The following is a 72,089-nucleotide window of genomic DNA, read 5'->3' on the forward strand; positions in this document are numbered from 1 at the left end:
GTTATAGATGGAACTTAGAGCATTCTTGATCTCCGTCTCAAATCGGTATCCTAGTCCTAGTCTTTGAACCACGTCAATGAACTTGAGCTTGGCCACCTGATTCATCTCCCCGTCGAATAGACCCTTGACTTCTTTCTTCAACCTTTGGACTTCCTCCGAACATTTATCCTCCTAGCACATGAAAAACTCTGAAAAATGAGATCTTAATCGAAGTCAATGCACAAGCATTGTTGAGCTCTTGCCTTTTTGTTGAGAGTATGCCGTTTTGACCAGGTTTATCGATATCTCATATAGAATATTGTTGCTATTGGCCGTAGATTTGATACTTTAGCACTGGATGAAGGTGCAAATTGATTTTACAGATCTCGAATGTCATATATAAATCGTATACAGAATTACACAAGATGTATACATCCATAAACCAGATTCAAAGTACAATTTGTCCTTTGTTTCCATGTCGTTTTGGGATTTATGGACTCGTCCCACCAAAGTAAATAGAAAATAGGGAAACAGTGCACCTCGGTCACTAAACTTATTTTTTTTTTTTTCTGTCGTCGGCGTGGTAACTTAAATTTGAGCACGGCAAAGTGAAGCCGAGGTATTAATCGATGCCAAACAAAAGTATAATACTCAAATAATCAGTGCCATCATGGAATAAATTGTTACCGAAATTATCAGAACCATAGACCGAAAATTGTTGGGAAATTTTTCCAAGTTTGACGGACCAAATGTGAATATTTCCCATAGTACTTAAGCTAGGCTGGGGTTTGTGCCAAAAACAAAAAAAAAAGAAAAGAAAATTCGTTACCTTGTAATTAACGCTAAGTGACTGCAAATAGTCATAGTCCCAAACACTAGGTTGCCAATTTGCCGAATGTCTCCCAATCGCTTGAACTTCAATCTTCGAAGCACATGTCACGAATTGAGCACTGGAGGTAGTGGAGGAGGTGGCGGCGGAGGAGGAGGAGCGGAGGTGCCTAAAGAATAAGAGAGGGGACTGGTTATGGTGAAATGAGGAGGGGAGGAAGCTTGTTGACAATGCCTGAAGAGCCATTGCGAATTTTGTAGCGAGTCACTTAGTATGCCAACTATCCTTTATATAGGGGTTGGTCTGAGATCTACAAGATCTTGAAGCCTCATGAAGCCATACGTAGAGAGTTTTGTAACGCGGTAATTTGTGTTGTGAGTTTATGTCCCAGTGAGTTGTTTATTTATAAACACTTAGGGTTTTTGGTTAAATCTAGGTGTGAGAAACATTTAAGCGATTGAGCGATTGTAAACTCTGATTCTCCAATTTTAGTGGATTATTTGTTGGTGGCTCTCCCCGTGGACGTAGATACCGATATTCAGACCGAACCATGTAAATTGCTAGTGTTCTCATTTTTCTTGTTTATTTATCTGGCTATTTCGCATTGATGTAAATTGCAAGATTCTATCGTTTCCGCGTATTATATCCCAACAATTGGCATCAGAGCATGGGGTTGGATTTCTTGATTGTGATTTGGGGCTTTTGCTTGTCTGATTATTATCTGGAAATTCTGTTATTGCAATTATATCTGAGAGGAAATCTGAAATTGAGAAGTTTGATGGGAGAAATAACTTTGTGTTATGGAGCATCAAGATGCGGGCTTTATTGACAACACGAGGTTTGGCCAAGGCACTAGATGGCAAAGATGAGTTGCTGATTATAATGAAAGTCTCAGAGAGGGTAGAGCTTATGCAAAAAGCAAAGAGCATAATCCTGTTAAATTTGTTGGATGAGGTCTTACTAGAGGTTATTGAGGAAAAGGATGCCGCGGCATTATAAGCAAAACTTCAAGCACTATATGTGAAGAAAGGTTTGAACAATCGCTTGTATATGCTAAAGAAGATCTTTCAATCTAGATATACTGAAGGTACGTCTATCAGAACCCACCTAAATGAATTTAATAAACTCATGTTGGATTTGAAGAACGTCGGTAAGATACATAATGATGAAGAACATGGCATAATGTTGTTAACCTCTTTACCAGAGTCACGGGAATACTTTACTGATTCGCTATTGTAGGGGCATATTATTATTACCTCAGAAGAGGTAAAGTCCGCCTTATTCTCTAAGGAGTGGCAAAGAAAGTTGCAAGATGATGGTCTGGCGAAAGGGGCAACGCAAGCACTGACAATTCGGGGTAAAGAACAACATTAAGAACCTAGTAGCAGCAAAGGTAAAAGCATATCGAAATCACGCAATAGAAAGTCCAAGGGACGCGTGAAGTGCTTTAAATGTCACGAGAAGGGGCACATCAGGAGAAATTGTTCAAAGCGGAGAAATAAATTTGATAAGCAAAATGCTACAAGCAGTGTGGCAAACGTTGCTGAAGGGAGCAATAGGGATGTAGAAACTGTCTTATGTGTGACTGCTACTTCGTCAGGAGACGAATGGGTGCTAGATTCGGGGTGTTCTTATCATATAACATCTCATAAGAACTGGTTTACCACTTATCAAGATACAGATGGTGGTAGGGTTCTTTTGGGGAATAATGCAGTCTATAAGGCTGTGGGGATAGGGACAATCCGGATCCAAATGCACGATGGGTTGGTGCGCACATTGACTGATGTGAGGCATGTACTGGAGCTCAAGAAGAACCTTATTTTTCTGGGGACACTTGATGACATCAAGTGTAGGTACACCGCTGAAGGTGGAGCATTGAGAATCTCTCGAGGTGCCATGACAGTGATGAATGGGAAGAAAGTGAATACTCTCTATCATCTACTGGGAGAGACCGTAACTAGAACTGCTGCAATTTCATCAAGTGAGTCAGACTCTAACTTGACTCAATTATGGAATATGCGTTTAGGGTACATGAGTGAGGCAGGTATGACGATGCTGAGTGAAAGGGGGTTGTTGAAGGGTCAGAAAACAGGGAAGCTGGACTTATGTGAGCACTGCATGTATGGGAAGCAGCACCGAGTTAAGTTTACTACAGCTATTCATTCGACCAAATGACCAGTGGAATATATTCATTCAGACGTCCGGGGCCCGTCTTCGGTTCCTTCGAAAGAAGGTGTCCAATATATGCTGACATTTATTAATGATTATTCGAGGAATATATGGGTTTACTTTCTAAAGCACAAATATGATGTGTTTGATCGGTTCAAGAAATTTCAGGCTTTGATTGAGAAGCAGTCAGATAAGCAAATCAAGTGTCTAAGAATCGATAATGGCATGGAGTTCTGTAGTAAAGATTTTACCGAGTTTTGCGAGAAAGAAGACATTGTAAGACACCGCACAGTACCTGGGACACCACGGCAGAATGGCGTGGCAGAACGGAAGAACGGAACTTTTGCTTGAGCGAGCTCGATGCATGCTTTCGCATGCAGGACTTGGCAAGGAATTTTGGACTTAAGCAATGAACATGTCATGTTATCTAATTAATCGATCTCCATCATTTGCTATCGAGTGGAAGACTCTTGAGGAAGTATGGTCGGGGAAACCTGTTGATTATTCTGGATTACGAATATTCGGATGTCTTGTATATACTCCTGTGAGTGATGGTAAGCTTGAGCCAAGGGCAAAGAAATGCATATTTCTGGGTTATGCACATGGGGTGAAAGGCTATCGACTGTGGTGCACCGATCCTAGATCACCCAGTTTTCTAATCAGCAGAGATGTGATCTTCGACGAAATTGCAATGCTTCAACAGAGGAGTTCTGAGACACAACCAGCAGAGAAGACAGATCATGGTTTCATAAGTGAGGTGGAGCTTCAGGTGGAGACTCCGAAGACCTCAAAGGTAATAGAGGTTGAGATTGTAAATGAAGCCGCAATTCCTGAAGTCGGTGATAGTGAACAACCAGTAAAGCCGCAACAGACTATGGCCGCAGATAGAGAGAGAATGCAAATTAAACCACCAGTACGTTATGGTTATACAGATATTACTTATGCATTGACTGTAGGTGATGAGGTGGAGGCAGATGAGCCTTCGTCTTACTCTGATGCAATGGCTAGTTCGGAGTCGTCGCAGTGGCTAGGAGCTATGAGTGAAGAGATGGAATCACTCAATCGAAATCAAATATGGGAGCTGGTCAAAGTACCCAAGAGCCAAAAGATTGTCGGAAGTAAATGGGTCTTCAAATGGAAAGAGGGCATTCCCGGTGTAGAGGCAGCGAGGAATAAGGTGAGACTTGTGGCGAAGGGATATACACAACGTGAGGGCATTGACTATAATGAGATGTTCTTTCCTGTGGTAAGATATACTTCTATTCGTGTTTTACTTGCCTTAGTTGCTTCGCAGGATCTCGAGTTAGAGCAGCTAGATGTGAAAACTGTGTTTCTTCACAGTGAGTTGGAGAAGCAGATTTACATGAGGTAACCAGAGGGATTTGATTCCGAGTAAGGAATATCATGTTTGCTTGTTAAAGAAATCTTTGTATGGGCTAAAACAGTCTCCTAGGTAGTGGTATAAACGTTTTGATGCTTTTATGGCTAGTCAAGACTATTCAAAAAGTTAGATGGATAGCTGCGTTTACTATAAGAGATTGAATGATGGTTCTTTGATTTATCTACTCTTATATGTTGATGATATGCTGATAGCAGCTAAGAATATATCTGATATTGATGTGCTGAAGAGGCAATTAAATGCTAAATTTGAGATGAAAGATTTAGATGCTGCAAAGAAAATATTGGGTATGGAGATTTTGCGTGACAAGGCTGTGGAAGTTTTACGTATATCTCAAAAGAAATATATTGAGAAGATCGTAGTATGTTTTAATATGCAGATAGCAAAATCTGTAAGTACACCTTTAGCGAAGCACTTTAAACTTTCAGATAAATTATCACCGTAGATTGAGGAGGAGGAGGAGCATATGTCCCGTGTTCCTTATTCTACTGCCGTGGATAGCATTATGTATGCTATGGTGTGCACTAAGCCTGATATTTCACAAACTGTGAGCATGGTTAGTCGCTATATGAAACATCCTAGTAAAGCTCATTAGAAAGCTGTGAAGTGGATCCTCAGATATTTGAATGGGACAACAGACGTGGGTATAATGTATCGAAGGGACAACAATGGCAATAAGACCACTAGTTTTTTATGGATTCGGATCACGCCGGTGACTTGGATGATTGCAAGTTTTTAGCAGGGTACGTGTTTACGCTAGCGGGTGGTGCAGTTAGTTGGAAAGCGTCTTTACAGAATCACATTACCTTGTCTTTGACTGAGGCAGAATACATGACACTAACCTTTGTAGCGAAGGAGGCGATATGGTTACACTGTGATAACCAAGGTGCAATATATTTGGCGTATAATCCAGTTTATCACAAGCGAACGAAACATATTAATATCAGGTACTACTTCATCTTAGATGTCTTAGCTAAGGGTATTGTTATTGTTAAAAAGATTGTTACAGCAGATAACCCGGCAGACATGATGACTAAGTTTGTTCCTTTGGCGAAGCTTAAGCTTTGCTTGAGCTCTATTGGCATCTGTGGAGAGTGAGTGCCTGTCGGGGCGTTGGGAGAGCAGCATGGATGATGAGCAGTATAACTTGGCTTCAAACATCGAGCCAAGGTGGAGAATTGTTAAATTATGACTCGAGTTTGAAATTCACTAGACTTGCAAAGGAATTTCAAAAGGAGAAAAAAAAATGGGCACACGGTATACAAATTCCTTCTTTCGGAATTGTTGCTGAAAGATGCTATCCATGATGTTAAAATTATGTCTCGAGTTTTTTGCTGGAAAAGAAGAAATATAAAAGTAAAATATTTGAAGTGAAACTTTCTTCTTTGTTGTTGCGGAATCCAAATTGAAGAAGAAGAATGAAGCCGTGAAGCCTCTGGACGTGGATGATTAATGGTGGGGCCCAAGGTCAAAGGTTTGACCTTGGGCACACTCGCGCACACACACACGTTCGGCGTGAAGTCCTCCATGCGTAGGAATTCAAAAGTGGTGGTGGGCCTTTGACTTAGACCCACATATATAAAAGAAGCAGAGAGTTTTCTTCTTTGGTTTTTCGTCAGTAGGGCTCTGCACGTACGAGCGTCCGACGAAGAACGTAGCCGCACAAGAGGACACACGTTCACGCGTACATCCGCCGAAGAGAAGCCGCACGTCAAAGTGACGATTGAGCCGTGCGCGTGTTATACTTCGAGGCAAGGGATGCGCGGTAATTTGTGCCGTGAGTTTATACGCAAGCGAGTTGTTATTTATACACTCTAGGTTTGGGGTTAAATCTAGGTGCGGAAAACACTTGAGCGATTGAGCGATTGTAAACTCTGATTCTCCAATTTTAGTGGATTATTTGATGCTAGCTCTCCCCGTGGACGTAGGTACCGATCTTGGACCGAACCACGTAAATTTCTGTCGTTGATTTTCTCAAGTTAATTTCTCTGGTGATTTCGCGTTGACGTAAATTGCAAGATCCTGTCGTTTCTGCATATTATATCCCAACACATGATAGGCCCAATCACACAATATTCCAGGATTTCTTCAATTGCCGATGAAGTCTTCTCTACGAAGGAGTTCCCTGCACGTGAAAGAGAAGATGGTGGGCCCAAAGTCAAGAATTTGACTTTTGGGGCACACGTATAGAAGGGAAGATAAAACTCTACGAAGAAAGGATCGAGGGCAGTAACTTTTCCCCAATATGAGATAGGTTGCAGCTATAGTCAGAACTGAACCTGGACTAATTGCGTAATGTTGACCTGAGGTAGCGAACGAGACAGCAAATGGATGGAAATTCTCCACTTTATGGCTGCCGCTTTCTAGCTCCGGCGCTCTGAATATCGGGTATGATTGTGACTTTCTTGCCCTGCTTGTATTGACATTTTTTTCAATGTCCGCCGAAGCCTTACGTACATGAGAAGACGTCCACGTTGCTTGAAGAAGATCTGCAAGATCTTGAAGCCTCGCGAAGCCATACGTAGAGAGTTTTGTAATGCGGTAATTTGTACTGTGAGTTTATGTCTCAGTGAGTTATTTATTTATAAATACTTAGGGTTTGGGGTTAAATCTAGGTGTGTGAAACACTTAAGCGATTGAGTGATTGTAAACTCTGATTCTCCAATTTTAGTGGATTATTTGCTGCTGCTCTCCCCGTGGACGTAGGTATTAATACTCGGACCGAACCATGTAAATTTCTGATGTTCTTATTTTTCTTGTTTATTTCTCTGGCGATTTCGCGTTGATGTAAATTACAAGATCTTATCGTTTCCGCGTATTATATTCCAACAAGGTTGCTAGCTGAACCTAGAAGATTCACGTGGGAATGCAAGTGAGCAGAAGCATGGGAAACACGTTTCTTCATTAGCAAGCAGCCGAAAGAATGAAGCAAAGTTTCTTCAGAGAACTTATTGAAGATAAAAAGAAATCCAAGAGAGGCTGAGGCGGTGAAGAAGAGAAATCTTGAAAATAAGTCAACAATGGCTGTTTAACCATGAAGAAAGAAGGATCAAGAGTACTTGGGCAGCAAGAGTACTTGGAGAAAGAAGAAAACGCGTTGTCTTCCAACTATACTACGGCGGTGAAATAGTCAAAATTGTCTAGCTATCTACGGCGGTGACTAAACGAGTATTCTTTACATCAGGAAAAAGAAAGGTATGGACGAAACACTTGTATATTCATGAAGTTAGAAGAACCAGAAATTCCTAGAGGCAAACCATCATAAAACTATTCATTCTTCCATTTTTCTTAACAAAAGATTCTCTTGCGAGCGCATTTTGACTTCAGCCTAATAGCAACAAAAATGTACACTGATTGCCTCACTTTGTCGTCAACTTGTGCAATATCAATTGAGAATTTTTGTGGAAAAAGTTTTTTTTATGCTTGTCAACAGTAGTGTCTGACAAAGGAACATGTTACAGGATAGAAAAACCATCGGACACAATTTAGCAAGTACCTCCAATAAGATTGAGACACAATTTAGCAAGTACCTCCAATAAGATCGAGAAATTAAATCAATTAATGACATGCTTAAGTTGTTCTAAGCTTGAGCAACCAGAAATTATCTATTAAATAGACATATAATACTAGTGATTCTGTCAACAATCAACATAATGCTAAATTATGAGAGTCCATAGAGGAAATAGTAAATTTTTCAATTGAAAGTGGTGGCCAATGAAAATTAGACTTCTAAATCAGCCTTATCAGATAAAACTTATCAATATCTAAAAAAATTTTGAGTGCTCTATCTTCTCTTTTGATCTCCGTTACTTCTCTACCTTGTTTTTTTTTTTTTTTTTTTTTTTTTTTGTTCTCATTTGTCAGTCAGAGCTACTTTGATGTGCCCTTCCAAATTTATTTGGTTTTTTCTGGACTAGACAATATGTGAAATGAGAGATAGGACGGTACGGTGGAGCTAGGTCTTGGACGGTATGGCAGAGCTAGGTCCTGAACATGAGGTTTGACATAATGACAAGCTTTAAATTGTCATGTGACCCTTCATACATTGTACTCTCATCTGCGGAACACGTCGAAGCTTTAATAATTGTCGTATCATGTCGCATGTCAGTGCTATTTAGGTTGCGATTGCCATCACAACTCACTACAGGAGTATTCAATTATTTGGTACATTTTGAGTGGAAAAAATAAAAAAGTATCGAGAAATGTTTTTTGAGTGCTCTATCTTCTCTTTTGATCTCCATTACTTCTCTACCTTGTTTTTTTTTGTTCTCATTTATCAGTCAAAGCTGCTTTGATGTGCCCTTCCAACTCTATGTGAAATGAGAGATAGGACAGTACAGCGGAGCTAGGTCTTGGACGGTATGGCGGAGCTAGGTCCTGAACGTGAGGTTTGACATAATGACAAGCTTTAAATTGTCATGTGATCCTTCATACATCGTACTCTCCCCTGCGGAACAGGCCAAAATTTTAATAATTGCAAAATTGCAAAGTGATCGACGATGGGCAAAGAGTAACTTAACTCTACCCCAGTTAAACTCTTAACCTTACTTTGTCTTGTCCTCCTCCTCCTCGTTAGTGTTTCAGAGAGAGGAAGAGAGCGCACACAGCAGTAGCAGCATCAGAGCTTAATCAAATTGTGGCATTTTTTTTTTTTTTGGGCGATTCCATAGATGTTTTAGATAATTAGATGACACGCTGTACAGCCTACGCACATCGAGGATGGGCCAAGAGATGCAGGCGATGGTCATTCCCATATTCTTGTAACTCAACATTTGCTTATAGTCTATAATAATCCATTTGCTAGTACTAAAAATGGACTCTAACTGTATAATTGAAGCCAATGGAGTGAGCACGTCACCATCCACCATGGAAAGAATAGGAAAAACATAACAATTTGGCCTCCCACCATAGCAAAAGGTCGACATTGTCTTCCTCAATTTTTCAATGTAGTTGCTGTCATCTTCGCCTCATCGCAATCGACACCGAAGTGCCCAAGGCCTACCCCTTTTCAACCCAGGAGCATGGGTCTGGACTGGCTCAACCCATTGGCCAACCTAGTTGAGATCCGATTAGGGTTCATGTACATTCCGAGGAACCTTACAATTCCTTTCAAAGGCCGGGGATCCTTCACTGAAGGGGTTGCTGACACTTCTGTAGATATTTTTGGAGCTTTAACTCGTCTCAGTCAAACATCTGTCACATGTCTCACCTCGTAGACAGAGAGTCGAGAAAATGCAATAAATAGTATGGCCCCCACTGAACTCGCCATTCAAGGGAAGAAGGCACTCATTTTTGCCTTTCCCTCTATTTCCTCCCACTTTTAGGAGAAAAATATCTAGTGGATTCACAAGAAAATCTTGCTCTACCATTCCCTTCATATTCCTTGAATCTTTATTTCCTCCTCTCTATTCACCCCATTCCTAAAACCCACTTCATTCTATGGAATGGCCCGATTTGATTTCATGTGGATCAAAGAGAAATTGAATGTCATTATTAATATATTAAAATTTTTATAAGGTTGACTGTTTGATAGAATAATAGTTCCTATTGTGACACTAAAATAATTATACGTGCAAGATTATTATTTGATTATATTGGATTTTAAAAAAATTTCTCATCGATTAAAACTGTTTTAGTTTTGGGCGATCGACCGAATTAACAAGTAGCTTTTTTCAGAATATCTATTGCTATTTTTCATAAAATAATTTATACGAAATTGCCTACAGATATTTAATCATATATGGTGGTGGATACATTAACTTGAAGCTGGAAAGGACAATGTGCAAAAAGAGAGGACAGTACGGTAGACTGGTCCTCGGGCTTGAGGTGGACATAAGAAACTTTAATAATTCAACCTGACCCACGATGCACCAGGCCGTACTCCTCGTGTGAAGCATGCGGTCGACATTAACACGAAGCTCTTAACAATTGCCAAGTGACCATAGATTGCCAAAAAGCAACTTTAACTCCACCCCAGTTAACTCTTCACTTCACTTTGTTCTGCCTTCCTCCTCATCTGTGTTTTAGAGAGAGAGAGAGAAAGCAACATAAGAAACTGACCCACGATGTACCAGGCCGTACTCCTCGTGTGAAGCATGCGGTCGACATTAACACGAAGCTCTTAACAATTGCCAAGTGACCATAGATTGCCAAAAAGCAACTTTAACTCCACCCCAGTTAACTCTTCACTTCACTTTGTTCTGCCTTCCTCCTCATCTGTGTTTTAGAGAGAGAGAGAAAGAGAAAGCAACATAAGAAACTGACCCACGATGTACCAGGCCGTACTCCTCATGTGAAGCATGCGGTCGACGTTAACACGAAGCTCTTAACAATTGCCAAGTGACCATAGATTGCCAAAAAGCAATCTCCACCCCAGTTAACTCTTCACTTCACTTTGTTCTGTCTTCCTCCTCATCTGTGTTTTAGAGAGAGAGAGAGAAAGCAACATAAGAAACTGACCCACGATGTACCAGGCCGTACTCCTCGTGTGAAGCATGTGGTCGACATTAACACGAAGCTCTTAACAATTGCCAAGTGACCATAGATTGCCAAAAAGCAACTTTAACTCCACCCCAGTTAACTCTTCACTTCACTTTGTTCTGTCTTCCTCCTCATCTGTGTTTTAGAGAGAGAGAGAGAAAGCAACATCGGAGCAAGGATCGTAGACATGATAGGGAGGGGGAGACCCCGCAAGGATTTGGGAGTTTGCAATTTGAAGCGTCGGCCTTGTGATGAGTTGTTCACGTCACTTATTTTTGCAAAGAATTAATAAGAAAGAGGGTCATTACATGGAGATCATTAGCAAAGAGAAGTCAATGAGAGAGAGAGACGTGGTCAGGGTCAATCATTGAATAACGTGATACACTTAACATATTTATAATTATGCACTAATACACTTCATATTCCCTAGATCCGTCAACGAGGTGCAACCAATCAAGGAAATTTTCGAACTATTGATGTGAGGTTTTGAAAGATAAATGATGAAAATGAAAAGGCCATTTTCCATGAAAATTTATTTCAATGGAGTTATGTATGTAACTCAAACCCTACGCATATTCACAAGATTAATAGATAGATGCTTAGGATTCTTTGAGCATCCGACAAATCTTCATTAGGTGTGGCAGTCCCTCCAATTCATACACACCAGATAATTACTAGAGCCACATAATTTTTACATTACATTCTTTTTAAAATCTGTTATTTTCCTTCATCCTTTTTTTTTTCTCAATTTCTATTCAAAGTCAACGTTGGCAGCTTAACGTTCTAAATTTGGGAGCTGAGCTCCCCATCCTTTCTTTTCTTTTTAAAACTCCTAGAAAGGTTTGGTGGATATTTTTTTCTATATTAGAAACTATTACTTATCTAAATTCTAACATTAATCTCACATTATATATATATATATATATATATATATATATATATATATAAACTCTAGGCTAAAATTAAATGTGGCTTGAAATGAGATGTACAATTGGCAGCAATCTCGTGGAGAGGTTAAAAATACCTAAGAAGTTGAATCAAAGAAATAGATGAAACAACAATTGAAAACTTTGAAGAAACTTAATTATATTCGACATTATAGATGAAGCGATTATCAAAACAACAATTTAAAGTGGAAGAACCCAAGTATTTGATTATGAAGCAGAATAATAATGATATTATTTGAACTTGACAATATAATAGTGGGTAAAATATAATTTTTTTCATAACATGTCTTAGGGGAGAATATAGGTCTGATTAATATTTTGTGGGCCCGGAAAAAAAGATTTGTTCCGTTCTCTCCACTAGATCAATAAACATGGACATTTCAATCATTGCAACCATTGAATTCCACAACTACACATTGAATATGTGATATTTTTGTAATTAAAACTTTTATTATGTCTGCGGTCAATAGAAGAACGACTTCTTTTGCCGCACTACATTATTTATACATGCATGCTGACTATATATATATATATATATATATATATTGTATATATAAGTATATTTTTTTACTGTCGGTTAAAATCATTTTTATATTTTTCCATCAGTTAAAATCATTTTTTTATTTTGGGTGATCAACCGAACTGAGAGGAAGCTTTTTTTTTTTCAGAATATTTGCCGTTGTTATTCGTAAAATAATTGGTACGACTTTGGGACTAGATATGTAATCATTATATGGTTGTGGCCACATTAACATGATGAAGTTAATATTAGTGTTCATATGTATGAAGTTTGAACGAGATATAGGACTGTAGGTGTATGATGTTGTATTGACACCTAGAGTGCGAGGTTGATATAACACAAAACTTAATAATTGCCACGCGAACAATGAAGACAAAAAGGCAACTTTAAATTGACCATGATTAGCTATTAACGTCACTTTCTTTTTGTCACCATTTTGGTAAAGCACTATGTCTATCTTTCCTTCTATTAAATTGAAATCGTGATTAAAACTCTAGACTGAAACTGAAAGTAGCCTCAAATGAGAGGTGCAATTGGCGGCAATATCGTAGAGAGGTTAAAAATAATGAAGAAGTTGAATAGAAGGAATAGACAAAATAATAATTAAGAATATTGAAGAGACTTGATTACATTATATGTGAGGGATGAAGGAATGATTAAAATAATAATTTATAGTGGAAAAACACAAATATTTGATTACAAAGTAGACTAATAATGATAGGATATGGACCTGACAAGACGATATTAAGAATAAAATAAAATTTTGCAATCATCCCTTAGAAAGAATATAGGTCTATGATGCGGTCACTTTGGATTCTTTTATTTCCTTTTGTTGCCCCTCACAAGTAAGGGGAAATATTCTGTGGACCCATAGGAAATTTGTTCTCTTTGGTTCTCTTCTCTAGATTAATCAACATAGGCAGTGAAATTAATGCATGGTTTTCTCTAATTAAAAGGAAAGAAATGAATAGTTTCTTCTAAGGGAGAGATGAAATGTGATGAAAATTGCCAGACAAATTTTCATACATTCCAATCTCGAGCCGAAGAGATTTATTGATTATGTGTGCACCAAATTGGATCAAATCAAGCTCCAGGTTTAGCGTGCGCCAAATTGGATCCAGAAAAGGACAACGATTATAAATGTTCTATAATGCTCAGAGGGTGTTTACTATATATGTAAGCAAATCTAGAGTACTGGGAACAGGTATGTAAAGGTTGAAAAGGACAGGACGAGCGCATGCAAGCATTGGACAAGGACAGGCCAGAGAGCTTATCCCCTTTCTTGAGACGGGCTCACACGTCTCTTTTGTCGGTTAGTGCGGTTTGGTTGTGCCCTTCCCTAGGACAAGAAAACCCGATTTGGATTTTTCTGGACTTGACGACATGCAGAAAGAGAGAGGTAGGACGGAGTGGGGTCCCTTAGCGTGAGGTTGACATGACAAGGAGCTGAGATTTATTGATTATGTGTGCACCAAATTGGATCAAATCAAGCTCCAGGTTTAGCGTGCGCCAAATTGGATCCAGAAAAGGACAACGATTATAAATGTTCTATAATGCTCAGAGGGTGTTTACTATATATGTAAGCAAATCTAGAGTACTGGGAACAGGTATGTAAAGGTTGAAAAGGACAGGACGAGCGCATGCAAGCATTGGACAAGGACAGGCCAGAGAGCTTATCCCCTTTCTTGAGACGGGCTCACACGTCTCTTTTGTCGGTTAGTGCGGTTTGGTTGTGCCCTTCCCTAGGACAAGAAAACCCGATTTGGATTTTTCTGGACTTGACGACATGCAGAAAGAGAGAGGTAGGACGGAGTGGGGTCCCTTAGCGTGAGGTTGACATTTCCACGTGACCCCACGATGTATCAGGTCGTCCCATCTGCAGCACGTGGTTGACGTAACTAGACGCTTTAATAATTCGCGAGTGATCAACGACGATCAAAAGCTAACTTAACTCTACCCTAGTTAACTCTTATCTTCATTTTGCGCTGTCTTCTTCCTCCTCTACCTCATCTACATTTTAGGAGAAAATATTCAGTAATGATATGTACACGCCACGTCATCTGACTTGATGCGCACGTACCAATGAAAAATCGGCACGTGTCCTCAAGCGGGACCTGTTGAAAAAGGAAAGCATTGAATTTTGGCTGACTCGACTCAGCTTCACCGCAAAAGAAAGAGAAAATATTGGGTACCCTAACAGTGCCACGTCATTATTGCTCTGAACCATTCAGGCGTCGACACCTGTCGACGGGACCCGCCACATCTTCTCTCTTCTCTCCGTCTTCTGCGCTTTTGTCTCTCTCCTCTCTCTCCTCACGAGAAAATAGGGGGCGGGCTCGGCTCGGCTTGGCTTGGCTCGCTGCAAAAGAAAAGACAGGTCACGACTCCCGCCTAAAAGATTTTTCTCTCCTCAATTGAAATTTTTGCAATTTTCTCTCACTTTCTCTCTCCTCGCAGGAGAACAAACAGAGAACGATCGAGACCTGCGTTCTCCTCTCTTCCCTCTGCCTCCGCTAGTTGCTTCCATTGCCCCCCACCCTGACACCGACACCGACGCCGCCGACGCTCCTCCTCCTTCCTCTCGCGACGTCCGCTCTGCTCTCTCTCTCTCTCTCTCTCTTCCCCCTCTACGAAGTCGTGCCTCTCTTCCAGCGAAACGCGACGCCGACGGCCCTCCACCTCCACCTCCGCCGGTTGCCTCCGTCGCCCTCGACTCCGATACCGACGCCAACGCAGCCTCCGCCTCCCTCTCGCGACCTCTTGTCCGCTATCTCTCTCTCTCTCTCTCTCTCTCTCTCTCTCTCTCTCTCTCTCTCTCTCTCTCTCTTTCGTCCTCAAAGTTGTGCCTCTCTTCCAGCAAACCCCGACACCGACTCCCCTCCACCAATTGCCTCCGTCGGCGTCGGAGTCCGTCGCCCCCATCTCCTCCACCTCCACCTACGCACCTGACGCCAACGCGTCGAACCACGACGGCGAAAATGGAGGAGAGAGAAACGACGAAGCAGAAGACGGAGACGAAGAAGCAGAAGCGCGCACGCTCGGGGTTCTGGACATGGGTCGTCGCGTCGGTCGCGTTCCGGCTCGCCCTCGTCTACCTCCCCAGGAACCTTTGCCTGTCCACCCGCCCAGAGGTCGCCACCCCTCTCACCAGCATTCGCTGCCGTAACGCCGCCTCTTTTCGCTCCGTCGATCGATTCCCCATCCCCGATCCACCGCCCCCTCCTCCTTTGAAATCTTGGAGGTCCACTTTCTGATACGATTTCTGGTTTTTCTTGTTTGTGCCGCCTACAATTGGCGAAGGCTAAGTCGGTGATGTCTCCCTACGGCAGGTTCGGCTCCGTTCGATCTCTGTAGGAAGGAAGCTGCTTGTTTGCCTACTGGTGTGTTGCTGTTTGATGCTTTGATCCCTTCCACAGGTTCCATGTGTCACGGTTCTCCTTTGCTATTGCTCGTTCTTGGACTTCTCGCTGTCAAAAGTAACTACCAGAGTATAATTGCCGATGCATTTTGAAGGCTAGGTTGATTGTGAGCTTCGCTGGTTATCTGCTCGTTCTTGGATGTGTAAAACTTTTGATCTGACAGAAAGCAGTAATCTTTCAGGATCCTTTTATCTTCCCTCCATACCACAAAGCAACAAGGGAGCCTTTTGACTACTATATGTTTGGTCAAAATTACATCCATCCTCTGGTTGATTTCAGGTTCATCGATAATTTTGTGCTCACTTCCTTCACAAAGCTTCGCTGAAGAATATTAAAAGGCACTCAAATTATTTATGTTCTATAATTTGCTTGGCTTGTCTTCACATGTCAAAGGTCCATGACGTTCTAGCGATGAACCTACACATTTACTTTTAATTAACTTGCATTTCTAGGAAACTTGCCACTTTGTCATGACGTCTTTTTTCCACCTTTACTCCCCTTTCAGCCCTAATTGCTTTAGGAAAAATTGATTTCCATTCCAGGAAAGTGCAAAAACACTGTCCCTTCTGTCCTCTTTTTAAATAATAATTCAGAATACTAGGGAGCATAAAATACTAAGAATTAAGCTTCTGTTATTAACTCAATATATGAATTGCAAACTCCTAAATTGTTTTCAGAGGGTTTTTATGGACTTATCCCTAAACAGGGAAAGCTCCTGCGCTAGCTTTTCTCATTGGACCTTTGACTAATTAGTTACTTTCCTCATATCTCTTAGCATTTCTGAGTTGTTTTTACTCTCACATATCTCTTAATTTGCTCTTTGCTTCTGATTTTCCTTTCTGCAGAAACTCATATGTTGGAAACATTCCTGTTTTTGATGAAATCCGTGAGAAACTTCAGGAGGTGAATAGTTCTTTTGTTACCCTTCTCTTTTAGATGGACCGATGATGACTCTGTGTCTTACTGAAACCTGTTGCATTCACATTGCCTCTTAAACTGAAATTGTTTTTGTTAGTCTAAAGAATAACTGAAAGCCATAGTATATCCCTCTTGTTCTTTTTTTGTACAGTATATTTTCTGTGATTCAAGTGTTAGCTTGGACTCCTATATATTTCAATTCTTGGCCTTTCCTATTGCTCTTCACTGAATGAAATTACCATTCAGTAGATTGCATTCTGCTTGCTTGTAATGTAGAATTATGATCTGAAACTGTTTATAAATGATTCTGGTTTATTGTATGCATGCACATCAAATTTGACCTTTAGCTGCTTCACAAAGTAAATAGAGGCAACAGATCACTATAGAAGAGGATCCAACTGTTATACAATGCTAATTTATATCTTAAATTGCAGGGCCACAACGTCGTTTTGATATCCAACCACCAAACGGAAGCAGATCCAGCTGTTATTGCTCTGCTTCTTGAAGGAACACATTCACATATTGCGGAGAATGTGGTACAGATTTTATCTTTTATTAGACTTGATTATTACCTCATTCGTGAGTATAGGCCACAAGTGGGCCACTTGCTTGAACATATCTTTTATCTTCTAGTGTAGACTTATGTAGCTGGAGATAGAGTTGTAACAGATCCACTCTGCAAGCCCTTCAGTATGGGAAGGTGCTTAAAATCTCTATCCTTATGAGTAGTTATAAAGTTTAACATGCTGATGAGTGATTAGGCAAGCTCATAACTCGAATCTTCTATTTTTTCTAGGAACCTTGTTTGTGTATATTCGTAAAAGCATATGTTTGATGTTCTAGAGCTTGTTGAGATGAAAAGGAGATCAAATACACGAAGCTTGAAGGAAATGGCTTTGCTTTTAAGGTACTACGTTCACAGCTTTTCATGTGAATGCAATCTCATATATGAAAACAATTGAACGGTGATGTATCTTCAGCTCCTGTGAAAATGAACTGATGGTAAAGATCCTATTTAATGTGAACAGTTGGTCACCTTTTGCCTCCTCTATTTGTCCTTACATTGATTCTTCATGGTCATAAGTAGACCAATGCTCTTACTACAAGTGAGATGATATGCTAGTTATGCCTGAGCATTGCAGGGGTGGATCACAACTACTGTGGATTGCGCCAAGTGGTGGAAGAGATCATCCTAATCCTCTTACAGGGGAATGGTATCCGGTAGGTTTTCACTCCGCTCTCTGGGATTGTGCAGCAGAGTTCCTTTTCTGATGCTGCTCTTTCTTGAGTATGTCAAATATGCTTTATCGAACTTCCATACAGTACCATAGTTGTAATCACTTGTGTTTACTTCATTCTGCCACTCGAAGATAGAAAAGTTTGGTCTGCTCACTAAAATCCATTTAGTTCTCTAGCCGTTGTCATCTGCCATTTTCAGTGATTCTGATATAAAAGAGTGGGCAGGCACCCTTTGATTCTGCTGTGGTAGACAATATGAGGAGGCTTGTAGAACATTCTGCCGTGCCAGGACATCTCTACCCTTTAGCATTATTGTGCTATGATATCATGCCACTGTTAGGGAAATTCCTTATGATGTTTTGAAGATGACAAAATAAATCAAAGGCTACTAACGTGTTTAATGGTTAAGTAAAAGACCATGCAGATGATAGAACATATAAAGGATATTGTCAAAGTCAGAAGACTATCAGAAGACTGAACGTAACATATGTCCAAAGTATATTCTGAAGATTTCTAGACTTCTGTGTCAAAGTCTGAAGACTACCAGAATTTAGTGTCAAAGTCTGTCCTATATCAGAAGTCTGATCATTCTGACAAATTCCAGACTGAACGTGAATGATGAACCAGAAGACGAGACTCTATCTGCTGAAGCTCGAACTTGTAAGACGTACTCTATGTTGGAGCTGAACTTATTCGGACGGTGTTCAGACCTTAAAACTAAATCTATTCGAAGCAGAATATGTTCGGACCCGTTGCAAAGTCCGAGTCTATTGCACTCGCACTCGATTGCAAAGTCTATCGCACTCGGACTCGCAAAAGTCTATCGCACTCGACTCAGATTGTAAAGTCTATTGCTATCGGACTTTATATCCAGATTCGACAAAACGTAATTCAAGCCCAATCATATAACGGCTAGTGATCTGGTTTGGATTCCACATCAAGATTGATTTGATTGACTCAATCTATTTGATTGACGATTGGATCTTGAAGACAAGATCTTTTTATATGAAGAATCTTTACTTATGGAAACCAAGATTCCGTTTGTATGGGCGATTGGAATCAATTTGGGATTCTACCTTTGTCACTCAACGGCTACCAAATCTTCTAGATACAGAGCTGTCCAATGAGCATATTGGAAGACGATCCTCAAGATACTGTCCAACGGGTAGTTTGGAAGTGAAGGAGTATTTAAGGAGATGAAGGACCGATGAGCAAGTAAGAGACGGAGTGTAGAATTTATAATTCCAAAGTCTGAGCGACCTTCGATCATACACTCGAAGTTTGTGATCGTGAGAGAAATACCAAAAGAGTGCCTTAGTGAGATAGTGTGATCTACTAAGTGTTTACACTCAAAGTTGTAATCTCTTGTTGATTGCATAGTGGAATCCAGCCAAGAAGGCTGTTAGCGTGGGAGAGTGGACGTAGGCTTGAATTAAACCGAACCACTATAAATCTTGTGTTCTTATTCTCTTCCTTAACTCCTTTGTTTGAAGTTTATTTTATTCCGCATATATTTGCCAAGATTTATCTTAAACACCTATTCACCCCCTAGGTGTTTATACTAGCACTCTCAGCCACCTCCAACCAGGTTTGGGAATCTACATGATGTACGTATCTCTTATTGTAACATCTTTATTCTGTCTCATAAGGTGCAACTTTACAGGTGGAGAAAGAAATTGGTGAAAAAAGAGTGATTACTTTCCACGGTGCTGGGTTATCAGTTGGACCGGAGTTAAATTCAATGAAGTTACTTCCACCTGTTACGACTTTGAGGAGGTTACTCCTTATTACTTTACCCTGATATGCCTTAACTTTTCTAATATATAGTCTATCCATTTATGCTTTTCTATAGCAAATATTATTGGTGCTTATGTTGACTTGTGAACAGGTCCTTATCACTACTTGTTGCAACTGACTAGTGTGTGTATTTTATCTCTTTGGAATATATCTACCTTACTTTTCCAGATTTCTTCTAAATTAAAATAATTGAATTCCTAATTGTATAATGTTTTTGTTCTTGTGAGTTTGGTTTGATTTACAATAGTTGGATGGCAATGAGTATCGGCATTGTTTTAGTGATGTCAGAAAATTTGCATAGAGAAGCCAATGCAGTGGTATTTATACAGATCTTTTTAGGTCTTCCATTTTTAGATTCTTTTCTTGCTCGAAGTGAAAATCAATAATCTTTATTGTGAAAGGACTAAGCTGGTGTGACTCTTTACATGCTATTATGGTACTATCAGAAAATTCAAAAACGTTTTTTTTTTTTTTTTGGTCGGTAACCAATGAGAAAACCAATGCTCTCTCTTTCCTTTCTTTAACGCTCGTTGCGTCTTCCAAGCATGATCCCTGACATGTCCTCATTCCCTTTGCAGGCGAAGGAGGTATATGCACGGGCTCTTTATGAGTATTACTGCGCAATATATTATTCTCAAATGTGCTATACATGACAAAAAAGGACTTGAAGCATCAACTGCAGAGGTTTCCTTGTCGCAACCATGGAATTATGAGAATTAGTGGCATCTTTCCAGAGGTATTTTTCACTTCAATATATTTAAATAGAAAAGGTGCTTCATGAGATGTTTCTGGTATCAGAATCTGTTCTTGGTTGTGTCATGTCAAAACTTCTGTTGGAGAATGACTTTGAAGCCAGTTTTAGAGATATGATCAGAAGGTAATTATGAGCATATCAATTCTTTAAAAAGAAAATGTATCAGCTTGTTAAAACTGAAGAGTTTGGGTTGTTTGGTTGGTTGTTCTTTTAACGACGGCATTTCGTGGATGTGAAAATTTTCCATTTAGCATCATGCACATCGATATACTTCTTCAATAAGAAGTTTGATGTTATATCAATTTGTCAACAATGTTAATTAGAAGAAATCAGTGGAAGTGCTTTTCTTATTCTGTACCTTCTCTTTTTCGTGCTGTGCCAATAATCTTCTTTCTTGTTCAGATAAAAGTATCATGATGATGCGTTAATTATCTATCCTGGGTTATTTTAAACACCATCTACCTTGACAGGACAGGCATATGCTTTTTTTGGTTTCCAAACTTCTTGTCTTGTTCATTGCCCATTTAAATGATGTGTCAGCGAAGTGGTGTTATTTGCTGTGCTGTTGTTTGGTTTTTCTTTTAGTGCCACTGTTCAGAAAGTTTTGTGTTCCCCTGTAAAATGAACTTTTTCCACTGCCCAAAAAGAGATGTGGCTACATATATTAGATGTTCAATCTTCTGTGTGGATCCACTTGGGGTTTTGCACTGACGAAGTACTGGTCCAAGACAGCATTTGTACTATTGAGGAGGGGGAAGCCAGGCTTATGCTTCTTGGTATCCGTCTTCTGAAGCTTGATGTTCCGTCTATGAGCCTGATCTGCTACGTGTCTATGTAGGGGGCATGAAAGCTTCACTCGAAACTGCACATCTAAGTTTCTAACTCGGAAAAGATCATGCATTTTGCATGTTAAACATACATTATATACTCTGTAACAATGTCGGTTCCTTGGTGTTGTTTTGCAGGGGAAAGGTTCCCTTTTGGACGTGTATTCATAATTCATTAAGTAGATATCTTCTGATCCAATTCAAGTACATACTGGAAAATGGAGCTTTCTTTCTGCGGACCTTTTGACGAACTCTCGGAAGTACTCGAACCAGCCTCTCTTTTCTCCTTCCGTCCATAGCTTCTGGGAGCTGACTATCTGAAGTCCAGGGCTGCCTCAATGTGGCGCATTGTATGCTGTACAGCAATAGGTGGAGCTAGTCACTGATCGGCCATCTTACAGTCTCACATGTATATGGTCTGCTGCATAACAGCCATCAATTAATCGCTCTAGTTATCTTCCGTAGCTTTTTGCCTAATAGTCTTCATCTTAGTCTCTTATTTGAACATGGCATATGACATGATTTGGTGCTGGAAGGTGGTAGATTTTTCCTGACAGGAGGAGCAATGGATAGTTGCCCTCTTATCAGTACACGCCAAAGAGAATACGCTTTCTTATGATATTGATACTCCCCATCCTCATCTCTGGCACTCAACTCATGTCATGATTTTCATTCATTCATTCACTTTACAGCTTGCTGTATTGACTCAATCTGCCAAGTGACTGTTATAGAGATGAGGCATATATTAGCCACTTACGACGGCCCTTTAGCTAGGGAATTGCTGCTATTGGCACTCTAATCTTAACTCGAGGAGATCAGCTTCCTTTTGTCTTTGGAGGACTTGGAGTAAGTTCAAATCCACTACGATGTGCTCTAATCGGGGATTATGGAGACCTAACATCTCAAGTTTAGGCCTACATCCTCTCTGATTCATGCGATTTTCCTGTTTAGTAGTGGGGTTTGCAGGAGGTAACCAAACGTTATGCGATAAAACAAACCAATTAAAGAAAAGTGATTGTGCATCCGTAAGATACATGGCCATCAGATAACCTTTTTTTTTTTTTTTTTTTTTTTCTGGTGCACAGGCGTGGAAATTGCCATGAAATCATATGTCAGAGCCTCATTACTATAATCCCATATCAACTAAGTCTATGGATACCAAGTAAGAGTTTCGTGATGCAATATTTAAGCTGCAGAGTGCGCTTAACGCTTATGATTGCATCATCCTCATTCGAATACCTGCGCTTAATGCTTACGATCGCGTCATTCTCATTTGAATACCGATGAACGTAATAAGATCACCTAACTTGCCATGGTACGCCATGTCAGCGACACGTGATGCGTCGGATGCATAACTCATTCAAGCATCCGGCAACTTTTGTCCCCAAAAAAAGATTTTGAGGCGCATCACGTGTGGAAAAACAAAGCCAATCTAATAGCTTCACGGGAAAATATTGGGTACCCTAAAGGGACCACATTATCGGTGCTCTGAACAAGTCAGATAATGTTTTATGGAGCCGAGGGGCCAAGCTCTCGGTATTTTCAGATGCCTCTAGTACTTAATGGTGGGAAGAGCCAGCATTTCACTGTAGAGCAAGTATGCTTTTACAGAGAATTGACAACTAGGACATTCTTTAATTTGAAAATTCTCATAGCTTGTTTTGCTATGAAACTCTCAATGGTATAGATCCGTATATGCATTACACCCCAACTCCAACACCAACAGTTTTGCTCACTCGGTTAGGAACATTGAGCTGGAGCAAACACCTATTCTTGTGTTCCGTCATCTAGTAAAATTCCAAGTAATACCTTTAGTCATTTACACACACCAAACACTAAAACGCTATAAGGTACAAATGCCACAGGGCAAGTGTGGCGTGTGGCGTGGTAGTATAGATTTTGGAGAAATGTTTCAGGAGTACATTATCCAAGATCCTCATTTCTAGCTCGTTTAGAACTGCTATGAACTTCCATATGTTCATACCCTCTTTTGTGTGAACCGTAAAGAGGTTGCGATGCCCTAAAGCTGAAAATGTTATCTATTCGTATTGTGTTTGGTCCAATTGCTTCATTGTTATCCACTTCAAAATTTGATGTATGCTTGCTCCCATAAACTCGTACACTAAGCACCTTCCTGCGCTCCAATTCGTATGTGCTCGTTGAAGAAAGCTATCAATTCTTGTTTTGCCAGCTTCCTTAATGTTGCGACCTGGTGCAATGCAAACGAAGTGAAGTTTTGTGAATTGCTTTGCATGTCCAGCTTCATGAAGATAAATTAGGCAATTTCAGCTGAGAGGAGGGAGAGGGCATACTGCCAATTGTATACAGGTAACTTTAGTTCCATAAAAAGAGATCAAGCAGAAGATGAATGTAGGCGAAACCAACAGTAGATGAAAAATAGTGTCGATTTGCTCAGTCCCTACTGAGAAGACTAGGATTTTATGTCCGCAATAGAAAGAGAGAGAGAGGCAATATCTTGTACCTCAGTTTCTATTCGATCAAATAGGAAAGTTGAGTTCTATTAGTTATCTCTTCCCAGTGACGCTCAGATTCTTCCCACAAATTCTTGTCCTTCTCCATCTTTGATTCAATTAGTGTGTTTAAATGGCTCTGTCAAAGGCAGAAATTCCACAGGTTTGATGTAATGGTTTAAAAATTATTTGACAAGCTGACATGATTTTCATTATGGAACACGGGAGAAACAACTCACCTTGAAATCAACCTCACTCATCTTAAGGAGTTTACTTTCAAAAGACTCAAGAAAGCTCTGGACCCGTGTGTCGATGTACTTTGGACCCCGTTAAGATTAACAAAGTGAAGGAGTTAAATGTGATGAGGCAGTCAAAACACAGAGAACCTTGTGGTATACCTTCACAGCAAACAGAACAGTGAACTGCAGGCCATGCACACCGAGGTCATATCTGCACGAAACCCTTAGAATAATTAGCAGAACACATATCTGGGGAGAAGAAAGGAGAAATGAAATGGTTTTACCGATGTGTGACCAAACAGACATAACCAAGTTGCTCAACTGTTCTGAGCTGGTGGAAGGCTTCATGCCATGCAATAAAAGCCAAAAGCTGAAGTTGTACATTCAAAGTAATGTCATCTTGATGGATCTGCAATTATCCATGGGGATTGTAATCAAATACATACAGAAAAAGACTAAGTAGACCTACCAAAATGAAATACTCCATGATTTTTAATGCTTCTAATCTGATGAACTTTTTGTCTTTGCTAATGTACAAACATATACTTTCTCAAAGTGAATTGGTGAGTCAGAAATCAACCATCCCAAGGGGGTAAACCATGCGCAATGTGTCACTAGATAGATTTTTGGCCAAAATTACAAGCAAAACACAGCCTCACATACCCAGAGAAACATACTAGCAGATCAAAGGTGGCCTAGGCTAGGAGTCATCTTGAACGTCTATTCAGGCAAAAGACAGGCTAGAAGATTTCATGACAAAGTTATGCGGAGAGAAATTTGTTCTTTTCATTAATATTGTTGAGTAAAAGTACCTGAATAATGTGAAGCAATGCAGAATTCTCATCATTTGAGTTTAGGCCTTCAGTTGAGTAGATGGAACTTACACCCTCATCGAGTGTGACGAGTCTGCTTGTCATGAGCTGGATTGGAGCACAGGCTTGCATATAGGATGAGAACCATTAAAACATCTTCAACATGATGAACAATTGACTCTGCTTCATCATGCTCTATATTCCCTAGTGAGTGATGACAAAATAAAAGTAGATCAAGATTCAAATATGAGAGAGTCAACTTTAAAAAGAAAGGAATAACTTCTAAAATCACTGAACCTGCTATGTAACACTCTAAGAATGCTCTCAGAGCATTCTTGGTGCAAACCGAGAAAGGTCTTCAGGCTGAAGGATCTCAAGTATTTCTAGATCTTCCTCCCAAGGCCATGAATAGTCATTTAATATTAAAGAGAGATAATATGAGGCATGATATCTTGGCTCATCAAACTTGAAATTCTGATAACTTTTTGTCAACTTCTCCTGGAACACAATAAAAGATGAGTCTTAATAGTAATTGGTGCAGCTGGCACATAGCTCAGGAAACTTGACAAATAAGATTACTTTATGACGTTTTTTAGGTCAAAGCATAACAGAACCAATCTGGAAGCTACTGCTCTAGTGGCGGCTCTTTTTAAGAGGTATTGCTTGAATCAGCAAAGTGTATTTGGACCCTTTGCAATTTCACGACTTAGTCATGTACAAAGAGATTTCCTGATTAGATTCGGCGTACTCGAAATAATAATAATCTATTATATGACCAGGTAAAAACATTACTCTGCAAAATGATTGGCATTTTTGCCTAATGTCGTGGAAGCTTCTTGAGAAAAGTTGACCAGAGTTCACAATTAATTGGTCTTCTCCAAGCTATTTGATCACGAAGAGAACATGGATTGTCAAGTTTATGGCACTTTGTGCCAAGATGCACTTTGAGAGTATGAATAAGGCAAAGATAATATCAACATTTCTTAAAGTATTTCAATACATTAAACTTGTTAGAATTTTAAAATTTTAAGTTATGTCTCCATCTAATAGCTTGAACTTACATGGTCCTGCATTTTCAACATGGTATTATAATAGGTCCTGACAAACCTTTCCTGAGCCCCCCGATCGTAGTCAATTTCCACATCTCAGTCTTAGGTCAAAGTTTAGCCTATGCATGTGGGGTTGTTGTGTTGAAACATTTAAACAATAAAATACTCCTTCACGTAATACCTTGAGCTTTTAGATCAATTAGCAGAAGTATCTGCAATTTCCACCAATAAAAAACCCACATAACAGGATGCTTCTCCTATTATTCTGCACTCCTGATGGCCCCCACAAAAAAAAATATTTTGCAGTCCTTATAGGAACTAATGCAAATGTTTTGGTAGATCATATAACAAAAGTAAAAAAATGTAAAAAGTAGTTGCTGCTTCTGGCCTGCAGTTATCTAGCTTTCCTCAACCAAGTGTATGAAAGATTATTGATACACAGGAACTGATATAAGCTTCTTTCTGCAGCATAAATTTCATGATTACCTTGATCATAGAAAATCTTTCTGGCTTCACTGTAAAAACTGCCATTGCTTTGAGGATGGTATCCAATAATACCCACAACTTGTGATAATAGCCACTGACTTCCAGCTTAAGAAAATCAGAAAAAGAGTGAGCATGTTGTAAATGGAGAACCCCACTTACTGGAGGAATAAGGATGTGAAAAAGGAAATATTTTTGCATCGAATCAATGCCCAATTTGTATATGTATGTAAATACACACACAAAATAAATGTACATATATGTGTGTATTTTTTTCCTATGGCCAGAACTCTCTACATAAAAGAAGTTGATTCTTTCACCCAGGCAGGCAAATCAGATAGTCAGAATAATTTATAACACATTCAAGAAACCTTGGATGGGTAGTGGGTTGGGGCCTTCTGTAGCAAGATAAAGTATCTATATGCTGGCATGGGACAGAAAAAACGAATTACTAACCAATAGCCACAAGCAAAAAATCTATAGGTTGATGCAGGCATTGTATATCGTTCCACTCTTACCTCAGTTGATGAATGTGCTAAAACTAACCAGGAATCAGCAGTTATTGATAGAAAATGAAACTAGTTTGATGGCAATCATGCATGACAAAATGAGGCCGCAGCTATGCACACTAAACAGGTATGCACACTAACATGCACAAACCCCAATCTTCTTAGACACCAGTACATACCATGATCATACTTCTATGGTACAACCAGATGTCTATATCAATCATCATTGATCACAGACTTGCGCGCTCCGGGAAAGACCAGGAAGTGCTAGCAGAATGGAATATGGAAATTTGGACGCGAAGGACCTCAGGAATGGCACCTCAATGAAGCACGCTGAGGACCTCATTTTCCTGAGGCAATGCTAGATCTTGCAGGGAAACTGACCGAGAATGAGACTCGTCTCGCATTCGGAAGCCATAGAATAATCTGCCAAGCTTCCACCATTTGACACTCACTTGATGTTGTGAGATCTTGATATTCTGAAGCGGTTCCATGACATACTCAGCCTGCAAAATTTCTATGATTATTTCACCATGGAGTAAACTCCAACCAATCTCCGGAGTCTCTGTGACATGATTCAATGCATTGGATAATGATAGAGTGATATTCCTAACTGACAAGCCAGAATGAGACCTCTACCCTTAACAAAACAGAAATCAACAGGCAAATTAGTAAAGAATCCCATTATGATTAGCCCATATCTGTTCATCTGCATGGTGCGATTCCACAAATCAAAACCAAGTAACTCATATTCAAAGGCAGGGCATTACGTATAGTATGCAAATTTAAAATTTTCATTTATCATTCTTCTTTTCAGCAGTATGTAGCTAAATAAGAGGCCAGACGAACAATCAAGCTATAAATATCAACTTTGAGATTGACAAAATTTGAGACTGACACAAATACAATCTTCAAAAAGCAAGTTCTCTCATAGAGTGATGCACAATATTTGCGAGGAAAGGTTTATACCATATACACAATCTTTCATTTTCCCAACAGATGAGATGACTTGCTGAAGAGATCTTTCCCCCAGTGTAAGAGGAGAAGGAAAATGCTACAGCCATAACAAACACAAATTCCTGCTTTTGTTTCTGGACATTTTAGCACCATTCAAAAGTTCTACACACCACATTCTAGCAAAGCCGAAACATCAAAGTCTGCTCAACGACAGTAATTGAAAGCAAAATGCCCATTTGGCATTATGTGCGTCTTTCCTCGGTGCCCAAAAGTAAACAGTTGCTTACTGGCACTTCAAGCCAGTGCATGCAGTAATGCAAGCCGACCAAGTTCAGCAGCACATTCACTTCCGGCCTGAACAGAAACATTTCGACGTCCTTGAATCCGAGTCGCATAGAGCTTAAGTGCTCGATCGCTTTTAGGTAGTCCCTGATCTCGAGCGAATCGGAAAACAGACATTGCTCGACGTGCTGAACAACCAACGCAGCTTGCTCGGCCATCTCGGCATGCCAATTCATTAAAAGTCCCTCCATCCCTACTTTCAAATTCCAACCACCAACAAAGTACCCAAACCTACCATGATCAGAATTTCTCCCTCCTCGCCGACAATTGCACGATCATCAAAATAAGCAATTTTCATCATAAAAGATTAACACGAACCAAACCCAAACCCAAAACCCGAGACCCGATGCTGAAAGAGAAGATTACCTTGAAAGAGGAAGAGTCGCCATGATCAGCCGATGAAGATTCAGTCAACGAATCCAGAGAAGGCCATCTTCGTCGCGCCAGAGGCTCCCACGGGAAATCCGACCCGCACAAGTTCCGACTTCCTCAACCAGTAGTGCCCGACCATGCGGCCCTCGCCCAGGCCGGGTTCGCGATCGCGCCCTTCTCCAGCTCCTCCATCGCCTTGAACGCGGCCTGGAACCGAGGCTCCATCTTCTCCACGAACTTGTTCGTGAACCCGATTCGGCTCAAGTCCAAGGAAAAGCCCTAGCTCCAGTGCTGGTGTAGCCAGTCCACGTACCTCGTCCACAGCGAGTGGGAATCCTTCTCCAGCCCTCTAGCCCGCGCCTCTCCTTCTTCGCCGCGCCATCGGCCCTGCCCAGGTCTACTGAGATCTCCCTCGCGACCGATAGGGCCAGCGACAGGGACAGCACTTGGTCGACGGCGGGGAGCCTGGCGCCGCTCGGGAACGAGATCGAGGCCCTAAAGTTGCCGAGAGACCAACGCGAGCACAAACCTTATGCTCGATCTCCACGTTGGAAACAGTCGGAGGCGAAGGTGGTCCGGAACCAGCTGCGACTGGCGGGGCTCTTGGAGGAGGCGACGTGCCAAAGGTAGATGACCGGCGAGGCTTTTTGGGGGAGGCGAGAGGGGGGCGGAGGCGGAGGGGGTGGGACGCGCTGAGAAGGAAACTGAGGAAGTGCAGCTCGTCCATGAGGAGAGAGAGAGCCTAGAAAATATTCAAGTGAGGAGAGAGATTTTAAGCGGGAGTGTTGCGCATTTATTCCCCCTACTTTCTACAGAAGCGCAGAAGATGGAGTGAGCGGATGTGGCGGGCCTCGTGGACAGGTGTCGACGCCTGAATGGTTCAGAGCACCGATGACATGGCACTGTTAGGGTACCCAATTTAAGCGGGAGTGTTGCGCATTTATTACCCATGCTTTCTACTGTCAGCCGAGCCGAGCCTAGCCGAGTCATCAGCCGAGAGTTATTTCGAAGAGTGAGAAGAGAGAGGAGAGAGACAGAAGCGCAGAAGATGGAGTGAGCGGATGTGGCGGGCTCCGTGGACAGGTGTCGACGCCTGAATGGTTCAAAGCACTGATGACGTGGCACTGTTAGGGTACCCAATATTTTCTCCAAAAGAAAGGACAATCAGCGTATTCCTCTCGCTCAAAATTTGCGTATTTCTCCCGCTCAAAATTTTTCTCTCCTCACTTGAATGGCCGGGTTCTCTCCTCATAAAAGAAAAAAGAACGCGAGCCTTCCTCTGTTTCCTTCTCTCTACCCTAGCTCTCTCTGTCCGACGAACTCCCTCTCTCTCCACCCTCCATCTTTCCAACCAGCGAACCACCACGAGCAACCGACGAATCAAGTCTAATGATTCCTTCAATGACCGTCGCTCCCTCCCAAGGACTGTTGGGGTTTCATGAATCATGTATAAGAAAAATTAACGAAATGAACGCAGCGGAAACAAATATATATTTTACACATGATTCTCCTAAGGCGTTGTTCGTGCGTTTCAATCAAAAATCTAAACATGAAAGGAAGTTAAACGAATTACCTCTTGAAGCGCTTTGAAACGAGTCGGTTCGGATGTTCTACAATTCGAGTCCCACAAGCGTCGGACCTCTAGTTCAGACACACCAACAACGAACGTCGAACGGAAGAGAGAACCTTCGGATATTCTCCACTTCGATCGTGCTAGCAATCACGTGGAAAGAATCCGTCGTATTCTTGATGTATAATAGTCACAGCCTGAACGAGATAACGCTCTTCTTTCTAGCGCCTCAAAGACACAAGAACACGCACACACTTTGCTTTCTATTTTCAGCAAAGCATCACTGATTTCTCGCTTGTGTTTCTCTCGAACAAAACCAAAACCACACTGACTCTTTTCTCTGTTTTTCAACAGCCTCTTTTAACTCTCGTCCCTCGTTCATTTTATAATAAAAATGACCAGCAACGGTTGCTGATCGATGGACGATCAGCAACGGTTGCTGATCGATGGACGATCGTCGATGGACGATCGTCCATAGCGGACGATCGTGCATGAGCGGTTGCTCATGCACGACCATCGTGCATGAGCAAACCATCCATGCTTCGTGCATAATGGTCAGCAACCGCTGACCATTACGCCAGTGCATGTGCACGAATTCGTGCACATGCATGAGGCTTTACTTTCTTTTTCTTTTTTCTTTTTATTAATTTAATTAGTTAATTTAGGGCATACTTCTAACAATCTCCCACTTGCACTAAAGCCAACTTGTTTGGTATGTTAACATATATCCACTTTGGGCATGCGTGTGCATCATATGCAAGTAGGCTCGTGACTGTAATACAAATTAAATTAAATTAAATCTCATTTAATTTAATTTCAAATTAACTCAATTCGATTGCAGTAATTGCAAACACATTTGCAATAATATTTCTCTCTTGTTCCACGTCATCCTAATTGTTTATGGTGTGTGACATCCCTAGGTTCATCACTAAGCTGGTAGTAAGACTTGTACTAACACATTAGTACTTCCAAAAGAATTAATTGTCCCGATTAATCTTTTAGGTCCTACAAGCCACGATTGACATCTAGCAATATGTCATGGCTACCCAGATAGTGTGAATACTTTAAGAACATAATGAACCCGTCAGCTTTGGCTACAAAGGTGTAATTCAATCCCTCTGTCTTACCATGTCCCGATCAAACAAAGACTATGGAATATTTGTCAAGTCATTAATTCGATCATATGCACAAATCTAATTGACATGCATTTTATTCGATACATAAACAATTTATTCTCGGTTACAACCCCGGCCGAGGATTTCAATGCAGTGTCACAATTAGATCGCATAGGACATCATTATCATACCTTGCATATAACAAGGAGACAGATTCCATATTGCGCACACGTGTAACTTCGTATATGAACAAACTATGACCATCAAGTATAAAGACGGATCGACGACCCGGCATTATGTGCACCCGTGAACCATAGTTGTTCGATACACAAGTTAACACGGTGCCTCAGGTCTAAGGATTATTTACACAAGACCAAAGCATGAACAATTAGACATTGACCACGCTAAAAGCTTCCATGTCGCTAATCATTCCATATGCGTCACGTTCAGTGAATTTGTCTAATACAAACACCCGTGTTCTAACTCAGGCATCATAATACCCAATGACATGTGACTCATCATTCCCTTAAGTATCCAATACTTAATGGCGAAGTTAAGAACACACCGGCCTCAATAGGATTATTAATATCCACTCAATAATCCATTGACCGGGAACAATTTAAAGATTCAGTCTAACTATGAACCGGTCACATATATTCTTGACGTCTCAAGAACAGGTCTAGTTGCAACTGATCTTATGGAATCATTCATTAATATAAAATAATTGGACAAATGAATGAATACGTCATTGCCATTAATTAAATAATAATAATGAAAGTACAACTGAAATCCCTAATATGTAACTATTACATAGCAACTTTAGGGCATACATCTAACAATTTCTCACTTGCCCTAAAGCCAACTTGTCTGGTACCTCAAACCCATTTTGTCAATATGTCTTTCAAAAGAAGACTGAGGTAAGGCCTTAGTGAAGGGATCTGCCACGTTTTCTGCTGAGGCAATTTTCTGCAAGGCGATATCACCTCTCCCAACAATTTCTCTAATGAGATGGAAGCGTCTCTCAATATGCTTGGACTTCTGGTGAGACCTTGGTTCCTTAGCTTGAGCTATCTTCCCATTGTTGTCGCAAAACAATGTGATCGGTTGCTCAATTGAAGGAATGACTCCAAGTTCATAAATAAACTTCTTCATCCAAGTGGCTTCCTTTGCTGCTTCAGAAGCAGCTACATACTCTGCCTCGGTGGTGGAATCAGCGCTTATACTTTGTTTGGAACTTTTCCAACTAACGCACCACCATTGAATGTAAAGACAAACCTAGATGTAGACTTATAATCATTAGGATCCGATTGAAAATCGGAATCGTAGAAGCTACAACTTTAAATTATCCTTCTCCATATATCAAGAATAAATCTTTAGTCCTTCGCAAGTACTTACGAATATTCTTGATTGCTATCCAAAGGCTCTTCTCCCGGATCGACTAATATCACTCGCTAGTAATACTTACAGCATGCGCAATATCGGTCTAGTACATAGCATAGCATACATTATGCTTCCAATAGCGGATGCATATGGTATCTTTGCCATCCGCTCTCTTTCTTCAGGAGTGTTGGGACACATCTCCTTAGAAAGACGGATCCCTTGCCTAAAAGGCAATAATCCTCTCTTGGAACATTGCATGTTAAACCATGTTCACACTTTGTCTATGTACGTAGATTGTGAGAGGCCAATCAATCGTCTTGATCTATCTCTATAGATCTTGATACCTAAAATGTAGGTTGCCTCTCCTAAATCTTTCATGGAGAATTTCTGTGACAAGAATAGTTTTATCAATGATATCATTAGTACATCATTTCCAATCAAAAGTATATCATCGACATACAAAACCAGAAATGCAATTGCACTCCCACTGATATTCTTATATACACAAGGTTCATCCGGATTTTTGATGAAGCCAACCGATTTGACTACCTCATCAAAACGGATGTTCCAACTTCTGGAGGCTTGTTTGAGTCCATAAATGGATCTCTTAAGCTTACAGACCTTCTGTTTTTCACTATTGGATTCAAAACCATGTGGTTGTTCCATATAGATGTCCTCATCAAGAAAACCATTTAGAAAAGCCGTTTTGACATCCATCTGAAATATCTCATAATCAAGGTGTGCAGCTATAGCCAACATAATCCGAATGGATTTTAGCGTGGCCACAGGTGAGAAAGTTTCGTCATAATCAATTCATTCTTTTTGATGATATCCTTTCGCCACTAGCCGTGCTTTGTAAATTCCAATTTGACCTTCAACATTCATCTTCCTCTTGAAGATCCATTTACAGCCAATTGGTACAATACCATCAGGCAGGTCAGTCAAGGTCCATACCTTATTGGAATACATTGAATCCATTTCGGATTTCATGGCTTCTAGCCATTTACCAGAATCGATGTCCAACATCGCCTCCTCATATGTTTTAGGATCACCGGGTTGATCACTATCATTCACAATGAATAATGGTTCAATATGATCAACCGAGTGTCTATAACGAGCAGGTGGGCGAGACGTTCTCGCAGTTCTCCTAAGAGGTTGTGTATCATAAGCTCCCACTGAATCAGAGATTGGTATCTAAACTTGGTTGTTTGATACTTCATTATTTTCTTCTTGTAAGACTATTTTCCACCCAGCACCACTTTCTTGGACGAACTAATTCTCCAAAAAAGAAGCGTGCTTGCATACCAAAATTCTTTGGTTTGAATGAAAATAGAAATAATATCCAAGAGTTTCTTTTGGATATCCAATGAAGCGACCTTGTTCAGATCTTGCCTCCAATTTTTTCATTTTCAGCTTTTTCACGAAAGCTGGACAACCCCAAATCTTAATATGATTAAGACTAGGTTTCCTACTATGTCATATCTCATAGGGCGTAGTTGGAACAGATTTGGACGGCACTTTATTCAGTATATATACAGCAGTCTCAAGGGCATATCCCCAAAGGGATATTGGCAAATCGGTGTAACTCATCATAGACCGTACCATATCTAATAAAGTACGATTTCTTCGTTCGAGATACACCATTATGTTCGGAGTTCCAGGAGGTGTCCATTGTGATAAAATGCCATTCTCTTTAAGAAAGTCCAGGAATTCAGTACTAAGGTATTCACCTCCTCGATCTGATCGAAGAGCCTTAATACATTTTCCTGTTTGTTTCTCAACTTCAGCCTTGAATTCCTTGAACTTTTCAATACTAAGGTATTCAGTACTAAGGTATTCACCTCCTCGATCTAATCGAAGAGCCTTAATACTAAGGAATTCAGTACTAAGGTATTCACCTCCTCGATCTGATCGAAGAGCCTTAATACATTTTCCTGTTTGTTTCTCAACTTCAGCCTTGAATTCCTTGAACTTTTCAAAGGATTCAGATTTATACTTCATGAGGTATAAATAACCATACCGTGACTGATCATCGATGAAGGTAATGAAGTAATTATAACCACCTCTAGCAGTTTCATTAATTGGTCCACATACATCTGTATGTATTAATTCTAATATGTCAGCAGCTCGCGCACTTTGTCCCACAAAATGCGCTTTGGTCATTTTTCCTAGAAGACATGCCTCACAAGTCGAGTATGACTCAAAATTTAAAGGATCAATGTATCCATCATTACTCAACTTGTTAATTCTGTCTTCTCCAATATGACCTAATCGGAGATGCCAAACATACTTTTTATTTGGACCGTCTCTAGGGTGTTTATTAGTTATGGCATTTATATCAATTCTATTTTGCTTATTGACATTGGTAATCGCATTACCGGACATTGTAATGGTATAAAGATTGTTGGTTAATAAGCTAGAACCAACACATATTCTATTATGATAAATAGAACATACATCATCAGCAAAAGAAAATTCATAATTCTCTTTACCCAAACAAGGTACAGAGATGATGTTCCTAACAGCATTCTTATAATGCAAACAGTTCTTTAAAACCATTACATGTCCAGAAGGGAAACATAAACGAAAAGTCCCTATAGCTAATGCAGCAACTCTTGCTCCATTGGCAAACGTCAGGACAATCTCATTTCGCCTTAGCATCTTGCTTATTTCCATATTCTACAAAGACATACAAATATGTGAAGTTGTAGCAGAATCTAGAACCCATGAGCTGGATTCAGCACTAACCATAAGATTGGTTTCAATAAGCATATACACCATACATTCATAAGGTCGGTTCTTGGGCTTGACCTTCAAGCTCGCGAGGTACCTCTTACAGTTCCTCCTCCAGTGCCCTTTGACACCACAGTAATGACATTTCCCTTTATCAATCATGGGTTTTGGTTGCACAACAAGTTTGGCAGGCCTCTTCCATTTATTCTTCTTTAAAATGGTCTTACCATTTGAAGAAGAAGCCTTAGCCATAGCCACTACATTTGGCCTCGTGTTATGCATTTCCTTCTCATAAACTATCAACATGCTATGTAACTCAGCAAGAGTTTTCTCCATCTTATGCATGTGGAAGTTTTGGACAAAACTAGAGAAGGAATCGGGTAAAGATTGGAGGATCAAATCCACAGCTAACTCATTGTCCATAACGAGATTCAGCCTAGCCAATTCTTCAATGTGCCGATCATTTTCAAAGCATGATCATTAACAGATGATCCTTCAGCCATCCTCATACGGTACAATGCCTTAGATATCTCATATCTAGAGGTTCGACCATTCTTATCAAAGTATTCCTTTAAGTGCAAAATAATCGACCCAGCATCTTCCATAGATTCATACTTCTTCTGTAATTCATTATTCATATAAGCAAGCATATATGACCTAACTTTTAAGTCATCATCACGCCACTTATCATAAGTAACACGCTCCTCTTGGGTCCCACCCTCAGGAAAGGAGGTTGGCATCTTTTCATCAAGCACATACCCAATTTTTTCTGAATTGAGAACAATTCTCAAATTCCTCACCCAAATCGTGAAATTGGGTCCAGTCAAACAATTCTTGTCAAGTATAGAAGCGAGTGGGTTTGTGGTCACCATTTTCAGAGTAATAATATATTTGTTGCAGAAAATAAATTGTTAGCCGTTGTATCTTTCAATGTAACTATTTCATTTTGGCCTTTAAATGAAATAGATCCTCCCACTAAATTTATATTCGAATCCCATACTCCTTAAGATGGGAAGCGGTAATCTTTGTTGGGTAAAGATTACTAATGGGGATTGGAGTCCCACTAGCCCAAAGTTCACCTCACCTAACAGTTATTGGTGTCCTATGAACTTAGTGAGTGAACCAGCTTGTTCAACGCATCATATGCGAGTCCCAATCATAACTTCAGCCTCTAGACCATAAAAGTCTCACCTAACAGTTATTGGCATCATGATCATAGTTAAGTCTAGCCCATCGTCTCATGCAAGTATTGAAAACACAAATGATTCCCTCACCTAACAGTTATTGGAAATCATTTGGCTCCAACCCCACAGCATCATATGCATAATGGAGTGGTCCAATATTATAAATGGTAATTAACCCCTATGTATCCATAACGGTTAGTTAACCACTATAATATTGGATCAAACCACGACGATGGAAGGCCACGAGTCCGAAACCCATTTCGACTTAATATTCTTTGTAAGGAGATTTGGGTCGTTATTAACGGTCTTACTTTGCACATTAACCGGTTTAACATGCACGATATCATAAACACAATAAATAAATAGATATCACATAATATCTATCCTATGTGGTGATCATGGAATTATGGTTCAATGGGTCTCGAGCCAAAGAGACCCATTTAGCCATTTTAATATTTTAATAATATGGACCTGCTCTTCACTTTTTCTTCAATCTTTGAACTCTTCAAAGACCGGGCCCAGAGAGCTCACCGATTTAATGGCTCCTCCAATGGCTCCTTCTCTCTTGTAGTATTACATCAATAATTGAAATACTAAACTATACTAAAATTACATTTCATAAAAATAAATATAAAAGGAAGGACGCAGCCTCCATTTAATAATTACATTCCCAAAAAGAATACCTGTAATCATCATACATTCATCCATACAACGATCACAACATTTAGGGATTTTTCCATGATCACCACCCTTCCTTATGAGCCATAAATTCAAAATTTAAAGCTCTGGAAGGCATGCATAAAATTCTGCATATCATTTGTAGAATATAAACACAAAGTATAACAAGTTATGGATTTTGATTCAAAATTGATTTAGTTCTAATTTTTGCTTAGTTGATTAAATTTATCACATAAATTAATCAACTTCTATAGGCCACATAAAAGTAAGAAAACCAATTCTCTTAACAAAAATAAATTGGCCATTAGAACACAAAAAATATATTTGAACTACAAATCAATTAAACGCACGAAAAACGCCTAAGGTTGGCTCTGATACCACTATTGGGGTTTCATGAATCATGTATAAGAAAAATTAACAAAATGAACGCAGCGGAAACAAATATATATTTTACACATGATTCTCCTAAGGCGTTGTTTGTGCGTTTCAATCAAAAATCTAAACATGAAAGGAAGTTAAACGAATTACCTCTTGAAGCGCGCTTTGAAACGAGTCGGTTCGGATGTTCTACAATTCGAGTCCCACAAGCGTCGGACCTCTAGTTCGGACACACCAACAACGAACGTCGAACGGAAGAGAGAACCTTCGGATATTCTCCACTTCGATCGTGCTAGCAATCACGTGGAAAGAATCCGTCGTATTCTTGATGTATAATAGTCACAGCCTGAACGAGATAACGCTCTTCTTTCTAGCGCCTCAAAGACACAAGAACACGCACACACTTTGCTTTTTATTTTCAGCAAAGCATCACTGATTTCTCGCTTGTGTTTCTCTCGAACAAAACCAAAACCACACTGACTCTTTTCTCTGTTTTTCAACAGCCTCTTTTAACTTTCGTCCCTCGTTCATTTTATAATAAAAATGACTAGCAACGGTTGCTGATCGATGGACGATCAGCAACCGTTGCCGATCGTCCATAGCGGACGATTGTGCATGAGCAACCGCTCATGCACGATCTTGGCATGATGGTCAGCAACCGCTGACCATTACGCTTCGTGCACATGCAGGAAGCTTTACTTTCTTTTTTCTTTTTTTTTATTAATTTAATTAGTTAATTTAGGGCATACTTCTAATAAGGACAGCCTTTTCTCTCCACTTGATAGCCTCATCTCAGGGCTGCACTACATTCTCTCGGCGCACTTCTTCCTAAATCGCGCTCTCTCCCGATGGCCAATTTCAATCGCCTCTCCCACGACTGCTTTTGGCGGTTCTTCCCTCGTGGTTCGGTGAGGTCTTGGGTATGCCCTCATGCTGTGTCTCTTCTTCCTTGCTCAGCAACACCGTACTGCCTCTCTCTCTGAGTGTGTCTATATGTGCATTCTTTCATCCATGAGGCAAGCATTTCAACTAGGGTTTAGGGTTTCGCCACCCCTTCTTTAAGGTTCGTCCGGGTACCTCTCATTTTTGCGTGAACCCAGCGTGAATTTTATAGTCTTTCTTTCTAGATGACTACCCTTTTCACTTCGATCAGTCCTTCAGCAAAAGCTAAGTGACAACGCGACAGCAGTTTCGAATCCTGGGTTTCGCTCTGTGATGCTAAGCCTTGCTTTGGTTCCTTAAAAAGTTGCTGACTTTTTCACACGTTGTAGCTTTGTGGCTGCTCCGAGATTCTAGGTTGGTCATTCTATTGTCTTGCTCGGAGCGAGCGAAATGGTGTCCAAAAGGGGCGTGTCAAATTCGTCGACGCTTGAGTCGGCGGCGACTTCTGAGGACAAGAAAGGGCAGAAATCGAAAGGATTGATGGCTTCAGTTCCTAGTTCTACCAAAAGTCATGTCAAGGTATTGTCTTTTAATCGAACCTATCGTTCCACCTGTGTTTTGGGGACTTGACCATTTAGCATTCATTTTTTCTGCAGAAAAATTCCGATGCAAGCATTGGTGAAGTCATGTTCCCTAATAATGACCCGGCCAAAATTGAGGCAATGACATTTCACGAATTGAGAGCTACATCGAGGTGGGGATGAATTGTTTTAGTTGCACGCGTGTGATAGTCGTTATTGTGTTTCCTGCGTAACTTTACAGTAAGCAAAAATCAAGTTTTTCTATTTGATGCTTGCGAGGGAGATTATTGAGCAAGGAAGTGAATATTACTAATGGAAAATCATGAGGTCTTGAGAATTTGCCTTCAACAAAGAGCAATTTGTTTATGAAAATGAAATTTTTTGCATCACGCTTTTTCTCAAAATGATAATGAAACCTGTAAGTCCTTTTTTGTATTTCTATGGTTGTTTCTAAGGCTTGTAAATTGTTATTGTAAAGCATGTGGGAAGAGTACACGGAACGACTGGGTTGAAGGACTAGCTCCCTACCTACTGTTTCAGTTCAGAGGCATTCTGATTTGTTACAGCGAGTGCATTTGACCCCAATGAATTGTCATGTTTTGACTGAGAATGTCGGAGTCTGTATAGATATTCTGGTGTTTTAATCTAGTTAATTGATAAAATAATATGCTTGTAGTAGGGTTAGTCCATTTGCTTTGTGTCTATTCGAATGAAATGCTTCTCATCTTAAATAAAGATCACAGCCAATGATCAGTTAAGTTGCTCATGAGATATAATTAGCATCTCAAGTGATGTTGGATGAATAATAAAATCGACATGAGTTGCACTTTGTATGTCAGAAACGCAAAAGTACTACCTTTTCTCTATATTAATTTGTGTAAGGTGGATACCGTGCCTTCTGGTTTTCTCCTACATTTGGCTTTTTTGGATTATTATTTTTGAGGTTATTAGTAGTAATTTTTTTTTTTGTGCAGATAAAGCCCCTTTCAGTTACATATGGTCTGGGCATATCAGATCATGATTCTGAGGGAAGGCTTGTCACTGCAGAGTTTGATTCGTTCTATCTCTTGAGCGGTTATGTTCCTAATTCTGGTGATGGCCTGAGAAGACTGGTATCAATCTATTTCATCGGTTTACTCTGTTACACACTTTCAAGTATGATTCATTAATTATGTTGCTTATTTATGTCAGACGTATAGGATTTTACAGTGGGATCCGTCTCTTGGTAACTACATAAAGTATGTCAACACTATGTAGCCCTTTTGCTTTTTGATAAAGCTATTTAGACTTTTGTTCTGGAGTCATTATTCACCATATCATGGATCAATTCTACAACCTATAAAGGTTTTCCAATAGACTATTTTTATTCTGTTGCAATATTGTTTCATCTCTTACTCAAATTTGTGCTTGCACAGGAACTTGAAAAGTCGAAACCCGTGATTTTGACTGGCGATCTGAATTGTGCCCATCAGGAAATAGACATTTATGATCCTGCCCTGCGGTAAGGGAAACAATCAATGTGCCTTTTCTGCATTTGATTGACTAGGTGCATTAATAATTTGCATGAGCTTTTTAACTGTCACAGGACAATGTCCTGGCCACACCATATGCCCCCCACCCCACTTAAAAGGAGGGGAAAAACCCCAAAACAGAGAAGAGGACTGTAATCAGGCTTTTCCTCCATACAACTGAATTTTGTTTTGGGTTTTTGTTGGGGGGGGTTTGGGTTTTTTTGTTGGGGGGTTGATAAAAATCACAATTCAGGCTGTTTGGCATCCCGAAACAGAAGTTCTTAATACGTCTAATGTTTCTTATTTCTATCATTAATCTGATTGTCATGAGACTCCAGGGAAATAAAAGAAGTGTTGGATTTACAATTGAAGAACGGGAATCTTTTGAGACCAACTTCCTGTCGAGGGGCTTTGTGGGAGGAAGACAAATAAAGGTATACATAGAGCTACTTGATGGAACATTATATATATCTAATGTTACACTTCTCTCCTGTAATGGTGATAATATGAGCAATGACAAGCTTTTGCTTTTTATTGAGTCATTATGCATATCGTTGTCTTATCAGATGAAGCATATAGAAATAGGTATTCTCACCTGTTAACTATCCTCTTGCAACCTACAGGGTGGCACCTCGATTATTTTCTTGTTTCAGAATCTATTGCAGACAAAGTTCATGACTCATTCATCGTTCCTGATATCACCGGTAGTGATCATAGTCCTATTGGCCTGATTCTCAAGCTTTAGTTCTGTCATCTCTTTTGGGATCTTGGTGAATGGATTCTGCGAAGGTAGTCCGGCAGCATCATCCTAGATGCTGTTTGCTGAAAAGTATTGAGCTTTCATTGTCATTGTCATTCATGTTGAAGCCACTAGCAAGGGAAAGTTTTTTTTGATGAAATTTGCTTAGCAAAGGGGGCAAAGAAAAGAAGGACGAGATGAGGGGGCTGACTGTATTTATTTTGTCTGGCCCTATGGAGTGATCTGGGTTTTTCTAGATTATTTTACAAGGCATCTTTTGGAGGAAGAGTTATGATGGAACATTGAAATCACTTTAGAAAAAACCTGTGCAAGTTTTTGAACATACATTCTGATGCCGAAGCCGGTAGGCGAAAAATGCTGAAATGTTGAGTGCAAGTTGTAGGTACAACCGTTCTGGTTCGCAATTCAATCTGATTATCTGGTGGATTTTATTTTATTTTTAATTTAAAAGGAAGTCTGGAAAGACAGTTGTCTACAACCGTCTGCTGCTCGGTCTTTTAAGGAGTAAGGCTGGGCGTACAATGACTTATCATGGATCCTTGCTTGCATCTTGTTGTTAGAGAACCTCAAAGGAGCACGTATCAACAATGTCATTTTTGGCTCTTGAATTTTGTACATGAACGTGGTAGACCTGAAGATGATGATGTTCCCATAATTAGGTGCGGAAATGTTGGCAATGTTTTAGACAAATGTAATTAGCGAGTTTCATTTATTTATGGAATCCTCCAGCTGCTCAAGTGTATTACTGTTTGCTTGATTCCTTGACAACTACGAAGGCTCCCGGAATTCGTCTTTGTATGATAAGGGAAATTTGCTTGGAATTGTTATGTTGGTTATACCAGGAAGTCCCAGCAAACTTCACAAAGACCAGGATAAAGCCTGAACTGCTAATTATTATCATCGTCCATCGACATGTTTTTGCCATCTTTAAACTTTTATATATATCAATGAACTGCAATTGCTTCTTCATAAATCCTGAACTGATTATTGCTTCTTTCTTAGTTATTCATGCTCATAACGTGAACTTATCATGCCCACTGACTTCATAAACCAAGTGAGAAGATGGAGGCTGAAGCTCGAAGGGAACAGTAACATCGAGAAACGAATCTACCTCGTGCGTTTAATTGGCATGCCTGTTCCTCACACCAAATCAAACATTGGGATGTCAACATGTAAACTTAATTACATCATTCCGAATTCTGTGAATGCACGTTTTATACATACTCATCGAACTTTGAGCCATGTTTGGTGGAATTAGAATTACTTATTGCCGATAGTCAGAATTACTAAAGATCGTGAACCAGCAAAGAAGCTTGGTGATTTCATATGCCTAGTTCGTGACAATATTCCTGATCTCGGGTAGTTTACACGCTTGTGATGGGAATTTGATCGGATTACCTTCAATTTTTTGTAGCTAAAATCTCTCGGTGCCCCCAGTCAAAATGCCTACCGAAGGGTCACTTTCTTTTTTCCCAACTTATGGTTTTGTCAACAAAATAAATTTCAGGCGTAGATACGTGTATGACAAAGGAACAATTGTCTTGTTTTTAACATAAAAATAAACTTCAAGGGCTAAAACCTTGGGATGAAGAACCAACGCAGAGAAATAAATTGATAGAGCGAAATTGGGCAAAACTGCTTTACTATGGAGGCATGCCATTTGAGAGTCTCATCTGGATATGAGCTCCAATCAGAGGTTCTATATTACCGTCCAAAATAGAATACAGGTCAGGCATTTCAACACCACTTCTTACATCTTTCACATGCTTGCGAGGGTAAAGAACGTATCTTCAGACCTCGTCTCACCATATGTCGAACACATTTTCTTTCTTGAAGCCATTTATGCCTGGAACCCCTACATCGCTGGCTGCGACAAGAAGTTTAGCCTTCAACCGGTTGAGGGCCTTAATCTTATTTGCAAAAATGCTCCTTTCACCTGGGATAAAAATTTTGAGATCTTATTTCTCAATCACAAAATGTCGTGCTAGACAGGCAATCATGAACGTGTGTTGAGGAACAGGCATTTGCTTCTTTGTAAAGTCAACCGGATTGCGGAAACCATTGGTAAACAAATTTGAGTTGGAAGGTCAACCCTAACAAATAAGGGAATAGACAACTCATTACCCGAAGATTGGACGACAAAACTAGTAGGAACATGCTGAATAACAACTCCAGACCGGCCTTCAATGACTTTTACTTCAGGCGATGACGATGGGCACAAGATTAGCAAATCCTCCTCACTAATTTTTAGGTCAGGGGCCGAACCACGGAACAGAGGAATTATATCGACAGCTGCTAGGCTAACCTGCAAATTTTGAGTACTAAAATGAGGAACTGACAGGAATTTAGGGGCCAATGATGTAGCAGAACATAAACACATTACACAGAAAAGGCTTGTCTCGACCTTCAATTCGCTTGTATAAGAAGCGGATATACTATAAAAAGAAACAAGTTGAATGGTAGGATCCCATGAAATGCAACAATTCCCTTGGCTATGTTTTTGAGTGAACTAAATCAACCTTAGGCTCATGTGCAAAATTAATCCACACGCCATTTGAAGTTGCATCTTATATTTTTTAGCCAATGTTAGACTCTATGGTACATGTATACATCTAGGTGCCACACAAATATCTAAGTGTGTAATTAAGATAAGATCAAGAAAGAATTGACCCAAATATATACCATAAGGTGCCATGAGTACGAGTTCATATTTAGCTGCTTTGATTTCAAGAAAGAGCCACATAAACAATCAATCTTCCAATTCCAATGTGTTTTTCCTTGCGCACGGTCATTTACATGTCGTCAAGTCTTTAATACACTTCAAATTGTTTCTTGATATTGATGATGCACTAACAAGATGCCACTTTTGCCTTCTGAAATCTCCGGAAAGAGAAGAAACAAACCATTCAGAGCTCATTGTTAAAAAGAAGTCAAAAACCAATAGCAATATACATCAATGTTTCATCAAAACAAAAATGATAATTGTAAACCTACCTCATCAATTGTTGATCCAGTTTCTGAACCACTTATCATTCGATGAACACCCCGCTCCCCTTGAAGACAACCATATGCATAATCAAATTCAAATTCAACCGTTGCAGAAGTGATTCCACCATTCGTTGCCCAATGCTTCTCTACAATCCTCCCTCAATAACCTTGCTTCTCAGCCCATTTTTGGTACATTCTCGGTAGTTTTTCAGCCCATAACTGGATTAGCAAATGCATGAGAGACAGAGAGATTGGAACCAGCAGAGGCATAAGCCCAAAAGATTTTTTTTTTTTGGGGGTCAACAAAACTAAGTGAACTTCATTGAATTAGCTAATGGAAAAGGAATATATCCCCATTATAGATGACTATTATAGTCCGCTATTTTCCAGGATTTCATCTGTCATTTGCAAATAGAATGGCAACTTGTCATTCCCTGTCCTAGTTCATACTGATGTCAAAATGAAGTATCCTCATAACAGAAGTATCCTCATAGTGGAGAATAATATTGAACCACTATCCATACTGATCAAATTCTCACTTTTCTTTTTTCTCATTATTCTTTTGATAGCCAATACATTATCACTCAATGTTTACTTCTAAGTTGGAATTCAGGGGAGGGACATGCAAAATACCTCCCACAGGAAGAAGGATACTAGACAATAAATTAAATATTCACTAAACCCTGGAGAAACCCACATTTGATTTTCAAGACATCTAAGTCATCAAGCAAAGAGATTCGTAGATAAGAAGTAACTAAAATGGTGATGCGCACAAGCATACATATATATTAACAAGATTCCACTAATAATGTCCCACCCTTATATGTACATATATATGCAGTTTTTTCATTCTCAAGTTCTTTGAAACTCCTATATTTTGGCATAAGTATTATAAAGAAGTAGGAACCAGAGACTGTGCATCCATTCTACATCAATGTATATCACAACGGAAGAGTGTGATATAAACATCATCTCTTTGCACATGCATAATTATTCTAGAAATGAAGTTAGATTATCAAACCTCATGGTAATTGCCATTGGATTCAGCTTTGATGACCATCGACTCTCCATCCACATCATATGGTCCCTTAAGAAGCTTTAACATCTCATAACGGTCCAAAAACTTACTCATATCCAAAGACGAAGCGTATGCCTACTCGAAAAGAGCATAATTAATAGCATCCATCTCCACCAGTTGAGTTATCAGCTTTGCTTCTTCCGCCTGCAAATTTCAGCAAATAAAAGTCAACTAAAGCTCAACAACTGCACTTCCTTTAATTGATACAGTTAAACTAGATATGACAGTCATTAACATATTAAGAATCAAGTTAATCTCAGAAGAAGAGTCAAGACAAGTATGTGCACATGCTTTCAGGCTTCGGCACAGATAATGGGCAAACCAATGACCCAACAATTGCCCAACTTAATCCACACCCACTGGGTGGAAAAGCTTATTCTATGAGATGGATATGGCATTCCACACCACCTTGTAAGTTAAATTCCTTAGGGCATCGACTGCTATTTAGCAAGATCATCCCAAAGGTCGTAATCTCGAATCAGTCCATCAAGCTTAATCTATTTAGCTTCTTCGATTTGTAGTGCAGTAGGAACCATCTTCTCAGTGCGTTGAACTGCATCTTCAATCTTCCTTTTTAGTGAAAACAACCTTGGAGAAAAAGAAATGCAAATTTTACATAAAAGCCGAACTGCAAAGATTTTTACCCCACCAACATCCCAGAAACATTTTTGCTTACATTTCTCAGAACTCGTGTCAGATTGTACATGTGGCATCCAAGAATTTCAACGACCCTCAGATATGTGATGGTCATGACCGATTGACGGAAGTATCATCGAATTGTGGCATTGATATCATTTATGGGCATTGATTCGTATTATTGTTGGACCGATCAACCGTGCATTGGACTTTGATCGATTGAAGAAATTTGGCCATGCATGAGGAACCCACATGCCGAATTTAAGAATAAAAATTTCGAGGAGTTGGATCGCACATGAGAACCATGCACGTATTTTCTTTGTGCAATTTGGCAAGTGAGGAAATGAAATATTGTCACCATGCCGCTCGGTCGAATCCCTTCTCCACGTGAGGACTTTGGTCATGTACTTGTACATGAAGCAAATTGATTAAGGGAATATTAGTTGATTTCTATGAAAACCGAAATGCCTCATTTTGTGCAGAAATTTAAGGGCTTATCTTTGGAGAATTTGGGCCATTTAATTAGGATATTTTGGCCACAAATTGCGGGCCCAAAAAGCCCAAGAAGTCCCCTTAATTGTCGACAAAGAGGAGGGGAAAACCAGACAAGGAAGCCACGCCACTCTCCACCTGTCTCTCTCCCTTGAAGCCATCGGATCACCTGCATGCAAGAAAATTAATTAATCAATTAAGCAAGGAGCAAAATGGGCGGATTAGCTGAGAGAGAGATAGAGAGAGAGAGAGCAGCAAGCGGGTGCATGGCATGAGGAAGGAGGAGGTCGCCCTTCCGTTGAGCACGGTGCTGCCGCCGCCATCACCGCCGATCTTCACCGCTGTTGAGCCAAGCCCGAGACCCCTGAGCCTATGTTTTGCTTGCATTCGAGTAAAAGAGCTAGAGGCAAGTGGAAGTTCATTGATCTATGTCCTTGCATGCTACAATTATGTGGTGAAATGCTGGTAGATGTGAGAAAATGCAGAATTGGGAGCTTCATGTGGATTTTTAGATGATTGAGATGAAGTTGGAGTAAGAGATTGAGTAAAAACAGAGTTTGTTTTGTGTAGTTTCGGTTATTGGCTGAAATAAGAAGAAAGGTCTAACTAAAGTGGATTCTTGAAGTGAAGTAGTTATAATGTAGTGCAATAGACTTGTAAGTGTTTGGTTATGGACGTTGGATGCTGGGATTCAATGAGTAGAAGTAGTTCTCTTTGGATTAGTAAACTGTTTTCGCAGAAAACAGCATGACCTTCAGTGATTCCATGAATTTTCTGTAATTATCTAGCTGGAATTAGACTTCTAACCCTTAATGAAAGTTGTAGGGAATATATTTAGGAATAACATATCAAAAATTGAGAATAAATGAACAATTTTTATTTATAAAACGATTTTCTATGAAAATGTTAAATCTGGAAGTCATTACAGAACGTTAGCAAAGAATACAGCAATTACTGCTCTTGATATATAAGGAATTTGACTTGGTGTTCTTCATGAAGCTTTTTTCTTTAGGTCTTATTGATAACATGTCAAAATTTCATAATTTTCGGAATTCATTTAGGGATTATTCCGAAATTTTTACCAGAACTGTGCATTGTAATAATCAAGCTGTTTTGTTCCGAATTTGCTCAAATCGTCCCAAAGGTGAATACATCTGGAATTGCTATTTGGCATGATGATATTGGCATTGGCATATTATGAAATATTGAGATTTGATGAAGAATTCATGGGACATCTTGTCATTGCATTTAAAAGTATTTTCGGAAATTAAGATGTTAATTGATACCGTTGGACCCTCGGGTCAACGATGCCCTAGGAGTCGGGATGCCCAAAGGATCGAATGATTCGATGCCTTGTGGATGCCCGGTGGCCTAAGTGGCTGAATGCCGGAGGTTTTTCCCCGGGAGCTTTGGGATGCCCGGTTGTATGCTTGTTGGTATGTAAATCCGGATGGCCAAAGTAACCATTTTCATGGAGAGCCCCCAAGGTTCCTCGTGATGCCAGGTGGGGTGCGAAATGCCTAGAGGTGTGGTGAGACACTTTGGATGCCCAGTGGCCCTAAGTGGCTGAATGCTGGAGGCTTCCGTGACGCTAGGGTTGGGTGCGGAATCCCAGAAGGATGCAAACGTTGGTCCTCTAGGGGATGAAACCCTTTTGAATATTAAAACTGATGATTCTACTAAGTGTGCGTGTGGTCTGGTTATAGGACTAAATTATATGGCATGGAATGGGACGTGCCATAATAGTTTGGCCCTATGATCGAGACTTGTGTAACTGCACATGATGCATCTTAAGGGTTTCGAAATTGTACTTGCCATTGCATTAAAGAATTTCATGATTTTGATGCATATTTATCCTTCGATTACCTGTTTTTGTCTATCTTGCACGAATCTAGATATTGATAGTACTACGTGATATAGCTTAATGAATCTTTTACTGCTGCGTGATTGTACTCACCCCGTTTAGGGACTAACATTTCAAACTATGAGATATGCCTCTGCTACAAGTCACCCCTGGCACATGAGCATCATCATCTCGAGATATGAGGGTTAGTCTTTGTTCATGTGCGGGTACTGGTCTTGTATGACGTTGGTTCGCCCGCCGGCCAAGTGATTCAAGAGTTTTTGGCTGTGTTCATTCATCGTGATGGGATCATGCTGGGGATGTTGTCACCACCACCAGCTGATGGACTAGGCTAGGTGTGACTAAGAGTGACAGTTAGCAGATGAAGCATTTTTGGATTGCAGACACTAACTGATAGACTTGTGTATATGGCTGTTTGAAAAAAAAGAAAAAAAGAAAGGAAAGAGGAAGTCGGTTGTCTTTTGACATGTAGCCGGGTATAGAAAACCATGGTGAATTTTGGTGTATCGACTGATGATGTCTATCAAGTATATGTAAATAAAAGTGTTCAGCTTTATCTTATAAAAGTTTTAGTTGGTGTGCATTGTTTCCGAATATAGAATAGGGAGATGTTGAATATACTTCCGCTATATAAACTACGTAGGGACCAATCTATATGATATAAACCTCCAGGACTTATGGACCTATCATAATTCTATGGTATCAGAGTGATATATTAACAAGATAAGTGAAAGGTAAGTGAACTGTGGTGACCCTAACGGTTCGGGGGCCATTCGCGGGGTGCCACAGTACAAGAAAATTAAACTTGACTTCAAGTCCTATGACAGGAGTCACATTTTGCAAAACTCATCTATTTCCAACATGTTTGACATAACTTCCTCGCAATGGCAACCATATATATCAAATGAACCCCTGGTTCGAAATTTCGAAGAGCAAACTCTGAAACCAAGCATATTTGGAACACTGAGGAACAAGAAATGAAGAATCTTTCCACTAGGGTGATAACTTAAAAAGCAAGAACCACTCACACATGGGAGTTCACCTAATGTGAAGCAAGAGGCCTCATGAGAAAGATTTAGGCCCAAAAGATACTTACTGACTTCAAACTTTACACGAAAGACATGATTGTTTGACCAATAAAATCTGGAAAGGTTCACTTCTTTTTCATTTTACCACGAACCAGTCTGGATTTCTTCGCAAGCAGTCTAAAACAACATGTCAAAGAACTTCTAAAAAAAGCAAGAACCATCTATCATCTTGTGCATTTGCAAATGAACCGAGCACTCCATCTTAATCAGACCAAAAGAAGAACTACCCACATGAAAGCATTCGAGAAAGACCAACATAATGGAATTAGGTGAGGGAAACGGACGAGTTCTCTGTAGACCTTGCTTCTGCCATCGATGGAGCTACAAGCCCGCACCATACAACGCGAGACCGCAGACTTGTGCGGCTGCGGAGCCCGCCATCTTGACCCGAACGAAGCAAATTCTCAAGACCTTGCTCTTTGTTGAAGACAAATTCTCAAGACCTCATGGTTTTTCATCAGTAATATTCACTTCCCTACTCAATAATCTCCCTCGCAAACATCAAATAGAAAAAAATTTGCGACACCAAAAACACTAAACTTATATTTATGTGATATATTAACCCCAAACTTGTAGAGTGTAATATATTTTCCTCAAATTTCTTTTTGTGACACTAAAGACCCCAAATTTGTATTTGTATGACACATTTACATAAAAAAAAATTTGCATCTTCCAATTGATGCGAAACATGAGACGTACAAAATTCTGCCGCAAGTGTCGATGTCCTTGTCTTTAACAATGCACATCGACTGGACTATTGATGCACATGTTACTCAAAGAGACGTCATTATTGTCATTTTAAGTTTCTCAACTCGAATTATATTTTGCACTTGGCATTATAGCTAATCATTCACTTAATTCCATCAAGCTATAATAAGAATGAAGAAGTAAAAATGAACTGTAGATGGTTTCCATAAAGAAACAGAGTAGATTAACAAGACAACGTCTTCATCCTCTGAAATGGTGCATGGAGATGTTTTTTTTTATTGAAGGGCGGTAGTTTCTTTAATTAAATTTCGCCAATTAATATTCTCTTATTTAATTTTATATTACCTGATTTCAGTTTAGTAATTGAATATTATAGATACATATGAAATATATAGCTTTTTACTAGAATTTTTATTATGCCCACGGTTAATAGAAGAATAGTTTCCATGCGGCACTACAATATTTATATGACTGTTTGATTATGTCAAGTCATTTAAATTTTGGATTATATGGGTAAGAATATTTTACAATAGATTAAAATCATTTTCGTTTTGAGTTATAGACCGAATTAGGAGGGTAGCTTTGTTTGGGGCTAAATATTTGTGGCTGTGCATATATTGACATGATGCTTAGAGGCTTTTTCAGCAAGTCCTTTTCTAATTTTTATTTTTCTAGGTAAACGTGTTCTTAAATAGAAGATATTCTTTGCTCTTCTCTTCCGATTTTTGATATTTGTCTATCTTCTGTACAATTGAAGTGGGCCTGAACATTTTCCTATACTTTTCACATGTCAATTGTCGTACAGAGCATTTAAGTAAAAGAAAAACAGATGGGACGATCCGGTGGAATTGGATCCCCAGGTGATTGACTGAGTAGCCTTCAGGTGCATGAAGTCGTATTACCCATCTGCACCGCCAGGTTGACTGAACACGAAGCTTTAATAATTTCCAGGTGACCGGCGATGGCCAAACAGCAAATATTAACGCCACCTTGGTTAACTCCTGACGTCACTTCGTTCTATCTTCCTCCTTTGACAGAAAGGGAAAAGAGATTTGGGAAAAGTTTTTCTTGCATTCCGTATTGTGTGCATGTACATTACGCTACTTATAATGTAAGAATGAAAGAATGAAATAGGAAAGATAATATACATAAATCACTATTTCCTATTTACTACACTAATCAATGATCTACTGAAATTAATCATAATCAGAATCAGCTACAAGATCTTCACTCTTATTTCCAACACTTCCCCTCAAGCTGGTAGCCTATATATGTCGAGGACACCTAGCTTGCTCAATAGGAACTTGTGTTGTCTTTGGCATAATGGCTTAGTGAAGATATCCGCAGGTTGTTCCAATGTTCCGATTCCCTTTGTTACAAGAGCTCCCTCCTTGATCTTGTCTTGAGTGAAGTGACAATCAACTTTTATGTGTTTTGTTCTCTCATGAAAAACTGGATTTGCTGCTAATTTAAGTGCAACATCATTATCACAAAACAATTCACTCAGTCCACTGACCTGTATTCCTAAGTCTGAGAGTAGTCCTCGTATCCAAACTATTTCACGGGTAGCTTTTACCATGGCTTGATATTCTGACTCAGCTGATGACAATGATACGGTAGACTGCTTTTTTTGTCTTCCACGAAATCAACGACTTTCCCAACTTTATACAGAAACCAATGATAGACCTCCTAGTCATTGGGCAAGTAGCATAATCTGTGTCACAAAAGGCTGTCATCTTCATATTACACTCACGGGATAGAAATATACCGAGTCCCAGACACCCCTTCAAGTATTTTATAACCTTAAAGCTACATTCATATGTGACTGCTTTGGCATATGCATAAATTGGCTAAGTATTTGCACTGCATAACATATATCAAGTTTTGTCATGGTAAAATATATCAATTTTCCAACAAGTTGCTGATATCTTGATGGATCCCTAAGTAATGAATCCTCGCCGGATGAAGAGGAGTTGAGATCATACCCATGTGCTGTCAACTTGATATTATGTTTAATGGGAATTGCAGCTAGCTTTCAACCTAATAATCCTGCTTTAGAGATGATTTCCAAGATAAATTTTCTCTAGCTGAGGCAGATTCCATTGTTAGATTTGGCAATCTCAATGCCAAGAAAGTATTTGGGAGGTCCCAAATCCTTGATATGGAAAGTGGAGTGCAAATATTCCTTGAATTTTGCAACATGAGAATCATTATATCCCATAACCAGTAGTATATCATCAACATATATCAGCAAATAAATTGATGAATTTCCAATAGTTCGTGTAAATAAAGCATAATCATGCTTAGAATGCTGAAAACCTGCATGGGTTAATGCAACAGTAAACTTGGCATACCATTGTCTAGATGCCTGTTTCAATCCATATAAGGATTTGCGAAGACGACATACCCAATACTCCCCATGTCTACGTAATCCTTGGGGAAGATCCATATAAATCTCTTCATCTAGATCACCATGAAAAAAGGCATTGTGGACATCCATTTGATATAAGGACCAATTGCGTATTGTTGCAATAGATAAGAAAGACTTCCTTTGCTACTAGAGAGAATGTCTCGTGATAATCAAAACCTTCTTTTTGGGTGAAGCCTTTAGCTACCAATCGAGCCTTGTAGCATTCAATAGAACCATCTGATTTGAACTTGATTTTGTAAACCCATTTACATCCGATGGGTTTTCGATGTGGTGGTAAGGGAACAACATCCCATGTATGACTTTCCATGAGTGCATTAAGTTCTGACTCCATTGCTTGTCGCCACCGATTTTTTGCTGCTTCAGCGAACGAAGATGGTTCATGTTTTTCTAATATTCGATTGATACAACACATATGTTCAGGCAATAATTGGCTAAAGGAAACATATGAGGAAATAGGATATTGTGTACCTGAAGAACTCGCAACTGAACATATATAGTCTTTAAGTCTAGATAGGTGGGCGAGTCTGTCTTCCAGAACATCGAGGTTGTTCAATTGTATGCTCAGGAATTACTGATAATTCAGGATCAACTCCTGATGTGTCCATTGTTGAAGAAGATGGAGAAATTTCCTCAAATAAAGTTGGCAATTCTGCCTCTGGACTTGGGGACTCCATTGGTGCTGATGTCAGAGAGTATTTTGGTGCCACAAGAAATCCAGGCGCCAATGATAAATCTTCATCAGATAGAAAAAACCGGTTGCTCTCTGATAAAGTGTCTTGTGATGAAGACAACTTCTCCTTGAAAGGAAATACATCTTCATGAAAAATATCTCTGTTTGTAAAGAAATTCATTGTAGATTTCTCCATAACCGATACCCCTTCTGAAGAGGAGGATATCCCATAAAGACACATCGGATGCACGAGGACCCACATTGGTTGCATAACATAAACAACCAAAAACTCTAAGATGACTATTATCTGGCTGTTTCTTGTAAAGCATCTCAAGAGTAGACAATAATGTTATGCAATCAGAGGTAAAGAATTCACGCCCATTATCTGTACGATTTCGATGTACAGTTTTGCCAAGTTGATTCCTAATTAAAGAAATGAAATTTGATAAATGAGTAAATGTTTGATTCTTTGGCTGCATAAGATATAACCAAGTGGCACGAGTATGGTCATCAACGATTGTAAGAAAAAAAAAACGAGATCCATCACAATGAGGAGCGTGATAGGGACTCCATATGTCCATATGAAGCAATGAAAATGGATTTTTTGCTTGAGAGGTACTAGCTGGAAAAGGTGCTCGAGATTGTTTAGCTAAAGGACATATTGGATATTTCAGGTGAGGAAACCATGCACTGTGACCCAATCATTGATGAAAAAGGAAATTCTTATTATGACTGATTGCATTACAATAAATGCTCTTATTTAATAACTCTAAATCTCCTGGGGAATCCAATTTTTGTTTTGACAATTCAATTATATTATGTATGATTAAAAATTATGAAAAGCTTTTTGCTTGTTTCTATTCCAGATGTCGATATCGGGAATTGATCCAAAAATAAAGTCCTTGTGCCACATTACCCAAGCCCATCACTTTGCCAGCCGAATGGTCCTGAAAGACACAATTTTCGGAATTGAATATGGCTTTACAAACCTTGGAGACAGAGATAATATTAAACTCAAAATCTAGAATGTATAAGACATTTTTAAGGACAAAGTTCCGACCGAGTTGTACGATACCAATTTTGGTAACATATGTAATATTCCCATTTGGAAGATGCATAGTAACAAGAGATTATGTGTTCTTATGGACATGGGAAAATAGATATTCATTGCAAACTATGTGATCACTAGCGCCTAAATTGATAATCCATGCATCGACAGATAATGAATTCTTTTCATAGAGAAAAGTACCTGAAAATCCCGCACCAGTGTCGTTACTCTTGAGCTAGCTCATACTTTGCACAATGTTCTCATATTGTTCTTGGGTGATGGTCTGATGAGGTGTCCCACCATTCTTCTGTGCATAAACCTGATAAACTGAAGACTCCCTCTCCTTTTTATCATTAGGTCTCCCGTGTAACTTCCAACATGTATCAATGGTGTGGTGTGGACATTTGCAATATTCGCAATATTTATTTTTAATTTTGGAATTTTGTCCACTGACCTTCGTTGCTGACATGGCATTTCGTGCACCATAGGATCCCCTATAGGTTGGTGCTGACGTGGCAAGATACCGTCCGATGTCCGATCATCATGTGTGTTGATCCCAACCATCCAGCCCAGAAAACTGATCCAGGCTGTCAGATCCAACGCGCTTTCCTCGACCGTTAGATCCCAAGATTTTATCCAGGCCGTCCGATCCAGATCTGCGATCCCAGCCGTCCATTTGTGAAGACCTAGGGTTGTCTTCCTCCTTATTCATTGCCACAGCCGCGAAACCTCTCATCTTCGTCTATCCACTTGCAACTCCGAACCCTCCACCGGCACCGGTCATCATCTCCATCGAAACAGAACCAGGTGGCAACGCCGTGAAGCTTCTTCCTTCATCGACGTGAGCCTGCTCAGCCGTGGCAACCCATTGGTTCTCTTCCTATACGGCTAATTGGAAGATTCGCCCAAGCGACGCTTGGGGTTCCATCGCAAGGATTTGCGATCAAAATGTTGCGTATTGATTCATTTAGGGTAAGTAAAAATTTGGTTGTATTTTCTTTTTCCTTAATCGCACGGTACTGTCAAAGAGTGGCCTCCTGCCCCTCCAGTTTTTCTTATGCTGCTTCGATTTCATTCCACAAGGCTAATAACCAGTTGAAACACATGGTGACTGCCCAATTTTAATTCAGACAAGGCTTGTGTCAACGAGAATAACCTTGCATGATTTGATTTCTCATACATTTCTCGTATGTTTTCCCAGAACGTCTTCGAATCTTCTGTCGGAATGAGGCCAACCGTGACTTCGAGTGCCAAGCAGTTCCCAATCCAAGTGCATACTAGTTGGTTGCATAGTCACCAGTGCCTCTGCAATCGCTCCTCCGTCGGGTAAGGTACAACTCCATCGATGAACCCTTCCTTGTCCTTAGTGACAAGCACTTACCGAAGGTCCCATGCCCAAGAATGGTAGTTCACCGATTCAGCAAGTTGTTGGCTAATTAGGCGTAGCTCCAGTCCATCTATCGACAATGTGTAGAGCAGATCTCCAAGCTCCGGGCGGCCGCCACCATTGAAGGGAAATGGGTAAGACATGAGTGCGTGTTGAACCGGGTAAGGCTCCGTTCCCTGACCCAGTATTGAGCCGAGTCTATGACCTGCAGTTGTCTGGCTTAACTCACTAGTCGGCTCGGTCCTATATGGAGGTGGGATCTGTCCCAGCCCATTGGCCCACTGGTACTATGTGGGATACCACTGGACTAAGGGCTAGTGAGTTGGCCCAGGGATTTGTGCCGAAGCAGTGGCAGAAACAGCATTAGTGCTATCAATCTGCCCTTCTTGATCAGTTGATTCGGCTTGATCAGATGGTGAGTGTGTTTGATTCTGGAGTGGGGAATCCTGGGAATCCTCTACTGAGGAACCTATAATATTCTTATCCTTTGTCATGGTAAAAAAAAAAAAAACGAATTCCTAATCACTTTGCTGATTTGTTCTGTAGGAAGAAATTTACAGCAATAGATCAGAGGGAAAATGATGGCAATTCTGGGGTTGCAGAAGTTAAGCCAGGGTGAGAAGGCTCTGATACCATGACAGAAAGGGAAAAGAGATTTGGGTAAAGTTTTTCTTGTATTTTGTATTGTGTGCATCTACATTACGCCACTTATAATGTAAGAATGAAAGAATGAAATAGAAAAGATAATATACATCTATCACTATTTCCTATTTACTATACTAATCAATGATCTACCGAAATCAATCATAATCAGAATCGGCTACAAGATCTTCACTCTTATTTCCAGCATCCTTTTCTGCCATTTTCTGCATTTTAGAGAGGGAGAGCGCAGCAGCAGCATCAGAGCATCGATGGTGGACGTGCTGCTGCTGCTGGTACGTGTTAGGGACTTAGGAGAGGAAGGGGGGGGGATTCCCGTGAGGATTTGGAATTTGCAATGGCAAGCGTGAATTGTTACATTATATTTTGCGGAGAATCGGAAAGAGCGTCATTACGTGTGGGTTAATAACATAGAGAGGTCACAGTGACAAATGGTCAGGCTCGACCATTGAATAGCGTGAGATCTGTATAATCCCTTAAATCCCGTTATCAAGTCCATGCTACACTAACACGGACTCAATGATCCCCTTAACATGCTTGTTTTTTGTTTTTTGTTTTTTGTTTTTTGTTTTTGTCAGACCTATTCTATTCATACTCTACACTCACTCTCAGACTTTTGCCATGCCTCGTGCAGGGCGTGGGAGTCGAAACCCACTATTGAAACTTACGCGTCCCCACCCATCCCCTCCTAAGAAGGTGGGGATTTGAACCCCTCACCTCCCCCTTCCATGATGGAAGGGTCGCCACTGGGGCGAATCCCAGTGATTACACGCTTGTTTACATACACACACTTTATATTCACTAGTAGAGTTAATGAGGTGTAATTAATCAATGAAATTGGGCTTTTTTTAGAACTATCAAATCGAGATTCTCAAAAATAAATGTTAATTATGCTTATTAATCTTTATAAAATTAAATGAAAAGGCATCTTCCATGATCCTTCGGTATTCCAATGAGGTTATATGTAGAGCTCAAAACTTATGCATATTCACGAAATTAATAGATAGGTCTCTCTTAAAAATCAATGGAGTATCTAGAATTCTTTGAACACTCAGATAATCTCCATCAAGTATGATGATACTTTTGTCCCACACACATTAGTAATTATCGAAGACTTGGGCCTATGTTCCCAGAGGTAGCCCTAAGAAAATGCACAGATGTGGTGATTCAATCACGTGCCTATAGTGAGGAGGATAGACATAATTATCACTTGAGCAACCTCTTAGATTTAAAAAAAAAAAATAGGTGCCACTTAGATTTCTTGGAAGAAAGCTTAATTTTTCCTTATAAATAATTCTTGATTTTGTAAATGATATTTATCATTGTGATCATGGTTTTATATTACATTCTTCTAAAAATATTTTAGTTGCCACCCTTGATTTTTTTATTCACAATTTCAATTGAAAGTTGAATTTGGCAGCTTAATCTTTTAAGAGATAAATACAATGAAAGTCCTAAAACTTGCCATCAAAGTACAGTCAAGTCTTAAAATTTTCAAAAAGTGCAATCAAATCTTAAAATTTATCACAAAAAAGTAATTGAATCCTAAAACGTTCAAAAAGTGCAATTAAATCTTAAACTTGTCATGAAAGTGTATACAAGTCTTAAAAATTGTTACGAAAGTGTAATCAAATCCTAAAAATTTCAAAATATGCAATCAATGGAAAGATTTGAATAGATCAATTTGACAAGTTGTATAACTCAATTGCATTTTCTTGATAAATTTCAATTTGATTGCACTTTTTGAAAGTTTTACAACTCAATTGCACTTTCATTGACAAATTTTAGGACTTCCAATGCACATATTCCATGTTTTAAACTCGGGAGATGAGCCCCACTTCTTTTCTTTTATTTTAACTCATGGGAAGGTTTGGAGAGTATTTCTTTTACACTTGAAATATTTCATTAAAATTTAGATTCAAATGATGAGGAATGATCAATGAAAATCTGATGATAAAAGTTGTGGATCACGAGCTTAGTAGAACTTGGAGTTGATGGTCACGGCATAATTAGCTTAAATATTAAAATGTATATGGAAATTGAGCGCAACTCTCATAGTTATTAGGAGAGATGCAAGTGGAGGGAACATTTCTCACCATGGCAGAACCATTCTAGTTTGTTGGTATCGAAACTTCATGTTGTCGCACTATTACCATGTATCTCAAATAAACTTGAAAACTTGTCAATTCTACTTATCGATAAATGCGCGGCACTTTCCTAATTTGAAAGGCTTGGTGAAGTGGTGGAGGGAACTGCGAATTACTAGGTGCAAATACCTCTCGAGTACACTTGGTCTATCAAGCTACAGTCCTTGGAGACATCACAATTAGAAAGACTTGTTGAGATTCAAGGTTTGTGGGACTCGGGGTCGTTGTTGCACTCAACAGTTTCCTACTTCTCAATTGAAAGATTACCTAACCTATGCAAGTTGAAGAAGCTTAGGTTTGTCGAATTGAAAGCTTTTCGCAAGCCAGGAGCCATGGAAGGCCGCAATAGGCTAATCTTTAAAGTACTTCGAGACGAATTGAATTACCTCTTGGAGCTACCACCTCGAAGATACAACTTACGAAAATTGTACTGTGCTGCCTATACAGGAGACATTATTGCACACCGACTTTCCACAATTTAAGTCTCTTTTTTTTTTTTTTTGTCGAACAATTCCAGTCAAGTTCGAACACTGTATTTTCTAGAAAGCTGTATGAAATTTTCTTTTTTAGTTCTTCTTTTGACTTGTTTTGGCAATTCTTTCTCAACAAACATGAGGAACTCATCACATCGATCATTCGAGAGTGGATTAAGCTGAAGGTCCAATGTAGGGTACATTTGTTTTACGGAAAACTCCATGATAAAGGAAAAAGACGTTTTCTAGGAATACGGTTAGTTTTTTTTTTATTTGATAATATATAATCGAAATTTGTTTGGACTTCATTGGAAAATAATTTTAATCTCATGATTTTATTTCAAGCAAAAAAATAGCATTTTTTTAAAATGTTTTTATTTTTAAAATTCGAATTTTTAATTATTTTTTACTTTTTATTTTTATTTTATTTTTAAAAATTATAATTATAATTACTTTTTCTTTTTCTTTTTCTCTTTTCTCTTTTCTTTCCTTTTTCCGTTTCCTTTTCCTAGTTTCCCGCCATGACTAGACAACCACAGGCAAGCTCGAGCTCATTAGGATCGAGCGAGCTATAATGAGCTCGAGCAAGCTATGAGTTAGCCAAGCTTGAGCTCACTTGGATCGGCCAAGCCTTGAGCTCGTTGGCCTGCATCATGGTCGATTGTTGAGCTATTGACCATCGCGGAGGCACGTGGCTAGCAAAGCTACTAACAGTCGCTGAGGCATGTGGCTGGCAGAGGAAGAAGGAGAAAGGAAAGGAAAGAAAAGTAAAAAGAAAAAAAAATATTTGAAAATTTTGTAAAAAATAATAAATTAATCATTTTAAAAAAAAAAATTACGAGAATGAAAGTTTCATTAACCAATGGCCCAAAGAGGAGAATAATATTTGGGAAAATGTTTTCTAGTTCCTTTATAGGGGAAATCATTTTCCTAAAGTGAAGCCTTAGTATGAAAACCATTTATGTTGACTCATTTTCCTAAATGAACCAAAAGTCGAAAAATGAGTAAAATGTTTTTTGCGCAATAAACGCATCCTTAGTTTTATTATCGAGCAGGTGACCGCATTGAATGATCAAGAAGGCATAATGAAACCATTAGATGCCGAATATGAAGGAGTACGTCTTGTTATGAGACATTTGATTGGTGGCAGTGGTAACATGACTCTTGCCGATGTTATATTGAGCTATTTATAGGCTAGCTTCAACTCTACCGCAACTTGAAGAGCGGGGTTGGCCATTGAAGAGCGTATGAGGACTCAAAACATTTTCCTACACCTATGTCCTTACAAGTGCCATGATACATTGAATTTTTGGCATTTGTAGTAAACATTTTAAAAAATATTATGACATGAAAATGTCTGAAATGGTCAACATATTAATCATATAGTAGATGTTGTCATTGATTATAAGCATCATTAAGGACATCTTGGAAATAAAGTACACTAATTTTTTGTTAGTTAGATTGATCACAATATTCTATCCGAATAAGAAACTTCTTTCTTTTTTATTGTGCATGTAAGCACAATTTTTCATGCAAGATATTTTTTGAATGACACAATATATGTTGACGATAGTTAGATTATTACACATATAGTTTTCATACTAGTTAAATTAAATCAATGATTAAGAGAATCAAGCAATAATCATTTTCAATTTTATTTGAAAAAGCAATCACTTCCAATATTGGGTAATGTAGGTGCGACAACATTCACAAACATATTGTACCCTTGAAGAATTTTTTTTAGATGGTCAAATGCAGCATCAAATTTTTCATTCTAGTTAATTGACAAAAGATTTCTGTCGTTTTGGTACCATATGTCCATATTTGAAATCTCAAGATTTTCACGACAACCGAGAGTCGCCAATGTATCAAAGATGTATAATGTGGCTCGAAAATAATCGATCACGGGTCAATTGCACTAAAAAAGCTCATAAAAGCTATCCGGTAGATTATGTCACGTTAAAATCGCGTTAGATTGAAATGAACCACGAATTTGAACCCCATTTTAGAAATTGAAAGTTCTGTCAAATCATTTTATTTTAGGAACGTCGACTCATTCTTTGAAGAATTTTCGACGAGCTCAATATTTTTACGAAAAATCAATTCGGACTATTCGGAAAAAAAAGGAAATTTGGTTGGCCATTTTCAAGTGGATTTTTGGCCTTTTGAAAGGACTAGTTTGAGAAGACAATTGTGGAAATTGGCATGGGCACCCTCCTCCTGCTTTTGTTTTCGTTTTCATTTTTCATCGCAAGCTGTTTCCCCCTCCACTCACTCCAGTCTGCTCCATCGTGGTCCACCATCCATCGCCTACTGCCATCTAGCTCTTCATGTGTCCCTTATGATTGCCACAAAGTCAACTCCACCAAAGCACCCTATGATCTTCTCTCACGCTTGTGACATCAGCCCACTTCCACCGAACTTCTTCAAGCTAACCCAACCTAACCATAGCAATCACCAGCCCATTTTCCCCTCTACCTTGCCGTGTGCCGGTTCCATTTCCCCTACCCCAACTCCCACCGATCATCCTGACTTCTCCTCGTGTCCCTACACCAGCAAGTCAAACCCAGCAGCTCCATCCAATGTTAACTCCGCCGCACGTCTCCACCATTTCGTCCCCTACCTAAGTAACGAAGCCCCGCCCAAAGCTGCTCCTTCGCTGTTGCTTCTCACGCCATCAACGGCCTAGTCCCACGTCCACTGCTTACACCCCATGCAAATTTCTAGCCCAAACCAAGTTGGGGCCAGCCTACTTGGACCAACCAACAGCTCCCTCAATCCAGGTTCGAGCCCAGCAGCTTCATTGTGGGCTTACCGGCCCATTTTCAAGCCCTCCTCAGCTCCCGTTGGCGTCGCCGCAAGCCAAAGTTTTGGCCGCTATCGCTGTGAACCGATTTTTGCACTAAACCGATGAGTTTACTCACTAAAATATGCTTAGGGAGTTAATGACATTTAAGAGTTGATAGTTTAGGCTAAGTATTGTTTAGGTGGTTGGTTAGAATGGATTAGCGATTTAATTATTCGTTTGTGCATGTTAGGTGGTTAGAATACCCTAATTAGAGACTAGATAAGTTGTAATATTTATCTAGATAGGTTTAAAAATTTTCTCGGCCCATTCCAGTGGTTAATTAAACATTTCCGACCTAAGTTTGCATTTTTGGTAATTAATTGTATTTATTAATTATTTTTTGCATTTATTTAATTATTTATTATTTTTCAAAAATTATACCGGGATAGCCGGTGACCGGAATTTCGTGCTGATTGCAATGACGTGCTTAGTTTAATTAATTGAGTGTTAATTTGTACAAATTAAGTGGTGATTGGAAATTTGATTATTTATTTTTAAATTAAGAAATTTTGGTAATTAATTAGAAATTACTGGGTATTGGGTTTTGACACCGAAAATGGTTTTAAGAATTATATAAAATAGTGAGATTTTTAAAATAAATTATATAAATTTTATGGTTCAAACGGCCGTATGCCCACACACGATGATTTTATCGAGCATTTTTAGTATGAAGAAAATATGCGAAGTTCACTATCTTAATTAAGACATTTAAGTGCAAAGCACAATGCCCTTGGCCGTGTTTGAATGACCAAGTGTTGGTTTATAGTCAGGGCAAGTTGACTATTGAAAGTTGAGGTAACGTGTGTTGTGTTGAGGGAACTCAATGGGTTGTGAACAAGTAAACAACTAAGTACTACATAAGGAAGAAACTTCATGTAAGTCACCTCTAGTGCCTTATACTATTACTTATTGTAATCAAGGGCTAAGTGTTATATGGCGACTTGAGTCGCATGGGAACTACCTCTAGAGCCTTGCAATATTGTCGTGCATAGTGAAGGGTTAAATTCTACGTGATATCGAAACTCGTGTGAGCCATCTCTAATGCCTTATACTATTGCTTAGTGTAATAAAAGACTAAGTACAATATGATAGCGAGACTTTGTGTGAGTCGCCTTTAGTGCTTATACTATCGCATGTTGTAATCAAGGGCTAAGTATTACATTGCGACTTGAGTCGCATGGGAACTACCTCTAGAGCCTTAAGTTTGATCTTGAGTCTGGTATTGAGTATTGAGTTGGAACATGGAGTCGGAATCTTGAGTGGGGATGTTGAATTGGAATATTGAGAGTGAATATCGGGTGTGGATTGAACCACCGATATGATTTACCCGTGCCTGATTATGGGACGAAATTATATGACACGGAATGAGACGTGTCATGACGATTTGGCCTTATTATCGAGACTATTGTGAATTGCTTGATTGAATGATGGATCAATTGTGTTGATTCGATTGATAGACTAAGGTTGGATGAGACGTTCCAAATGCTTGAGTGTTGTTACTACACTTATGTGAGATATGAATTGTTTTAATATTCAGGAGGGAACTGGAGTGAAGTAAGTCTTCTATATTGTGTGCATAGACTGCATTTAGGCGTAATTCATTCCTAGTTGGGGTTTAGGGGGTGAACTTGCTGAGACATTGTCTCACCCTATCGTGGGCTTAACTTTTCAGGTTCCTAGTGTGAAGAACCCGAAGCTTGAGGCGGAAGGGTCAGGAGCATAGGTAGCTTGGAAGTTCTTTTTGGAAATAGATCTCATGTACTTAGACCTAGAGTTAGCCTCTATTTGTGAACCAGATTGTTTATAAAAGCTGTGTCGATTGATTTGAAATTTTTTGTCCTACTTTTTTATCCCACATTTGTTATGGTCAGGGGATTAGTAATTCGCTTCTACATGCGCATTAAAATGAATGAGTCAGCAACGCGTCCTAAGACGTTGCAAATTTATCAACTATCGAAGGATGGGTACGTGCTCGAGAATTGGGGTGTGACATCCCCATTCGAAAGTGGTATCAGAGCCGGTAGATAGTTGGAGTGATAAGGTGCGATGGTTTATGGGTTAGTTAGTAGGAATGACTTTTATTTCATGCGGGTGCATGTTAGTGATAGTTGTTTAGTAGATTGTTTGGTGTGATCGCTCAGTTTCTAATTCTATGTGGAATTGGAAAGCGGGTTTTTGCAAAGAATCTACATAATGAGTGATTAGGAGCAAAGGATTCTTAGAAAACGAACCATTAGACCTGTCACTCAGAGTAAGATGCCGACGAGGGTCGATACTAGAAGGGGTCTTGGTAGAGTGCCAGCTCAAACTAACGCAAGTAGAGTAGCACCGCCTCTTGTTAGTGCTGGGGTAACAGCCCCTAGTGATCCCAGGATCGAAGGGCTCATGTAAGCGCTTGAGATGTTTGGGAATTTGATAGGGCAGTAGGCCCAGAATCAAGCCGTCGCCACTACCGCCGCCACTATAGCTGCTGCTAATGCTACTGTCGCCACCGCTGCTAAGGCCACTGCCGCAGCCGCACCTATCGAAGTTCCACCTAGGAACGTGGCTATGGAGAGAGAGAGACCAATACACAAGTTGGTGGAACAGTTCTTGAAGCTGAACCCGCTGAGATTCACTAATGTTGGAGATCCCGAGACTGCATCGCTTTGGATCCAAGACCTAGAGAAAACCTTTGCACTTCTGATGTGCAATGAGGAGGAGAAAGTTGTCTTGGCAGTATACCAGCTGCAGGGTAACACGAATACTTGGTGGAGGGCCATCAAAGGCACAGTATCCCCAGAAGGTGAGGTTCAAGTGTGGAACGCCTTCTTCAGAGCCTTTAATGGCAAGTACTTTTCGGGTAATGCCCGAGAACAGAAGATGGAGGAATTCTAGCGCCTCCGCCAAGGAATGCTAAATGTAGACCAGTACGAAGCAAAGTTCACGGAGTTGTTGCGGTACGCTTTAAGACTGATAGAAGACCCTAAAGACAAAGCTTGGAGGTTCAAGAACGGCCTTCGACTAGAGCTAAAGAACCTACTGGTGCTGCTTGATCTCAAGAATGGAACATGAATGAACCAAGCTATGCGTCGATCAAGAGAAGGATGCTTCCAGGATAATTTTATCAGAGTGGCATAGCGAAATTTTGGTTAAGCTTGTAGAATTTTAGTTTGTTGAAATGAAGTTGTAAAAAGGAGAATCACTAGCTAGAGTTATACTTGACTATTTTGCTTATGTATAACTTTGATGTCATATATGAAAAGAGTTGGTGTAAGGAGCATCTTGCGGAAATAGATTGTTATTGTGAAGTACTCCATTTTAACCCATTAACGTGTGGAAGTTTTGAGTTTGTTGGGAACCAAGAAGGACTTTCGATTAATTTAAATTCATCACTTAAGGCAATCGGTTTCTAGATGTAGGTTACCAAGATTCTTTGGTAACTGTAGTGAATACGACAGTTGAGGAACAGAAGATGGAGAACATAGCTGTGGTACAAGAGTTTTCTGAGGTGTTTCCTGAAGGATTACCCAGTATGCCCTCAGAAAGGTAGATCAAGTTCATGTTTAAGTTGGCCCTTAGGAGGGAGCCAATCTCTAAGGCCCCTTATTATATGCCGCTATCAGAGTTAAAGGAACTAAAGGTGAAGATGCAAGGATTCTTAGATAAGGAATTTATACACTCTAATGCATCACCTTGGTGAGCACTAGTTCTGTTTGCAAGGAAGAAAGATAGGTCGTTGCACATTTGCATTGACTACCGGCAACTCAACCTGGTGATGATCAAGAACAAGTTTCCGGTGCTAAGGATTGACAATTTGTTTGATCAGTTACAGGGAGCGTGGATATTCTCGCAGGTCGACCTGAGGACGGGTTATTATCAGTTGAGGATTAAGAAAGAGTTGAACACGAGACAGTGTCATGGGGTGGAACTTCTCAAGGATTATGATTGTGACATCCTATATCACCCTAGAAAAAGCTAATAAAGTTATAGATGTGTTAGGTCGAAAGCCGTCGAATGTGTAGATGGTGATTTAGGCGTGGATTTTACTCGAAGGAGTTAGAGATTCGGTTTTCAAATTTAGGGTAGGCCACTTTTCAAGTCTTATGGCCATCCTCAAAATTGAACCGGAAGTACAGATAAGAATCAAGATGTTGTAGTTGACAGATCCAAAGATCCAAAAGATTCTACAGGAAGATACGGATAAGAGAAAGGCTAATTTTCAAATTTTTGAAGACGGAACACTAAGGTTTTGAGGACGATTGTGTGTACCTGATGATGTAGAACTTAAAGAAGAAATCTTGTCAAAAGCTCATCATAGCAGTTATAGCATTGTAAGCCGGGAGGACTTTTGCAACCTCTTGAGATTCCCAAGTGGAAATGGGAGCACATCACAATGGACTTTGTGATAGGCTTACCAAGGAGTCAGAAGGGTAATGATTCCATTTGGGTTGTGGTTGACGAAACGACAAAGTTAACTCACTTTATCGCCGTACGAGGGGATTATGCATCTAATGGATATGCAGAATTGTACGTGCATTAGATAGTGCGTTTACATGAGGTTTCAGTGACAATTACATCTGATAGAGACTTAAGGTTTATAAACTACCTCGGGAACGAAGCTGTAAGTCAGTACGGCTTACCATCCGTAGACAGATGACTAGTCTAAGAGGACGATTCAAACTCTCAAAGACATGTTGAGAGCGTGTGTGCTAGACTTCAAAAGAAGCTAAGAGGAGCAGATTCATCTAGTTGAGTGTGCCCACAACAGCAGTTATCAACAGAGCATTCAGATGGTTCATTTCGAAGCGTTATATGTCAGAGCATACAAAATGCCAGTTTGTTGGGGTGAGGTCAAAGAACAGAATATCACAGGCTCAGAGTTAGTCCAGCAATCAGTGCGTGCAGTTGCCATCATCAGAGACGGATTAAAGACCATTCAAAGCCGCTAGAAAAGCTACGCAGACAAGCGTTGAAGCCCTTTGGAATTCCAAGTTGGTAAGCACATCTTTTCGAAAGTGTCACTGATGAGGTGTACTTCACGTTTTGGCAAGAAAGGAAAGATAAGTCTGAGGTACGTAGGTCCCTTTGAGATTCTGGAAAGAATCGGGATCCTAGCGTAACGTCTTGCATTGCCGCTGAGATTGGCACAAGTACATGACGCCTTTCACGTGTCAATGTTGAGGACATATGAGCCTGACCCGACCCACGTGCTAAGTCTTGAAGAATTAGACATGGATGCTAGAGTGTCGTACGTGGAAAGCCCGGTTCAAATTGTAGATCGGAAAGAGCAGGTTCTGCGCACCAAGACGATCCTGTTGGTTAAAATGGTGTGGCAACACCACGGCACTGAAGGAGCAATTTGGAAAAGCGAAGATTCGATGAGACGATTGTACCTTTACCTTTTTGTTTAAAGATTTGTAATGGTTTAAATTTCGATGACGAAATTTTTATAAGAGGGGAAAAGTTGTGACATCCTGATTTTTAAGTTCTGTTTTCAATTGAATAAGTTAGGCTTTTCATCGAAGTGCCTATAGTTCTATTCTCTGAGCTGATCACTTACAAGATAACTAGTCTATTTGGTAAAGCCGTTAAGGGATTTTAACGCAATAGACTTGAGAATTCGACCATAAATCGACTACTCGACTGTACTAATCTGTAAGGGTCATTATGGCACAATTAAAAAAATCGATTAGAGATCGAAGATAGGTCGACTCGACTGAGCCATGTGATTAAGTGTGGGTGATTCCACTTAATTGCAAAATTCTCATCGATCGACAATAGATCGATTTTTCTGTCATTTTGGTACCATGTGTTCGTATTTGAAATCTCGAAATTTTCATGACAACCGAGAGTTGTCAATGTGTCAAAGATATACAATGTGGCTCGAAAATAATCGACCATGGGTCAATTGCACTAAAAAAAACTCCGAAAAGCTACCCGGTACATTAGGTCACGCTAAAATCGCGTTAAATTAAAATTAATCGTGAATTTGAACCCGATTTCAGAAATTGAAAGTTCTTTCATATCATGATTTATTTTAGGAATGTCAACTCATCGTCCAAAGAATTTTCGGGGAGCTCGAGATTTTTACGGAAAATCAATTCGGACGATTCGGAAAAGAAAGGGAATTCGGTTCGCCATTTTCAAGTCGATTTTTGGCCTTCCAAAAGGACTAGTTTGAGAAGACAAGTGTGAAAATTGGCGTGGGCACCCTCCTCAACAAATTTAGCCATCAAATTGGAGAAATTTGTTAAGAAATTGAATTTTGGACATTTTGGAAAAATGAAAAGAATTCGGATGGGAGAGAGAGTGGCCATTTTTGCTATCCAAGACTTGTTATTTGGGGGAATTTACATGCAAGAAAGTAAGTGGGGACCAAGTATATTAGCATAGACATTATTGGGGACCAAATTGAATTGAATTGAAGTCCAAAATTGTGACATTTGGAGGCTTGTGAGGGGGCTAAAACATTTAGCACCAAAATTGGTTATTTGTGGAGATTTATGCAAGAAAGTATTATGTGGGACAAAGGGATGAACATGTGGATTTTTCGGGGATCAAACATTGATTAATTTGTGATATTTTGCTTGACTTTCTTCCCCCTCTCCAATCTTCTCCTGCACGCCAACTTCTTGTTCCCCCTCCTTCTTCATGCATCTTTTTCCCTTGACCCCTCCTGCTTCTGTTTTTGCTTTCATTTTTCCTCGCAAGTTGTTTCCCTCTCCACTCACGCTAGTCTGCTCCATCGTGGTCCACCATCCACCACCCACTACCATCTTGCTCTTCGTGCCTCCCTTGCAACTGCCACGAAGTCAACTCCACCGAAGCACCCTACGATCTTCTCTCACACCTACAACATCAGCCCACTTCCACCGAACTTCTTCAAGCTAACCCAACCCAACCATAGCAATCACTAGCCCACTTTCCCCTTTGCCTTGCTGCATGCCAACTCCATTTCCCCTGCCCCAACTCCCATCAATCATCCTAACTTCTCCTCGTGTCGCCACCCCACCAAGTCAAGCCCAGCAGCTCCATCCAGTGTCAACTCCGCCGTGAGTCTCCACCGTTTCATCCCCTACCCAAGCAGCGAAGCCCCACCCGAAGATGCTCCTTCGTTGTTGCTCCTCACACCATCAACAGCCTAGTCCCGCGTCCACTGCCTACAACCTATGCAAATTTCCAACCCAAACCAAGTTGGGGCCAGCCCACTTGGACAGACCAGTGGCTCCCTCAATCCAAGTCCGAGCCCAGTAGCTTCGTTGTGGGCTTGCCGGCCCTTTTTCAAGTCCTCCCGAGCTCCCATTCGTGTTGCCACAAGCCCAAGTTTCAGCCACCATCACGTCACCGTCATCATGAACCGATTTTTGCACTAAACCAGTGATTTTATTCACTAAACTCTACTTAGGGAGTTAATGACGTTTAATGGGTGATTAATTTAGGCTAAGTATGGTTTAGGTGGTTAGTTAGAATGGATTAGAGATTTAATTATCCGTTTGTGCACGTTAGGTGGTTAAAATAACCTAATTAGAGACTAGATAAGTTGTAATATTTATCTAGATAGGTTCGGAAATTTTCCCAGCCCGTTCAGGCGGTTAATTAAGTATTTCCGACCTAAGTTTGCATTTTTGGTAATTAATTGTATTTATTAATTATTTTTTGTATTTATTTAATTATTTATTATTTTTCAAAAATTATACCGGGATAGCCGATGATCGGATTTCATGCTAATTGAAATAACGTGCTTAGTGTAATTAATTGAGTGTTAATTTGTACAAATTGAGTGGTGATTGAAAATTTGGTTATTTATTTTAAAATTAAGAAATTTTGGTAATTAATTAGAAATTACTATGCGTCGAGTTTTAACACCGAAAATGGTTTTAAGTACTATATAATATAGTGGGATTTTTAAAATGAATGATATAGATTTTATGGTTCAAATTGACCGTGTACCCATACACAATGATTTTATCGAGTGTTTTTAGTATGAAGAAAATAGGCGAAGTTCGCTATCTTAATTAAGGCATTTAAGTGCAAAGCACAATGCCCTTAGCCATGTTTGAATGACCAAGCGTTGGTTTATAGTCAAGGTAAGTTGACTATTGAAAGTTGAGGTGACGTGTTGTGTTGAGGGAACCCAATGGGTTGTGAGCAGGTAAAGGACTAAGTACTACATAAGGAAGAAATTTCGTGTGAGTCACCTCTAGTGCCTTATACTAGTGCTTGTTGTAATCAAGGGCTAAGTGTTACATGGCGACCTGAGTAGCATGGGAACTACCTCTAGAGCCTTGATGTATTGTCATACATAGTGAAGGGCTAAGTGTTACATGATATCGAAACTCGTGTGAACCACTTCTAGTACCTTAGACTATTGCCTAGTATAATAAAAGATTAAGTACTACACGACAGCAAAATTTCATGTGTGTCACCTCCAGTGCCTTATACTATCACTTGTTATAATCAAGGGCTAAGTGCTACATGGTGACTTGAATCACATGAGAACTACCTCTAGAGCCTTGAGTTTGATCTTAAGTTTGGTATTGAGTATTGAGTTGGAACGTGGAGTCGGAATCTTAAGTGGGGATGTTGAATTGGAATATTGAGAGTGAATATCGAGTGTGGATTGAATGACTGATATGATTTACCCGCGCCTGATTATGGGACAAAATTATATGACACAAAATGAGACGTGTCATAACGATTTAGTCTTATTATCGGGACTCTTGTGAATTGCTTGATTGAATGATGGATCAATTGTGTTGATTCGATTGATAGACTAAGGTTGAATGAAACGTTCCAAAAGCTCAACTGTTTTTACTGCACTTATGTGAGATATGAATTGTGTTAACATGCAGGAAGGAACTGAGGTGAGGTAAGTCTTCTATATTGTGTGCATAGATTCCTTCCTAGTCGGGGTTTAGGGGGTGAACTTGCTGAAACACTGTCTCACCCCATCACGGGCTTAACTTTTCGGGTCCTTAGTTTGAAGAACCTAGAGCTTGAGGCGGAAGGGTCAGGAGCATAGGTGACTCGGAAGTTCTTTTTTAAGATAAATTTCATGTACTTAGACCTTAGAGTTGGCCTCTTTTTGTTAACTAGATTATTTATAAAAGCTATGTTGATTGATTTGAAATTTATTGTCCTGTTATTATATCCCACGTTTGTTGTGGTCAGAGGATTAGCAATTCGCTTCCGCATGCGCATTAAAATAAATGGGTCGGCAATGCGTCCTAGGATGTCGCAAATTTATCGACTACCGAGGGATGGGCACGTGCTCAAGGATCAGGGCGTGACACATCAAGTAGTCTAATATCACATATGTGGCTCGGTGAGAGAATTTTATATTGATCCATTTGAAGTATTTGCACTTCAACCATTCTCTCTATAGGGTGTGTCCATAGAATTTTCTATCAGTATTCATTCAAGTCCACAATGTTCTTTTTGGACTTGCTAATCTACAAAAATATAAACGTTCTGTTCTCCTTCGCTTCGATAAGAAGAATTTGATTCGCCAATGAAATGCATGCTCTCCATTTCCAATATTCGGCAATGGAATTTGGGACAAATCAAAATTAGGGTTCGAGATTATGGTTCGAGCATTTCAATGGAGATTTTAGCAGATTTAGGGTTTTAGGTCAATTGAGGAGACAACATTATTTGGGCAAATTTAGGGCTTTTATTTTGGCCAACTATGGAAACGGCATCATTTTGGGTGCATCAGAGCTAAGTTAGCTCTTCAATGAGCTACATAGGATTTATGGTGGGGTTTGCCAAACTTTGCGCTCAGGTATCCCATTTTTCAAAAAAAAAAAGGGCACTTAAGCATACTTATTGAAGTATCCCCTTTGTGACAAGTGACTAAAATATTTCTTGTGGTGGCTAGTGATCGATGATAGCCAGTGGTGGTTGGTGGTTGATGCAATTTTCATGGAAACCTACAAATATTGGCACTTAATTGATCACATTATAAAACACTTGACATTTAATAATAATAAATACTTAAATGATCTTTTTTTCATCATGACTAGCTCTTAAGTAATCGCTAGATACAACTTATGGCACTTGAGTAATCACTCATATTTGTCCTATGTATATGCTAGTTTGCAGCAAACCAGATAAGCAATTCATTCAATTCAATGTTTGCTGATTTACATTCAATTCAAGTAAAGAAGCCATCATAAAGCATTGACCTAATACACATCCTTGCTAGTTTATATTTAAGAAGAATGAAAAAACATAATACAAGTAGCATATCATTCACTCATTCCATTTTCTGACCTCCCTAAAAGCACAAGAAATAAATCACAAT

General features: G+C 39.7%; 3 protein-coding genes, 3 long non-coding RNA genes and 1 pseudogene across 8 annotated transcripts in view; 3 read left to right on the forward strand and 4 right to left on the reverse strand.

Moving 5' to 3' along the window:
- Positions 1-1,054, reverse strand: part of LOC104452558 (beta-bisabolene synthase-like) — a 3,401-nt gene extending 2,347 nt beyond the window's left edge. Inside the window, exons 1-2 of the mRNA XM_039303174.1 lie at positions 809-1,054; positions 1-171 (exon numbers count right to left, since the gene is read on the reverse strand). The exon at positions 1-171 is cut by the window's left edge and continues 91 nt beyond it. Of these exons, the coding sequence (XP_039159108.1) occupies positions 1-171; positions 809-1,054 (417 nt within the window). The remainder of the gene's footprint in view (positions 172-808) is intronic.
- Positions 1,055-15,744: 14,690 nt separating this feature from the next.
- Positions 15,745-18,295, forward strand: LOC104456804 (annotated as a pseudogene).
- A 1,150-nt stretch (positions 18,296-19,445) lies between these two features.
- LOC120286390 lies at positions 19,446-21,754 on the forward strand. The gene is made up of 3 exons (XR_005549542.1): positions 19,446-19,675; positions 20,275-20,432; positions 21,416-21,754. It is a non-coding gene; the product is annotated as an uncharacterized LOC120286390 (long non-coding RNA).
- Positions 21,755-23,257: 1,503 nt separating this feature from the next.
- LOC120292222 lies at positions 23,258-25,124 on the reverse strand. The gene is made up of 6 exons (XR_005549996.1): positions 25,097-25,124; positions 24,800-25,003; positions 24,272-24,396; positions 23,988-24,198; positions 23,760-23,887; positions 23,258-23,486 (listed from the first exon to the last, which is right to left on the reverse strand). It is a non-coding gene; the product is annotated as an uncharacterized LOC120292222 (long non-coding RNA).
- Positions 25,125-26,374: 1,250 nt separating this feature from the next.
- Positions 26,375-28,947, reverse strand: LOC120291768. 2 transcript variants are annotated; one of them, XR_005549733.1, is made up of 3 exons: positions 28,085-28,947; positions 27,020-27,346; positions 26,375-26,439 (listed from the first exon to the last, which is right to left on the reverse strand). XR_005549733.1 is itself a non-coding variant. In XM_039309500.1 (2 exons), the coding sequence occupies exons 1-2, from the start codon at positions 28,328-28,330 to the stop codon at positions 27,161-27,163; spliced, it is 432 nt and encodes a 143-aa protein (XP_039165434.1). In that variant the 5' UTR covers positions 28,331-28,947; the 3' UTR covers positions 26,975-27,160. The 2 variants fall into 2 exon arrangements, 1 of the variants encoding a protein (XP_039165434.1); XM_039309500.1 differs by lacking the exon at positions 26,375-26,439 and having other exon boundaries at positions 26,975-27,346.
- A 10,153-nt stretch (positions 28,948-39,100) lies between these two features.
- On the forward strand, positions 39,101-40,938 carry LOC120289402. 2 transcript variants are annotated; one of them, XR_005547374.1, is made up of 4 exons: positions 39,101-39,185; positions 39,987-40,250; positions 40,428-40,513; positions 40,862-40,938. It is a non-coding gene; the product is annotated as an uncharacterized LOC120289402 (long non-coding RNA). The 2 variants fall into 2 exon arrangements; XR_005547382.1 differs by having other exon boundaries at positions 39,987-40,124.
- A 2,002-nt stretch (positions 40,939-42,940) lies between these two features.
- Positions 42,941-45,791, reverse strand: LOC104450532 (peptide chain release factor PrfB3, chloroplastic-like). Its single transcript, XM_039310206.1, has 5 exons — positions 45,758-45,791; positions 45,293-45,493; positions 44,278-44,490; positions 43,408-43,588; positions 42,941-43,219 (listed from the first exon to the last, which is right to left on the reverse strand). Exons 3-5 carry the CDS (start codon positions 44,314-44,316, stop codon positions 43,086-43,088), a joined length of 354 nt encoding a protein of 117 aa, XP_039166140.1. The 5' UTR covers positions 44,317-44,490; positions 45,293-45,493; positions 45,758-45,791; the 3' UTR covers positions 42,941-43,085.
- Between the last annotated feature and the right edge of the window lie 26,298 nt (positions 45,792-72,089).

This window comes from Eucalyptus grandis, chromosome 1, assembly GCF_016545825.1.
Source record: "Eucalyptus grandis isolate ANBG69807.140 chromosome 1, ASM1654582v1, whole genome shotgun sequence".
Taxonomy (NCBI): Eukaryota; Viridiplantae; Streptophyta; class Magnoliopsida; order Myrtales; family Myrtaceae; genus Eucalyptus; species Eucalyptus grandis.

What these genes read in the sequence shown, in the direction of transcription:
- LOC104450532 (XM_039310206.1), bottom strand. Translation starts at nt 44,316, where the DNA reads ATGATAAGTGGTTCAGAAACTGGATCAACAATTGATGAG. An exon ending in CTGGATCAACAATTGATGAG is followed by an intron (nt 43,589 to 44,277) that starts GTAGGTTTACAA and finishes CAAAATTTGCAG; the next exon opens with GTTAGCCTAGCAGCTGTCGA. An exon ending in TTTTGTCGTCCAATCTTCGG is followed by an intron (nt 43,220 to 43,407) that starts GTAATGAGTTGT and finishes TTTTTATCCCAG; the next exon opens with GTGAAAGGAGCATTTTTGCA.
- LOC120291768 (XM_039309500.1), bottom strand. Translation starts at nt 28,330, where the DNA reads ATGGAGGGACTTTTAATGAATTGGCATGCCGAGATGGCCGAGCAAGCT. An exon ending in TGCACTGGCTTGAAGTGCCA is followed by an intron (nt 27,347 to 28,084) that starts GTAAGCAACTGT and finishes GAAATTTTGCAG; the next exon opens with GCTGAGTATGTCATGGAACC.